Genomic DNA, 72,089 nt, shown 5'->3' with positions numbered 1-72,089 from the left:
CCGCATTTTCCTCTATCATATATGATGAATGAGCAAAAGGGAGCTACGCCTTGTTCGCGCGATGGTGGCAGATGCTTTTCCCACTGGTGCGTACTTTTTGTACAGCTACCGAGGAAAAAAAATGTTTTTTACACTCAATCCGTTTTCCATGGCACACAGAATTGTTCTAAATGAGTGTTGACAACTGTTCGCGTTTAGAGGTCTAAAATACTAGGAACTGTTGTGGAAGTGGTAAAATTTTTACAAGAACATTATAACGAAAAATTGGAAATGAATCCAGTTAAAATGCACAGCGCGAGCGCCACTGCGCACCGTTTTCAACTGGGGAATGAAGCCTGCAGAACCTAATCCCCGCCATGCGATGTACGAGTACACGCGCAAAAATCAGCGCTACATATACGTGATTGTTAGTAAACCAGACATTACGCAATGCTCCACTCTTAATTCCAAATAGTTTTGGAATATTATTTACGGCTGATTCTCCATTTGACCTTATGCCCATGTCAAAATTTTTCTGGCTTCTCTACTTTTAATCTTTCTTAAAAATTCGATTTCCATGAGACGATTTTTTCGCATCACCTAAAATGACCGTACGGGATCAAGAGTGCATATTTTTATTTTTAACATCCAGGGCATATGCCTATATGAAGCTTTACCACTTCCACTGCGCAGTCATCTTTGGGTTTGCACGTTTGTTGCGTACTAAGTGATTCCTGTTAGTAATCTTTCAGAGAGGCGATGTTGGCTAATTTACCTCTGATATAAAAGAGTGCATAAATATTCTGGCTACCAAATTCAGTTTATAGTCTACAAAATGCTTCAAAACCACTCGTGTGTCAACGAGAGAGAAAAAACTCCAGCAATAACTCCCCGAACATGAAATAGTTTACTTCATCTCAGACTTATAATAGGCCGCCAGCGGATGGTTTTTGTTCCTGTAATCCACTTGCGGTGAAAATTTTTGTCAGCAGTTAAAAGTCGGAGAAACAGGTTATGACTTTGAAATAAAGTTTTTCGGCCCTTTTTTTCGGGAAATGATTGTCATTATACGCAATTTGGACTCCTGGATAATAAAGAAAATGCGTACGTATTTCAGCACCGGAATACTTGAGGTAAGGAGTGGCCTGACGACACCATCGGAGCACAGTAATAGCGACCTCTATCGTGGCCATCAACTGCACACTCTTCAGTTTTTCTCTATATCGGGGCAAAGAGTGAAATTGTGAAATTCGACGGCCGCAAGTATAGGTTTCAAGTCGGTCGTGCAAAACACCCGGTGTCGTCTGTTCCTTTTGTGGTCCGTCCGTGACACATAATGCGTTTCGCGCCGCGAATTGATGTGCGTATGAGACGAACAAAGTTGGCAATTTCTTTTGAATTTTGCACATTTCTATTTCAGAGTAGTCTATTATACCGTTGTTTATTGCCATGTCTTTTCTGCGCATATTTTATTACCGCAATTCAATCGCGAGGTATTAAAAGAAATGAAGCAAAAAGGGCGTGTAATTGTCGGCCTTGTCCTTCTATTTAGGTCGAACTTATTCCCCATAACTCATTCATTCAGCAATTTGGTCTCCTCACCAGGCTTACTTAATTAACACCATTGAATCCATTCAGAATCATGCGGCACGCTCTATTACTTCACATTACGATGTTCACCACGGCATTACTGCTATCAAGTCATTCATCGCTATCAGCCCACTAGCCCTTAGACGCAAAGTTTCTCGTTTATGCTTATTGTACAAATTATATCACAATTTTCCTAACCTACGAGAGTCCCTTCTAGTACCTCCTGTGCGTACGTCATCCCGTTTATTCAACTCCATGAGCATCCAACGTTTACACGGATCAACTAATGCCTTTAACAAATCTTTTTTGCCAGCCGCTATTCAAGACTGGAATCGGCTTCCAGAATCTGTTGTCATTGAATACGATCCAGTAAGCTTTAAAGAACGTCTGATGTGTTATCTTGTTGTATAAATTGTTTCATTTCCCTTTCGCGACTTTATTTCTCTTTATGCTTTTGTTGTGTGTGTGTTTTTTTGTTTGTTCTTTTTTTCAATTCTTTTTTTCTTTTTTTCTCCCACTAATGTGAGTCATGTTGAATGTGCTACACCACCCCCCCCCCCTTTATGAAATACCCCCCGGGGGCCTTTAAGGGTCAAAGAAATGATGATGATGATTATGATTCTCTGTTCAATCTTATACGGTTCTTGCTTGCACTGTAGAGCCAACATTGCTCTGAAACACATGACAAACTAAACCAATATACGCGATATAACGGCGCGCATCAACTTGGGCGCATCAGACGCAGTATGAAGAATTATGAGCGACGTTCTCTCAGTTGTGTTCTGACCACTTCGGAAATATGCCTAGCCTGCCTCTGTACAGTTTCTCATCGCAACTTAAACCTTTGTAGGGTTGCTATATAGATTGATCTATGCTTTCGTAAAGAAAGATGGGAACCGTTTCCCGCATGCTTACGACACAGTCAACTGAAGTCTTTAGGCATTAGAGTTTCCGTTTGTGCACTTCCTGTGGGACTTTAGCGAGTCCCAACGGAGCTCTCCAACCACAAGAAGACGACTTACGGGATCCCTGACAGCCGGTTATATTTCAGTGTTATGTCGTTTGGCTTGCGCAATTGCCGTGCTATTTTTCATCGATTTGGGTTTATGATCTTTCGTACGAGAACGAAGAAATTATGCAAGTACTGTTTTCATCACCTCATAAGTTTTGAGCAGACTGAATCAGCATCCTGTATTTCCTTACCAGGTATTAACTACGGTCACCCGCAATGAAATTTCATTAACATTACACACAATTAAAAGAAAGATCCAGGGTTGCTTTCGGAAAGGTACGTCGCAGTAGGTGATACTCACAGCACAAACTTATATATAGAAGAATTCTTAAGGTATCTCCAACGCTTATATGTAGGTTTCATTGATTAGGAGAAGTAATTAATATTTCGAGCCTTCTGCAAATGTCCAGGCAATGCCCAGCAGCAGTGCAGAGTGTCCCTGCGCTGCTCCCTGAAAATACTGATGGGGATTGCGCAGAAAGCATACTTACATACAGGAAAAAAGAAATATCCTTACCAGGGACAGTGTCAAGCTGGTGCATACAATTTTACGCTGTAATCGCGTGCGTACAGGACGTATACACGAAACTATAATGGGCCAGAAACAGCAAAGTTTTGGCAGCGGAGGCAGTGGACCGGCAACAACGCTTATTCTTTCATCTTGAATCGCAGACGCCTACTGCCCCGAGCGCTATCACCCGATAGTGTGGACCACCGGACTGCCTGGGCTGACTTCCGGCCAACAAAAGGACCCCTGCATACCTGCGACATCACGTGGTGGACATCACGTGGTACTGCATCACAGCACTGCTACGTCGCCTGGCTATAAAAGGACTGCAACATCGCCATCCTGGTCATTTGGCAGCGGAGGCAGTGGACCGGCAACAACGCTTATTCTTTCATCTTGAATCGCAGACGCCTACTGCCCCGAGCGCTATCACCCGATAGTGTGGACCACCGGACTGCCTGGGCTGATTTCCGGCCAACAAAAGGACCCCTGCATACCTGCGACATCACGTGGTGGACATCACGTGGTACTGCATCACAGCACTGCTACGTCGCCTGGCTATAAAAGGACTGCAACATCGCCATCCTGGTCATTTGGCAGCGGAGGCAGTGGACCGGCAACAACGCTTATTCTTTCATCTTGAATCGCAGGTTTGAGCTGTCATTTTTGTATCTTTTATTTTGCACTGCCCTCTGCCCTGCCTCTGCTGCCGGTGACGTTTTTGATACGTGTAGTGCTTTGCGTGCTGTTTGCGACATGACAGAAATTGCTGACCTAAAGCGTGAATTCCGAAAGGAACTGAGGGAGCTAAAAAGTAGCCTAGAGTACATCAACAAAGACTACGAAGAAATGAAGCAAGAGTGTGCCGAAATAAAGAAGGAAAATGCTGCACTAAAAGAATCTCATGAAGAATTGCAACAGGAGCTTGAAAATCTGAGAAAACAGGTGCACGACAACTCTGTTAGAGTAACTGAACAAGATCAGTATTCTAGGATCAAGAACATTGAAATAAAGGGTGTACCGTGTGAGGATAATGAAAACCTAGAAGAGCTGCTTGCTAAAGTGGGCGACGCAGTGGGTGAGCCTATAGATAGGCAGGATATCGAGGTGTGTCATCGTGTTCCTGTTTGGAACGACGCCGAAAGCAAGAACATTGTTGCCGTTTTCAACAGCCGTGCGAAACGAAACCAAGTGATTGACAAGGCACGCAGCAAGAAACTAAATACCGAAGACCTAGGATTTTCAACCAAGGCATCGGTGTTTGTGAACGAACACCTTTCCCCTCAGCTTAAGTTTCTGCTAGGAAAGACTATCGCAAAAAAGAAGGCAATGAGCTGGCGTTTTGCATCGGCGAAAGGCGGCAAAGTTTTCGCGCGGAAAACGGAGACATCTCGTGTCATCCGGATTTCATGCGAAGCTGATTTGGAAAAGATTGTGTAAGCACATCTTGCGCTACTCAGTGCATCTTCTTTTCCCGTGCTGATGAACACACCGAAAAATATCGCTTGCCCGAAAAACAGTGCGCACCTTGCCTTTCTACATTTTGATGCGCAGTCTGCAAGGAACAAATACGATGAAGAAACAACATTTTCTGATGAATTTAGATTCAAGTTTCATATCATAATGATAACCGAAACATGGTATAAAACGCAAGAAGAAGTGCTTTGTCTACCAGGCTACAGGAGTTTCTACCTAAACAGACCCTGCAGGCGTGGTGGGGGAGTAATGCAGTTGATATCAGAACAGTTGCCATGCGTAGTGCTCCCCGACTTCACAGCTATTACTCCCGATTACGAGACTCTGACGCTCCAATGCAAGCAATCTATATTTGTCGTTACTTATAGGCCACCAGATGGGAATACTGATCAATTTCTTGCCTACTTAGAAAGGCTCCTGAATTTCGCGTGTTTGAATAAACTGCACATTACCATCGGTGGTGACTGCAACATTAACATGCTTCAGCCTACTCTAAACTCGCAACGTATGTGTCTGCTTCTGGACACTTTTCATTGTTCAACCGTAATAACAGAGCCTACACGCATCACTTGTCACTCTGAAAGTCTTCTTGACATATTCATCACAAATAACCCGGAAGGCTGTATCAAAGCTGGCGTTATAACGGCAGCTCTGGGTGATCATTTGCCTATTTTTATGTTTTGTAAGCCCGGTGAGCTATGTAAAAACTTCGAAAAGCCTTGTGAATTATTTATAGTTCAAGAAATTAATGAAAAAACGCTTGAACGTTTCCGAACTGCAGTTGAGGAAATTGACTTTACATCTGCGCTTGAGTGTACTACTGCTGATGATGCCTACGACATTTTCTTGGGTTTGCTTAAACGTGCTTACACAGATTGTTTTAAGTACAAATCTGTCAAAAAGCGCAAAAAATGTCGGAAACCATGGCTCACTGACGAATGTATTAGAATGATTAGTGAAAAAAATGCGATGTATTTTCAGTTCTTGAAAACAAAAGACCCCAATGACTTCATATCATTTAAGAAATACAGAAACAGTGTAACAAAAGTGTTACGCAACTCTAAACACGCTTATTTTGAAAATCTTTTTGGTCGCGTTGCAACTCGGGGAGACGCTCTTTGGCGTGAATTACATAAACTTTTAAATCGCAATACGCACGAAAGTGGAGACCTCGAAATTAGTGTCAATAATCAAAGTTTTAAAGGAAGAGAACTAGCAAATAAGTTTAATGAATACTTTACGACTTTAGCGAACAGTAACCATGATGATAAAGCATCGTCCTACTTGGGTCTACCGAATGCCCACACTGCTTTTTTTGATCCAGTTACTCCAGATGAAGTGTATTCCATTTTTATGTCTTTGAAGAATAGCAAAGCGCGTGATATTGATGGCCTTCTTATCCGCCCCATAAAGTTTGTGCTCGAGCTTCTGGTACCTGCTCTCACACATATTTTCAATACCTGTTTGACTACTGGTGTTTTCCCACAAAAAATGCAGCTAGCCAGAGTCACTGTTCTGTTTAAGTCGGGAGGCAAAAATGAGTTTTCAAATTATAGGCCTATTTCTGTGCTGCCTGTCATATCAAAAGGATTGGAAAAAGTCATCTGCAAAAGAGTTGTATCGTTCTGTGATAAGCATTCTACAATATCCATCCAGCAGTTTGGTTTCCGGCAGGGTATGTCAACAGAACTGGCCCTTCTCACACAAAAGGAATTTATTATTAAAGGTTTCGAACAGCGAAAATTAACACTAGGCGGCTTTGTAGATTTCTCCAAGGCATTTGACAGAATTAACCACACAATTAACCTATATTCTAAGCTTGAACATTACGGATTCCGTGGAATACCTCTTGCCCTTTTACAATCATATCTGTCCGCGAGACAACAAAGCGTTTCACTAAAAGAGGAGTCGTCAGCTCTACGCAATATATCTTGTGGAGTGCCCCAAGGTAGTATATTAGGACTCATTCTTTTTACTATCTATATAAATGACATAGTAACAATAAGCAACCAGGCATTATTTGTAGTCTATGCCGATGACACAAGTTTCTTTATTCAGTCAGAGGACATTAGTGAATTATCGTCTTTAGGTAATATTACATTTAGTAAACTGTTAGAATGGGGTAAAGTAAATTCATTAGAAATAAATACGAAAAAAACCAAGGCTGTCCTATTTCGACCTGTGCAAAAAATTCTTGATTACAGTATTTGTTTAAAGATAGGCCAAGAAAAAATAGATACTGTACATGAGGTGAAAACCTTAGGTGTAGTATTTAATGAAAATCTAAATTGGGATGCACATGTAACAAATGTGCTTCGCAACTTGGCCAAGGCCTGTGGTGTTCTGTGCAGACTTCGTTACATTGTTCCACCTAAGATAAAGCTAATGTTATATAATGCCTTATTTACCCCACACATCAATTACTGTAGCCTTGTTTGGACAACGACATCAAAGGCGAACATACACCGGCTATTTTTAATGCAGAAGAAAGCAATCCGTCACATTGCAGGCTTACCGTATGATGGCCATACAACAGAGCTTTTCTCAACATATAATATAGTCCCTGCTGTACATCTGTACAATTTAAACTTAAGTATGAAGTATAAAATCTCGTTGGCAAAATCCAATACATGCTTTCTCTCGCTGTGCAATCTTAGACAATGTTTGGATGTTCCTTACAACATAAGACACAGAAACATTTGGCTAGTCCCCTTTTCGCGCAGAAATAACGGTTTTAATAGATTGGAACATCGCTTGCCAGTATTATTAAACACACTTCAAGACACAGACATGGACATAAGAACATCGTCAAGACCCGCACTCGTTAAATATTTTAGGAATTTAACTGTATGAAGCAATAGATTAAGGACTGGCATTTCCATGTTGTAATTAGAGAAACATTTCTGCATAAATACATTTGTCTGTGTTTCAGATTTCATTTTTGAAGTATGTACATGTATAAATTTTTGTGTATAGAGTTATATATATATATATATATATATATATATATATATATGTGTGTGTGTGTGTGTGTGTGTGTGTGTGTGTGTGTGTGTGTGTGTGTGTGTGTGTGTGTGTGTGTGTTGACTCGGTATAATGCTTTCTGGTGCACGCGCGTAAAATATTATTTGATCGTATTTTGTGCTGTAGTGCAAGAATTTCTGCAGAAACTAATCTAATCATTGTGTGTAATTTTTTGTGTGATTTTAAACCCCTGTACGCTGCCATCAAAGGGGGCAAGGGCCTTAGTCAAGCTGCTTAACTAGCAGCTTTTAGTCCTTGCCCTCACATTTTTTCTGTACCAGGATAAATGTGGAATAAATGAATGTGAATGTGAAATGAATGTGAAAGCTTGTTAAGAATACCCTATTGATGTACTATTTCGTGGCAGCAAATTTCCAAGCAACTGAGAGGAACACTTGCAGAGCATGAATGAGAACATATGCAGGGTACCAGAACGACGGGTCTGAACAACAGTAAGAAGAAATGTAAAGCTATGATTCTTGCAGAAGAATAACACTGTAGAATAGGATCACAATGATTATAAACGGGCAGCGAATACATGTTTGTGTGTGTAGTGACCGTAGATCGAAAGTGCGAGAATGAGTGGCGAAGAGTGTGGCCAGCTGATAATTAGAATTTGGGAGGCGATTTGAATGAGGTGAAGAAAATTTGAAAGGTGCTCTCAGGAAATTGCTAAGCACGCACTGGTATGCCGCCCAAGCAAAGTTAAACGTGTTTCACTATGGCCAGTAGAAAAATTTTAGGGTGAATTTTGAAGCCTGCCAAAAAGCGGCTGAAATTAAGCTCAGGACTTCGAATTCTTGTATGGACTAAAGTGTTTGACGTAACTTTGGGCAAGAGGATGAGAGGAGATCGGGTCAACAACAAACGCGCGTTAATGTTGTCTAATCTGAAATCAAGAAGCCAAAAAAACGGCTGTCAAAAAGCGGCTTAAATTAAGCTCAGGACTTCGAATTCTTGTATGGACTAAAGTGTTTGACGTAACTTTGGGCACGAGGAAGAGAGGAGATCGGGTCAACAGCAAACGCGCTTTAATGTTGTCTAATCTGAAATCAAGAAGCAAACAAAGAAAACGGCTGTCAAAGAGAGTGTAATTCGAAGGCGAAATTTAACAAAATGCAAACTCCTGTTACTCAGCGATGTCCAGAAGAATCTTCTGATAAATTAATTATAAAATTCTGTTCTTGAGGCGTTTACGAAGAAAAACTGGAGCCATGGCGGCTAATTTCTTGTCATGAATTTCTGCCCTATTGTGTACAAGACAGAGTACAGTGCTAATCATTTCCTGCTCACAATGTCAAGGGGTATATGGCGTCTACACTTGCACGAGGGATGAAAGACCGTTCTAAAACATACTCTTACGGCCGGCAGAGCTTTGAAGAGCTTTGTTCCCGTTGTGTTTGCCTTTTTGAACATGTGTGTTTTATATAACAACGCCGAGTTCAGGAAAGAAACTTGTCATTTATTGGACTGTACAAACTGCCTAAGGATCTTTGCCACTGACGCGGATCGGAATGCACTAGCATGTGCGCTCCTATTTTATGAGCGCTTTAGGTGGCCAGCCAAGGTATTCACACTAACGTCAATTTAAGCTCTTAAAAGTCTGCTGGTGGTTCAAATCTCCCGCGATAACACGTTACTTGCCCCATGCCCATCAGATGGCTCTTCGTCGCTCAATCATTCATCAATATTTGTTGACAAGGACGGCCTGAGACCCCAAGGGTGGAATTAGAAAACTGAAGTGAAGGTTTGGACGCCAGATTCATAAAAATATCCAGCGAGGCTCCGAGCTTGGCGCTAAGCGTTCGCGCAATCCGGCCATGCATTCCAACTCGGGCTCGCAAGTGGAAGTGGCCGCATGCTTTACCGCTTTGACTTACTACAGCACTGATAAATGTTCATGAAGAAAGCGATATAAAATACACAGCGCAAAAAGGCTGGCTCTTGAACACGCGACGATAAAGACTGCAGTAAATGCTCAGTGTTCTGAAGCAGCCAATAGCGAAGCTTATCTGCCTGCGCCACCAAGGGTTCCAATTCATTTAGAAGCCATAAGTTACATTTTCTCTCATTCATTTGGTGGCTGTACACCAATAGACGGCCACAACCTAGTCTTCGTTGTACTTAGAGGTACAATTCGGACGCATTAGCAAATGCAACTCTAGTTTCGCAACGCCCCTTTCAAAAGCCGCCAATACCAACAGCAGCATCCGGAAAGGGGGCAAGTCTAATGGTGCGTTGAGCCTTCCCCATTTAATGATGTGCTCCTACTTCCTGAGTCATGCTATTCCTGAGCAGTCCTTTGGACAGGAGTGGACCAGAATGCAAGGTGCATCTGAGTATTTAGCTTCCTGAACATTCAGAGTTTTACATTTGCACCTCACCGATTCTTTATGAAGGTTATCATGAGTTGCACCTAGCACTGAAGCGAACTGAAGACAAGGTTTCATCACTTATTGAAGTCCCGAAGATGTTCCCGTGGTTCGACCACGTGTATAGCCAAGTTCTAACGTGGGGCCTGAACTCACCTGAATGCAGGTTATGAAGGTTCTCGGTCGCTGGCACCTTTCCATACCATCGCCCACAAAGAATGTCGATCAGGCGCTCGGTATCGCCTTCAACTGACGACAAGCGCAATCGTTTCGGCGCAGCAGCACCTAAGTCTATCAGACCAACAACTCTTTAAAAAGGTCTTATTTTCAGCCTTTTATTTATTTAGGCTTCCTCTACTTTTGAGCTTTGGGAAACAAAAATGAGCGCCTGCAGAAAGCATGACATTATTTCTTCATGCAGTTTTTGTCTCATTCTTTCTTCTTTGGAAGTTGGCGCACATTAGGCAGCGTTCCCGAGTTTTCAGTAACTCGCACTTCCTGGTCATTGGGTTGAAATATTGGAGAGTAAAAGGCTGTCCTCTTCGTGGGGCATTTGCTTTGTAAACAATTTCATTCAAGTGACAGGCTGCACATTTCGGCTGAGCTGCGTTAAAGCTCATTTCAACGAGAAATAAAATACAATATAATCATTGTAAGCTGAAAAATAAACAATATTATGAAGTTTACACAGAATCTAGAGCTGTGCTGCAGTTCTGAACGCATTTTATTGCGCTAACATAGTTCTAAGACTTGCGAAAAACGAGGATGACAAGGTATGAAAGCATGAAGAAAGGTTTAACCGATTTTACTGCAGCGAGAAACATCACCACTGTAACTAATCCAGTGCTGCATTCATGAATTCCAAAGTAATATTTTATGATCTCCAATAAAGGCCTTAGCTTTTAAATGCTGAACGAGTACACTGGAAACTGCGACGCAGTATATAAAGAAAGAAGTGCGAAAATTTTCCATCCCGTGTCACGACAAAGCGCCCGCATTTTAGCACGTGCGCATCGCATATATTTTGCAGGCATTGAGCGGCGTTCTATTTTTTTTTTCGTTTTGTAGCCAACAGCCTAAACCACTGTTAAACTTTTGGAATTACTCAGCTGCCTGAGCCGTTAAAACTCTGCTCTGGCATAAAGCCAGCAAAATATTTTCACCGAGCAAGACCGTGACTCCGCCAAAGCTAGAAAAGCAGCCTTATTTAAGCACGCATTCCGAACGTTTTTTTAAATATTTTTATGCGTGAATATGTTGACGTGGAAATAGATAAGCTTCAAGGAGAACGAATATAGACCCATGCGAAGAAAATGTTCAAATTACAGTCAACCGAAAGTTGCGAGGTATCATTTGACCAGTGCTGGCCGCTATTCGTAGCGGTTCTATGTTCAGACTTCATACTGAAGTTCAATTTTTACCGCAATCATCTCAGTGTTTGGAGCTCAACGTTGAACGTAGCCCACCGAGTGATTCTTGGTTGCCCGTTTGTCTGCGGTCACATTGCGGTCAGCCGATTTTATTTGCTGCACCACAGAAAACTAGGAGTTATCGTGACACCGGGATGAGTCGTAATATGTCTTGAAAAACCTAAAAGTTCCTGCCACTTTCGTTAAGGAGAGCGAATATCGAAGGCAATTTTCCGCCATACTGCGAACACTAAAAAGATATGCTTTGAAACTATGCTGGAAAGCCAAATATATAAACCGAATAATATGTTTTTTTTTTTGAACTTCCCAGTGATAATGTTTTTAAACTTCTGAAGCCAAAACACACCTGTGGATACCATTCTGCGCGAAGACGACGGGACAAAAGAAAGGCACGAATACACACACACAAAGCGAAGACTCGGCGAACATGTCCCCAGGAAGGACACGGGGCGCCGAAGAGCCTCTGGATTTCGGGTGACACAATCTTGCGCTTCAGGCAGTAGCCCAAGACTCTTGACTGGCACGTTGACAGTGCGATGAGGTTAACATAGGTAGTTGCCGCTTGTCCCTTGTTCATAGGAAGAGCGGTAGAGTCCAGAGTAGAAGAAATGTATTGAAGTAAGACATGATGTTGGGCTTGTCGGTTCATGGTTAGAGCGTAACAAAACTGCGCGAAGACGACGGGACAAAAGAAAGGCACGAATACACACACACAAAGCGCAGACTCGGCGAACATGTCCCTAGGAAGGACGCGGGGCACCGAAGAGCCTATGTTAACCTCATCGCACTGTCAACGTGCCAGTCAAGAGTCTTGGGCTACTGCCTGAAGCGCAAGATTGTGCCGCCCGAAATCCAGAGGCTCTTCGGCGCCCCGGGTCCTTCCTGGGGACATGTTCACCGAGTCTGCGCTTTGTGTGTGTGTATTCGTGCCTTTCTTTTGTCCCGTCGTCTTCGCGCGGTTTTGTTTCGCTCTAACCATGAACCGGCTAGCCCAACATCATGTCTTACTTGGATACCATTCGCCGCTTTCGTAAAAACGCACGATAACTGTGAGAAATCTGATGTAAGTATTCACCACTCTCAGCGGCTGCTTCAGTGGGAAAGCTGATTTGGTGAACTACAGGTACTTTTTGAAGACCAACCAATTACCACTTGGAGACAAGTTTTATAAACTCACCTGGTCCTCAATATGCTAAACATAAGCTGCCTTGTTTGCACATAATATAATAAAATTCCAGTGTGGTGTACCATCAGTTCTGCTCTTGTTGGCAATGCTGTCATTGTTTATATTATAAATATATCTATTCACTAAAACGATTTAGTCCCTCCAGTTATGAAGTAGGCAATGTACGCATGTCGAATGCCTAAAGTGTAAGAAATGTGCATACTTCATAGAAAGAAAATAATACGCTTCAGTTCCTGTTCTAGAATAGGCCTGTAGCGCTGCATGTAATTACCTTGCTTTTAACAGCATGGAAGAATAAATAATGCAGGAGCCACCCCAAAATTCCTTAGGCGTGTTCAAGCGCCTTCTTGACGTAGGCTACTTTAAGCCAGATGGTTTCGAAGGCCTTCAACCAATTTGAAAATTGCCTCTTTATCATCATCATCATTATCTCTTTATCAATTTTACACAATGATAATTGCTGTGATCGAAAACATTCAGATACCAATTCATAGCGTTTCTTTGTCGGGAGCACTGTAGATTTCCACTCAATACGAAGTAAAGAGATATGCTCATGTAGTAGGCGCATACTGTTAGGCACTGTAGTGAATATACATGAAACAGCCTTCCTAACGACTGATCACCATTAGAGGCTGTTCAAAAAAGTATGCCCCTAAATTGCACATCTTGAGACAGCAAAACAAGAATGGCAATATGCGGCCTCTCTCATTCTTTTCACCTTGTACAAAAAGCCGCCTGTCTCCATACTGCCAGTAAAGCTGTGCCTACAATGCGGTTCTAAAACTGACACAATAAACTTAGGAAAATTTCTGTGAGGTCACCCAGTCCTTCAACATGGTCTATAGGAAGTACTTTTAAGCTCAGAAAAGGTGCAGTGTTTTCTTAGCGAAGGTGGCTTCTGTGCTGATATGCTTCGAGGTGCAGAGGAAACATGAATTACAACACAACCGCTCCAGCTGTTCCATTCATCTTGGCCCACTTCTCAAGTCAGAAAAAAAAGAAAGCATATCAGCCTAACAGAGAAGAAGCACTGAAATTTATTTGCTTTTGCATTGGGGATAGTCACAGACATGCAGATTAAGGGGTCACTGTCACGCTCTAACCATCAATTTAGGCGGCTCGGAAGGCCTAAAGGAAATAGCGATGAAGACAAGCATCAAGCAGTTTACCTCCGGCTTCTTTTGGGGCAAGCTTGTAATCGAATTGTTGCCTAGTGAAAAAAGCACTTATTAAGCCTGCTTTCTCATCAGGCTTCCCCATTAGAGATCTCCCAAGTAGCATGTGGTAGAATAGGCACCAGAGACTGGTTTCTTCTATCTTACTTACCCAACCACTTCATCCCTGACTGAAGGAATAGGGTTGTAATGTACCGAAAGGTATTGCTACTGCGTACGGGCTGGGAGAAAATTACGGTTAAGGTACATAAGGCGAAATTCCCTGTTATTCAGATATCACTTTCAACCGTTTCTCATGTTATAGCCTATGAAGTGTCAATTGTACGGGGATTTATTTGTTAATTTATTCAAAATACCCCTAAAGGCCCTCATTTGAGGGTATTACATAGGGGGGGGCCACATGTAACAGGAACTGCTTAAGTCTACAGACATGAAGTGATGCGGAGGGACGTCACAATTTTAGCTAGCCAGATCAGCGATCTAATTCTTCTACGAGAACAGAAGAACATCAAGGACAATTCTACCAACAATTCAAGCAACAAACATCAGGTCTCATACTCTTAGATTGTGCCCATTGTTCATTGTTGTGCCTGAAAGGATACGAAAATACTTTAAACGCTTGAATGTTTGACGGGGGATAATCTTTGTTAACAATGTAACCCCAGGCTTCAAAATCTTTGCGAAAAGCAGTTGGAAACGAAGATGTATACGGAAGGAAATTTGGATCGTGTTGCTCAAGGAGATACTTTTTAAGCACGCAGCGCGAAGCATTGAGGCAATCTTCCGGAGGTAGAAAATGCTGGAATACGGCGCTGCACTGTTGTTGTGTCCCTAATTAAGATCCGGTTTTTCACATAAGCGATGCAAAAAGTTTTCTTTTTACTGCAGTATGATCGGACGCAAAGGATCGCAATATGTGGGAAAGATTGCGTCTTGCCTTAAGACGTTCGCCTTAGTGTGTTGTCCAAGGGATCTTAGAATAGTCTTTTCGTTAAATGTTGGTCGCTCTAAACAATCTCAGTCGAGCTTACTATGTCAAACATGTCCGTGTTAACCAGCAACCATTATCATTGAGACACCGAAAATATCAGCTCAAGAAATGAGTTATCGCAGGGGAAAATTTGCCAAGTGTTTAGTCTACCTGCTTTGCTTTAGTTGGCGTCGCGTGATTGATTCATGAAAATTGTCTGAAATTATTGCTTCGTGACAACAAACATTTGACCACAAATCAGGCACTGTAAGCCAAGCCATGCTCAGATGAAAAAAGGAGGAGGCGCATACTACTAATTATCTCCTCCATTCTGGAACATGCTTTTTACATATATTTAACAACATTTATTTCGTTTCTTAGAGGCCGCTTTGCTTCTTTGTTGTAAAGCAAGTCTTTACAACAAAGTAAACGGTTTTCTACACTTCTCTTTCAATTTATTTTTTGGTTTTCTACGCTTCTCCGTCATTTATGGACGCCGAAGACCTTTATTGTTTTTTCATTTCGAGCGAAGAAATCTGCTGCCATATTTCGTGCAACCACCGCACGCAGCGAAACTTGCCCTTGCTGTCTGAAACAAAGCATAGACAACACTGCATGTAAAAGTGAGAGGAGAGAGCAAATGATCAGATGATGTATCTTGCGCTGAAGAGAAAAACGCTGTCTTCTTAAAGGGACATTTGCTTTGTAAACACTTTCACCCAAGTGACAGTCTGCAAATTCCGGCTGAGCTGCATTAAAGCTCGTGTCGATGAGAAATAAAGTACAATATAATCTTTGCGCGATAAAATCACCTATAATTATGAGGTTTACACCGAATCCTCAGCTGTGCTGCTGTTCTGAAAGCATTTTATTGCGCTCACATGGTTCTAAAGAATGACAAGGCACGAAATAACGAGTTAAAGTATATTCTATTCGACGGCTGCGGAAACATCACCACTCTAACTAATCCAGTGCTACATTAATGAATTTTAATGTAATATTTTACAATCTCAACTAAAGATGTAGCTTTAAATTCTGACGAGTATACTCGAAACTGCGACGCAGTATGCAAAAACACAACTGCGCAAATTTTCCACCCTGTGTCACGACACAGCGCCCGATTTTCAGCACGTGCACATCGCATATATTTTGCAGGCATTGAGTGGCGTTATATTTTTTCGTTTTCTAGCCAACAGCCCAAACCACTGTTAAACTTCTGGAATTACGCAGCTGCCTGAGCCGTGCAAACTCTGCTCTGGCATAAAGCCAGAAAAAATATTTTTACCGAGCAAGACCGTGACTCCACAAAAGCTAGAAAAGCAGGTTTATTTAAACACGTATTCCGAACGTTTTTTTTTTAAATATTTTTATGCGTGAATATGTTGACGTGGGAATAGATAAGCTTCAAGGAGAACGAATATAGACTGGTGCAAGGAAAATGTTCAAATAACAGTAAACTCAAAGTGGCGAGGAATCATTTGACCAGTGCTGGCCGCTATTCGTAGCGGTTCTATGTTCAGACTTTATACTGCAGTTCAAATAAGTATCCCAGTCATTTGAGCTTAATTTTGAACGTAGCCCACCGAGTGGTTCCTGGTTGCCCGTGTGTCTGCGGCCACATTGCGGTCAGCCGATTTTATTTGCTGCACCACAGAAAACTAGTAATTATCGTGACAATGGGATGAGTCGTAATATGTCTTGAAAAACCTAAAAGTTCGCGCCGCTTTCGTTAGGAGAGCGAATATCGAGGGCAACTTTCCGCCAGACTGCGAACACTAAAAGATATGTTTTGAAATTATGTTCAAAAGCCAAATATATAAACCGAACCACATGTTTCTTGACACTTCCCAGAGATGGTGTTGCTAAACTTCTGAAGCCATCGGTCTATAACGAAGCACCTATATTACCCTTCACCGGTTTCACAAAAACACGCGATAAATGTGAGAAATCTGATATAAGAATTCACGAGCCGCAGCTGCTGTTTCTACGGGAAAGCTGATTTGGTTAACTGCATGTACTTTTTGAAGACCACCCTATTACACCTTGGAGACGTGTTTTGTAAACTCGGCTGGTTTTAACTACGGTAAAAACAAGCTACCTTGCTTGCACATATTACAAGTAAGAATTTCAGTGTGGCATACCAGCAGTTGTGCTCTTCTTGCAAATGTTGTCACTGTTTATATTATGAGTACATCTATTGACGAAATCGATTTAGTCCCTCCAGTTTTGAGGTAGTTAATATAGGCATCGCGAATGCCTACAGTGTACGAAATGTGCATACTTCATGCAAAAAAAGTAATACGCCTCAGTTCTTGATTTAAAATAGGCATGTAGCACTGCGGTTTACACAACGATAATCGCTGGTAATTCCATGAAAGGTTTTCAACAAAAAAAGACGACACGAAGACAGAAGACACGACAGGACGAGCGATTGTCCTGTCATCTCTTCTGTTTTCATGTCGTCTTTTTTTGTGCACAACATTTCATGGCCTTATAAGTATCAAGCCAACTAGCCCGACGACATCTCTTGCTGATAATTGCTGTGACCGAAGACATTCAGATAACACTCTGTAGTGTTTCTTTGCCGGGAGCATTATAGATTTGCACTCAATACAAAGTAACAAATGCTCATTTGCTAATGCACTTAATTAAAAAAAATGCAATATGCTCATTTGCTAGACGCATACTGTGAGGCAATGCAATGGATATACATGAATCAGTCTGCCTAACGACTGATCTCTATTGGAGGATGTTCTAAAAAGTACGGCCTAATTGCACATCTTGAGACTGGAAAAGAATAGGAAAATGCGACCTCTTTCATTCTTTTTACCTTGTACAAAAAAGAGGCCTTGCTCCATACTGCCAATAAAGATGTGCCTACAACGTGGCTCTAAAACTGACACAAAAAATTTAGGAATATTTATGGGAGGTCGCTAATTTCTTCAACATGGTCTATACGAAGTAATTTTAAGCTGAGAAAATGTGCAGTGTTTTCTTAGCGAAGGTGCTTTTTGTTCCTATATGCTTCGAGGTGAAGAGGCAAATGGAACTACAACACAACAGCTCCAGCTTTTCTATTCACCTAGGCCCACTTCTGTTTAGACATGACTTTGTAGTTATGAGGACCGTATGCAAGTGCTGTTTCTGAGTTTACAAGCAGTTTTGGAAACTGGAATGCCACGGCCAGTTGATAAGCAAAGTAGCAATGCTCAACAAAACTGCGAAGCAATAGCAAATAGATTCTTGAACACCGGTGAAAATTCCCTCACAGAACAATGGGCATAAAATTTCAGCACATAATACTACTTATTTTAAAACATGTACCCTCGAGCCTCTTTACCTTATTAAGATCCGTCCGAAACAGCTATGGCTTGAGCTACTTCTTAGGGTCACACGTGTGGGTGGGTGCAAGAGCAGAAAGCTCGTAAAGCTAGGCTAAGTAAATAGAAGCCCAGACTATCATTCTTTTGTGGGGCATAGGGAGAATTAGGGTGGCTTTCGAAGGCTATTTATGACACCGTACAGCTACCGAGACAGAGACAGGCGAAGCAATCATGTTATCTGAGAGCACTGACTCCTGGCAACGACTGAAAACACCTTGCTTCTCTACCTTCCTTGGTAGACAAGTGCGGCTAGCTGGTCAGGACCTCAGTGCGCATTTCTGCACGCACTCAAAGTAGTTGATGAGAGCCAGCCCCTTTGCTTAAGTTTGATTCCCTGCCCTGACTACCCAGCGCCAAACCAACGCTTAATCACAGCCTGTTCGCTCCAAACGCTTGTTGCATAAAAAGGCGATCAATTATTAGCTCAGGCATGCTGCACATAACCCATGAAGCGTTTTATTTATTTACCTAGTTAAACGCATTGTCTCCTATAAGATTTAAAAGTGCCGTTTTCATTCAGTGTTACTGTAGCCTCACCGTCATATGGGCAGCTAACATTCCCTGTATCCAAAAATCCTATCAAGGACGCCAGTTGTCACGATATTCATATTAATGCTTTGCAGCTGAAACTTCCGTAGACAGCTTTTGTTTAGACCTAGTATAGACGTCCTTGATTTGCTTTAAGCCCTGTGAAAACCGATTGCTTTTGCGCCTGCAACCATTTTTCCACCGTTCATGCTTCCATCAATCGTGTATGCACGGCTGGTTCAACATGACACTGCCGGCCCCAGCATTATGTCCAGGAAGGAAGGCAGACGGTTGTGCAACAAGCAACATTCATGTTCAATAAGCTCTGAGACATGTCAACAACTTAGCCTCGTGCACAATCTCCTGGAGCAGGTGGCCATGTAACATTCGTAGTTCCTGGTGCAGCATTTGGCTCCATCTAAAACAAGAGCAGCCATGAAAGCCTTGCTTAAACAAGCAGCAGTTTTCATTACGGAGAAGAGGCATCCGTAGGGGAGAGGAACCGATATATACAGGTCTCAAAGCGATCATAGCACTGCAAAAACAAATTGTATAATTCCCATTACTAACGCTGGAATACTGAATACTTGAATACCATGAATGCAGGACAAAAGTTCGTGGAGGACACCACTGTAAGATAGAAATTGCTGATACCATCGCTGTGCTAAAAACACACGAGATGAATTGCACAGCGTTGCTGAGACCCAACACAAGGAAACCTAAACGCTGCGTTTAAATTTATGATGCGAAAAACCAAAGTAATTCTCAGAAGTCCCGGTAGAGGTAAACACTTTATGACAGCAGGGACGAGTGTTCAATCGCCAGAAAATGCTCCTAATTATCTAGTGTAGTGACCGCTGCTACTAGCCACGAAAGTGGAATAACCTCGAGAATCAGACTTGGACGGAGCGCATTTGGCTTGAACGCTCAAGTCAAAAATATCAAATGACCGGTGCACCTCACGTGAAGGATACATAACACACCAGCATCTTACCGACATGTAGCTATGGGGCAAAAACGTAGAGACTAGCGAAAAGTGTTAGACCTTAAGTGAGCATATTGCAGCCAGCCATGGGAAGGAAAATGTTTGGTTAAAGACAGGAAGAGAGCAGAGTTGGTCGAGGCAGACGCGCGATGTTGTTATAAACCAATCGAAATCAAGAAGTGGGCAAGGACAGCACGTGTAGTGCGAAGGTGAAATTATAATGGTCCGTACGGGTATGACAGTGGTTTCAAAAGTATGCAAGCGCAGTAGAGAGCGGCAGAGTCAGATAGGCGCATGAAGTTATGAGCCTGGTGCTGCAAGCAGAAGGATGAGTGTACTAGATGTATACAGGACAGGCGTTTCAATGTGCAGCGGATGCAGCTTCGCTAGATACAGTAAGGTTACAGAATGGTTTACGAAGTCTTGCGTGCCGGAAGCTATGAAGTACAGAAAGCATACCTGAGCTCATAAAAGAGGGAATATCAAGGGGTTGAAAATTTTTGAGGGAAGTCTATTATCTGTTGATAAGACGTTATTTTTTATCGTAACCGCCACTCTAATCTTGTGAACCATAGATTTGACACAACCAAACATGACGCGAGCCCTAGGAGAAGGTACAAGATAGTACATTAATGCCATATTGCATGCAATAAAATTGTGCACAGGTTTAATGCATTCCTGTACGTACTTATCACACATTATAAAAAACAAAATCATTCAGTCAAAATATGTGCAGACATGGAAGGGTTGGGCAACTATATTGAGGAAAAGGGTATGCAAATGGACTCGAAAGGAGCTTTTCGGGTTGTGCCGCACGGATAGTCCTTCACAGGTAAACTCATAAAATACAAAATGGTATGCACGTAAAGCAGGCAGCTTTGATCTCACCGTTGACATTCACTGAGAGTTTACAGGGTGCATTCCGAGCATCTTATTGGGAAGTTTTGGGTTTTAATGCTAAGGAAGAGCACCATATATGTTTGTGTTGGGTTTAATGGCACATAGGAGGGAAGATCATCATGCGCAAACCACAAGGTGTAGAAAAGTTTTCAGCAGATTTTTATAGAAAAGTAAAATGTGTTCGGTGGTGTAGAAGAGCACCTTGGTAATCTTCAGTCTTCTTAGGAGATTGCTTTGATTAGTGCATACGGTGGTGGTTCAGAGAGAATAACTGAGGAACTAATGCAGAAGAAGCGAGCGTTAGCCTTAACGTATTTGTAAATAAAACTAACTAAACCTACGATGCGAGGAACAGTTCCCGTTAGACAGAGAAGCATTGCAAACGTAACGTTATACATCTTCTTTAGACTGATATACCGTTCACATCGTAACCATGAGACTAAAGTAATTAAGAACATAGAGCAGATCTAGTGAACTGCATTTCCATGTAACCTGAATGAATAGCAACTACTAGTATAGCTCAAGATGCAGCTAAGTAATACTTTGATCTCAGCAGAACGGATAAACGAAGGAGATACTTAAAGGTATGGTAGAATTTTAAATTAGATGCAGAGCTGCGCTATAAGTTATGAATCCTGAATAGTATGCAGAAAATGAGAAAATAACAGATACTTAAATGTCCATGCGCATGAGGCATCAAGCGAGATATTGTACCGGACTGGTTGGTCGTCCGTGCTGGGGTGTCTTCAGATCACCGAGGCCACGTACCCTTGGTTCGTTGAGGTCCTGGCCAGCCATGTCTTATGTTGTTGCGGAGACGAAGCCAGCGAAGAAACCAGCCACTTACCTGGACTTCATTGCCTACGACTCAGGCGAGCCAAAACAGACGCCTGCGTTTCCTGTGACAGCGACTACCTATGCTTCACTAAGATAGCCTCGTCGTCCCGGACATCCCCCACTGCGAAAGAGAGAGAACTACTTTCATCATCATCATCATCATCAGCTTGACTACACCCACTGCAGGGCAAAGGCCTCTCCCATGTCTCTCCAATTAACCCTGTCCTTTGTCAGTTGCCGCCACTGTATCCCCGCAAACTTCTTAATCTCATCCGCCCACCTAACTTTCTGCCGTCCCCTGCTACGTTTGCTTTCTCTTGGAATCCACTCCGTTACCCTTAAGGACCAGCGGTTATCTTGCCTTCGCATTACATGCCCTGCCCAAGCCCATTTCTTCTTCTTGATTTCAACTAAGATGTCAACTAAGATGCTAAGTCGCTCAGGACATGAACTGCAAAGCATGAACTACTTTACACGTCCGCTTTTTTGTCCGCGTCAGTACGGCACAGTCGCTCACATAGATAGGGCCCGGTAACGATGTGAAGCCAGCGACCACAGGTGCATTCCTAAAACCACCGGCACGGTTAATGGATAGGCTAGTCCGCTGAAGCCTTAGTTTTCACCAGCAGCAATTACCTGCGTTTCACCACAACAACTACTCGAGTCAAGCCGCACCTCGCTGCAGCACAGAAAGCAAAGCTGCGTGGCCGCTCTGCAGTGAGCAGGTGTGCAGCACAGTTGTTGAAATGGCGGAGGCTCAGTGCCTGAGCTTCGTTAGAACCTGGGGCGCATTGTGTCTTTGATGATTAACGATGCGAACCCAGCGAACAACACAGCTGCTTTCCGGGGCAGAACCGGCAACGGCTCATTAATAGACGACGACATGGGCGCCTGCGACAACCTCCGCTTTACATATACGAGTAGGTACATGAGAGGATTCATCACCATCTTTGGAAGAGAGAGCTGCACGACGCGACCGCTATCCCGTGTGCAGCTGTGCGCAATCGATGGCTCCCGATGCCTGCAAAACGCTTTTTTTCTTCTTGAGCTATTCGCGATAGTTTGACAGATTTTGGCTTGGTTTTGACACGGTTTCATTACTTTAAGTTCTTGCTACTCATTTTTCCTTTTTACGTCCTCGCGTCCTTATTCATCACTGAAGGGTGCAACGAAACAATACAGCAGGAAGAGCAAAGCTGCAGTAGGAGTTCAGACATGCTGCCCACATGCTCCATGTCGTGCTACCTTAGCATTTACCATCACTACTTCTGTTCAAAATAGGTGCAGATATCACCAGCCTTGACACGCTGCATTGCTTGTGGTTCCTAAGTCCACTTTGAACGGGCGCAGAAGCCACTCGCTCCAATTCTCATAATTCTTCCTCTCAATCGAATTGCCGAAAAATAAAGCGCATTTAGAGAATACCTTAGCTCGAGAATTGCCGCCAGGAACGGCGCTGTTTCTTCCGAACAGACCAAGATTTAAATATGTGCTCTTGAAGGGTTGCGGCATATTTGCAGAGTAAAATTTAAAGAAATTGCTGAAAGGCACAGTGTGATATCACACTTCAGAATTTAATGTGAAATACTTTGCTGTAGGAAAGTGTTCGTATTGTAGCCTGGGGCTTTCGTAGCCTGTGAAATATTGTTGCAGATAAAGTGCGCAAGCACGGCAGATAAACGGCCGATTCTGAATTCATTGCAAAACATTGGTCACTTGAAGCATTAAACTTAAACTCTCATCAAACGACCTCTTTCCTTCACAGCAAACAACACTTCTTTTGGGCGCTTGTAGAGAGAACAAGTTAGTGTGGATGAAGACATTGAAAGGAACCGAAGCATTTGTCGCGAGTCGAAAGGTCCCAAGTGGTGCAAAAACAACTATTTATTTGATTGCACGGATGCAGCATACTTCCATTTACAGAGCCTAGCATGCTAGATTGCATGACTCAGTGGAAAATGGAAATTCTTATACGGTATTGCATGCCGATGTAGCCTTCCAGGACTGCGATAAGGACACGTAAAAACATGAGGGAGGTTGTTCCTGTGCAGAGTAGGCAGATTCCAAAGAAAATGTTATGCATCCTGGTAATGCTGTGATTAAGGTACTACAAAGCGAGTTAGAAGAAGCACACTGCGAGTGCCAAAATTGTCGGAAACTATGTGTTTCGCACGAATGCGACATAGTGTATAAGTGGCGCAAAGCCAACCCCTCAAGTAGACACACGATACACGCCTGCTTGCGTTGTCTAAGTCAGACAAAGTGACCACTCGTACACGTTATTTGGAAAAAAATCAATTTGGCTTCATAATAGTGCAAAAAAAATTACGTACAGAACTTGCTCTCGTCGAGATTCTGAAGCTCTTTCTAGAATTGCTAAAAAAAACACGATGCTGCTATATGAAGCAACGCTTCTCCAATATGAAAATACTTTATCATTCTTTGCAGTATCGATTGAAGTCAGAGCCATTCCTCATTTATATTTGGGAATGTCACGAACTGTGAGTAACCCACTTTGTTTAAGGTTTTTCTATACCCTACTTTACCTGATTTAACAGTCTCTTTGTCGTTGCCGGAAAGTGTTTCCCGCTAAGCATTCTAAGACATATCTAATACTAAGTGGGGAGAGTGCACAGTTAAAGCGCAGACTAGGAAGAACAACTGCTTTTGACCTCGGTAAAGTAAACCAAGGAAGTGTCTAGTCATTCTTAACAAGATCTTTTTAAGTATGTCACAGCTCAAAAACAGTCTACTGTATTCCGGCCAAACGCGTCCTTAAAATATGCCTACAAAAAGTTATTGTGCCCGCATTCTAATCAGGCTTCAGTACACTGAGAGGTTACCAGATGGTTTACGGAGGTTTAACGTACCAAAGCGACTCAGGTTACGAAGGACGCCGTAGTGCAGGCCTTCGGAAATGTCGACCGCCTGTGGTTCTTTAACGTGCTTTGACATCGCACCGTGCATGGCGCTCCAGACTTTCGCCTCCAAAAATATTCGGCTACCGCGGCCAGGATCGAACCCGCATCTTGACGGTGAGCAGCCGAGTGCCATAACTACCCAGCCACCGCGGCGGCTCGAGTGGTAACTGAACTCTCTTTCCTCTGTAAGGGGACTGTTTGCATAACCAGTCGATCAAACATGCGATCATGTGCGATGATGCTACCTGCGGAACTAGTTGCGCTACCCGCGGAACTAGCTAACTGGTAATGAGTGTGTTGTTTTCGCACAGCTCACTCACCTGAGCAAATTAAGTTTCAGTTAAAAAACGCGTGGTCACTAACTAATCTTGAAAGGGCAAGCAGCCTTGCAGATTTAGTTTGCGACAAGCTGGTCCCGTTTCTACCAATAATATTCGTTCCAATATCGCCGGGCTTCAAAAGCTTCAAGCGGCTAGGCTTATATAGTAGGCCACCAGCGCAGCAAATTATTTACGAGTAATCATTTCCGAATCATCACTGCTAATCATTTCCGAGTGGGGCTAAATTTCGAGCATACCTGCTCTGGGAAAACAGAGCCCGGAAATGCCTTAAGATTCCTCTCGTGGACTCAGGAGAAAGTGTGGTGGAATGAAAATCCTGAGCAGCACCGGATGGCATTAAAAATAGTTTTGGGTATCGGCAACCTCGCTCAAACGGAACTAATAGTGCAGAAAGATTTGGGAAATCAAACAAATAACTTGAGGTTGGTTCCTTTTGTGAAATAATACAACGAAATGCATTAGAACGGCAGCATAAAAATACCTTCTCATCAATTATTTTTCGGCCCTCAGCTTTATTTTCAGAGCACTGAAATGTCTGGAAAGTAAGGAAGCCTACTATGAAGTGTAATGCAGTGTGACAGGATTAAAAAAAATAAAATGCTGCAAATAATTGACTAAGCGAACCACAATGCGATATCGATATATCAGCTTAGATATGCCTTTTCTTATCACATACGAAGTCAGGCATATGCGCTATTGACTCTCAGGTCCTCGCTGAAAATGCTTGCTTCAACAGGATCATGCCCCGCCGTTACCTTGCACTGATTAACTAACTATTCTTTAGCCTTCTTTTTGTCACTTAATAGCTAAACGCCAGTCAATTATAAAAAGCAAGATCGATAGTAGCATGCAGTTATTTCTATTCCGGGAATCAATATTAATACGTATCTTCATTGTGTCACATTATTGCAAATTCCAAAGTAATGGTTCTATTCCAGTGGACAAGGCGACTCTTGGCGGTGAAGGCCTCCCAGGCTCTGCTCGGTTCTTGAGAGTTCTGGGCCTGCAGGATAAGCTGTGACTTCACATAATGACTTCATTTTCCAGCTTTTCCCTTTGCTCGTTGCCATTTACATTCCCCTCATCCCCTTCCACCCAGTGCAGGGTTTCTTCCTCCCGCTTTCATTCCTGCATTATCTTATGTTCTTCCTCCAGCTCCTCCTGAAGTTGATCTGATCATTCTTCCGCTGTTTTGAAGACCGCTAGGATAGACATCTAAATATTTCAGTAGAGGCGTTATGGTGTGTTTTAAATTACAAAGGCGCAATGCGTATGGATTTGTACATGGTGAGTGGTGTAGGCCAACCTCCCTCCAGTCCTCATAAAATCAAAGAAAATTGCTTGTCATTAACCACGTCAGCAGAAAACAGCGTATTTAAACAGAGCACTTACAGATTTCTGTACTATTAAATTGATCATGTGAACAAAAATGTTCGCATTGAATAGGTTCTTCAAAATTAACTGGAAGTTTCCATCGGCACTGCTGAAACAACTGAACACATTTTTGTACATCTTTTAAAGGAGAGTAGCTGCATGAGGGAAACAATAACCCAACTACTTTTCGGTTTGAGAGCAGGTCTACGTTCTCGCCCACTGAGTCGCACTTGCGGCTTGCGCAGCTGGAGGAGCATCCGTGGTGGGACAAGACAGTTCAGTTGCTTTAGGAATTTTTAAGTTTCATGCACCTGCAAATTCACCTGCATCTTCTTGTTGTCGAGCATAGCGACCAGAGTGTGTGCGTATTTCATGCGAAGCATATTACTAGAGGTACACTACAGCCCTTCGCCGTGGTTACGCGCCGTGCACACCACGTGGTACAGTGACGTCACACCACGTGACATACCACGTGACACATGACGTCACGACAGAGGAAGACGGAGGTACACTACAGCCCTTCGCCGTGGTTACGCGCCGTGCACACCACGTGGTACTGTGACGTCACACCACGTGACATACCACGTGACGCATGACGTCACGACAGAGGAAGACGAAGGTACACTACAGCCCTTCGCCGTGGTTACACGTCGTGCACACCACGTGGTACAGTGACGTCACACCACGTGACATACCGCGTGACACATGACGTCACGACAGAGGAAGACGGAGGTACACTACAGCCTTTCGCCGTGGTTACACGCCGTGCACACCACGTGGTACAGTGACGTCACACCACGTGACATACCACCTGGCATATGACGTCACGGCAGAAGAAGATGGGGGTCCACCTCGCGCCGTCTCTGTGGTTGCACGCCGTGCAGACCACGTGGTACAGTGACGTCACACCACGTGACATACCACGTGACACATGGCGTCACGACAGATCGCCGTCACGCGCTGGGAGAGGGAGAACGATGCCATCGCACAGACACCGGAATGTCCTCGAGCGGCATTCCCGCGCATTTCGAACGCGCGTTCACACTCGGTGTAGGTGAAACGCTCGCTCCACCGGGCAGGCGGACGCGGTTTCCGTGGCAATCCAGGCGCCCACCCAACGCGCGTCTCGGGGTTAGTCGGCGTTCCGCTGTAGCCATGCCGTTGTCTTCCCCCACGACGAAGGCTTCTAGTGGTTGTGTTAAAATGACCAAGTATTCAACCAAGGAAAGCCATGTATTACCAAGCCTAGCCATCCATATGCTTCGCATCTGACCAGGGTTAACCAAATTAAGCCTCAGCCATTTTTTCCGGCTTGATGCGCCACAGCGACTCCCGAATCTTCTACAGTCATAGCTGCGCAGTTGCAGGCATTCTCATTTTCTGCAGAGGAGCGTAAAAGAGTGGTATGAGACAATGGCCTCAGTAACTCTCGCATAACTCAGCCAGCTCCAATGTACGGCCTTGCGGTAGCTTGAAAACGAGAATGTGGAATCAAGAACGGATCGATGAAAGATGCTCTCCTCATTCCTGTGTCACGACAAATTCTGTTCCTCAAGTACAGTATAGTAATAAACAGCTACACCAACAACCAAGCAGCATCCCTCGCTTCCTGAACTCCACTGTTAAATCGTGAGCAACCAACAATGGCGAGTAGCGGGCTGCATTATTAAAAGAAAATCCTGTAACTTTCAATTCATGGTTTTTTAATGTCTTCTAGGACCATCAATTCATATTAGTTGTGTTTAGTGCTTATCAACTCCTATGTTGGCATTGTCGTGAATGAAATTCGTTAGAACAAACAAAAGCGGATGAATGTTTTAAATATTACTCTTGCGGGGCCGCGGCTTTGTTGTGAATAAATATTTCGCGCAGTACGCGCAAATCCTCAGTCGCCTACGTTTCAGTTCAGTGCGTGGTTTTCCTAGGTTCGCAGTGTTTTTGGACTCCTGACTGGGAAAAGTAAAAAAAAAACAACGGCATTGAACGCCAGGAAAAAAACAGCAAGGCACGTGCCATAACGCGAACGGTCAGACAACGCAGTTGGTGGAAAATGTGCGCAGTTGGTTGCGATATCTACTGCGCCGTGTTTTCGAGCATGCGTGCTTAGCTCTGGAGGGTGCAGCGCATTTTTTTAGCCCGGTAAACCGTTTTATTTGAAGCCAAGAACAGTGCACTGGCTTTAGTTACGGTTTTGAACTTAAAGTGAGAGATTTAAGATTACCGCTCAGCGGAAAAGTCGGTTTCAACTCTGTAACAATTGCCCGACATGATAACGTTGTGATGAGAAATCCGCGTCATATCCTTTTTTCATGACGTGGCACAGTGACGCTGGCATGCGGGGACAGCCGGAAAATCCACGAGATCTGAGATACGTCGCTGCCCCGACAGATGGCGCGCGAGCAGCGTAAAGTTTTCTCAGTGCAAAACCTCTGTGCAGGCGGAACGCTCCTTTGTGGTTAGGTCATTGTGAACGTAGTGCAGGAAGTGGTAAGCAATGTGTACAAACCTATAGATTGTATGTGCGTAAACTGCAGTGTGGAAGCATTCAGAGACAAGAATAAAAAAAAAACGGCGCCGTAGTATTTGTGAGCGCTAAGCACACACTGGTGGGTGAGTTCGTTCGACATTCTTCGAAAAGGCTCCAAAAATGCGCGCAGGCTACCTTAGACGATGTATATATCGGCAAAGGAGGTCGCATACCTTAGTTTTAGTGCGTAGAACGAGAATTGTATGCATCGATCGTGTTCTTTTTTTTCGTGCTCTGCATGATGAGTCAGGTTCTGGCTGCTTATCACTTGCCCGCGTGTATTTATTCCGTGCGACAAATAAAAAATGATATGATGTTAGTGCGCATCTGTGTGTATCCCGTGTGCTCTTCACTGTCTACCTTGTATTTTTTGGCGTCTTTCGCAAGCAATTGTGAGACATTTGTTAATGTGAACAACGAAACTAAAGGTGTGTGAAGAGAAAAAGTTCAAGGGAGCCATTAACGCTACCACATCATGCCCTTAAAGCAGGAGCTTAAGTGTTTCGTTAATTTTTTCTCGCTGCTGTTCAGAAGGAGACAACTTTGGTTGGGCTAGTATTTGTCATGCGTCGCACTTCACCCTTCTCAAAAACGAAGCGTTCCCTGCGCACCAAAATACTTTCACATGAGCAGTATTGTTGTAGCTTCTGTCTGCCGCTTATATTGAATGAACATTACTCGCGTTGCGAAGAGAGTATTATATATATTGTTTTATTCACCTCAAAAGAGGCTTAAACAGGCTAGAACAGCAGCGTGCTGCGTGCATCATTAATTACAAGCGTTTTTGTACCACATGTTTTGGTCACGGTCTACGACCGGGTCGACTGGTCAACCTGGTTAACCACAATCCTGCTGACGGCAGTGTCTCCCACAAGCAGTTTGTTACTTGTAACTAACAGTGGGTTCACTGGTATACAATTAATGAGAAAAATCGGACGTTCTCGTTACATCGTGCGGATGTAGAAGCGGAACGCCTACTTGGACGATAGTCAGAGTGACATTAAATTTTATTTTGAAACCTGCTAGAATTCATCTTCCTACGCTCACGAAAAAATTATCGTTTGTGAGCATTTGAAATTTTCTATCTTAACCCACTTAACAACTTCTTTTTAGCACATCACCCGGGGTGGTCATCGTCGCCTACGTTTTTCCTCGAGTAGCGCTTGTTCTAAAACTTGATGTAGGATGGAAATGATGATCCGGACAACTGAAATGAGGGCTACTGGACAAAGTCCTTCGTATTGGCGTTCAATAAACATGCCTAAAAGCAAGAGGTAATGAAAAACGTAAGAAAAATTTCACAGGAAACAGAGAGCCTTTCTTATCTACTCAAGGGAACATGTCTCCTATGCGAATTATTTCGGCACTAAGCAAGTAAATTTCCGGCTGCGGTATGGCAAATCAAAGTAGTCTCACTACTAAATATCCTTGCTAGCACAGCATTCATGAGTACGTAGGGTAGTTCCATAGTTAAAGAATGCTCTACAGCGTAAGACATTAGAAAAGGACCGTATTTGAGTCCGTAAATTTTTTCTTTGTGATGTTACTAAAACAACGCAGCTTAATCAGTGGTAAAGCTGCTGTACTCTTCTGGGAGGTTCCGGGAGGCATTTGGATGTCATTTCGTTCAATTCTGATCTCATGCATCACCGTACTGCTCTACACCTTGGAGATGCAGTAATTCACGCGGATTTTCTTTGTGGCTTAAGCAGCCTGATTTGTGTAGTTAAAATTCATTGCGAACCTGTTTAGTGTATGGTTCACTTCTGGAAATCGGTTACACACATCAGCGGCGCGTATCCCCAAACTACTTAGAAATTGGACAGATGCACAAGTTTTATAGCATACTACATGTTCCTCGATTATACTTTAAAGATTTGCCACCATGTGTTTTGTTTTTATAGCGTTCGTTTTCTAATGCTTATTAGCTTCTTTGTACTTCGTTGGTTGTACTTTGTTGTAAGCAAAACCGCCGCGGTAGGTCAGTGGTTATGGTGCTCGTCTGCTGACACGAAAAACGCGGGTTCGATCCTGGGCGCGGCGGTTGAATTTCTTTGGAGGAGAAGTTCTAGAGGCCCGTGTACTGTGCGATGTCAGTGCACGTTAAAGAAGCCCAGGTGGTCGAAATTTCCGGAGCCCTCCACTACTACGTCTCTCATAGCCTTAGTCGCTTTGGGACGTTAAACCCCATAAACCTACCAACCACTTTGTTTCTGGAGATACATTGAAATCCAGATATAATGAGCGCCGCGCCGAAAACAAAATACCCAGCTGCGGAGGTTGTCTAAAGCGTAGTGAAATTAACTTTTTCTGCACACTAGTGCAGTTGACTTCTCGCGTCAATGCTGTGCCTACCCTAATGAAAAAAGACGCGTTTACTAGCTAAACACGAAACAAGATGCAGATTCTTTTTTTCCTGCTTACGTATTTTTGTTAGGACTATGCTGCCGCCTCATTTCTGCATTGCTGCCCATAAGTAACAACTCCTTTTTCTGCTTTGCTTATAATGAATTTCAAGTAAATCAAACGAACTTTGGTGGGCCTGCAGGTTTGTTCCAATGCACTTCTTTACGCGTTGACAAAGGCTGCTAACCTAAGACGACTAAATGGAGCTGCAGAATTCTTGTGCAATTTTTCTGTGTAGCTTTTGGTGCATGCCGCTTTGCCATGAGAACACTGCAGCCTATCTATGCCTAGAAGTTCTACCTAGAGACAATACTGGAGTGGTGCGTGAAGCTCTAGTTCCTCACAGGGCTTTCTCCAGTTTAAGAACCATTTTAGAACCGCCACGTCGGAGATAGAATTCTGAAAAGATGTTGGTTTTAGGAGATAAGAATTATTAACTGCACGTTTGTTGTCTCAATTTTATTAAGAGCTACAATGCGCTTGTCTCGGAGATGCCTTATCAACCGGTATAAATGACAATCAGCGGGGTAGAAGCTCGCCACACGATTCTTCATGGTCTATTGTCGAAGTAAGCGAGTACCACATCAACATATCTCGTTAGTTTGAATAGGGAGTTCAAATTGAGTGTGCTCAGAGCAAACGGTTTGTTTTACTACGTTATCTGAATGTTCTGATCCATGCTAATTGCGGGTGTGTAATGTTAATAAACATTGAATTTGAAAACTCGAGAGCACCCAGGACATATATGATGTTAATGAACGTGCTTAAGAGTCTTCTAACAGCGCATCAGGAATTTTGTTGAAAGTTTCTTTAAAACTCATAAGATTGCCATGAGAAGATGAGAAAAATCGGTGCAGGCGATGTTTAGAAAGGGGAATTCAAACATAGTTTGAATTTGTTTTTCGCCCAGGTAGGGGGACTACATAGGATGCCGTAATTGTACACGCATATTGTGCATAATTTTCGAAATAAATTACGTATACTCATTTTCGGCACTGCACTTAAAGGGACAGTGAGGAGAGCTCTATTAATACGTTTTTAAAAGCAAAATCCGAGAGTTAGGCATTTCAAGGCCTGGTTGCCACTTGGCCGGCCGCGAAAGATGCATTTATTTCTAAGAAATTTGGATTCGACGTTGAAGAAGTTTTTCCCGCCGCTCTGATTCAAACTTGGGACTCTCTTATGACGACACAGGACTAAGTGACGTGAAACATGACGTGCACAGGACGTAACGCAGACTGCGTGGTTTCTGGCAGCTAGCAGTGCGGCCTAGAAGCAGCCGAAAAGAAAGCTACCGCCGGCCGCACGTTGAAGGCTATTGCTATCAGCTATTGCGGCCGTCGCTACCGTCGCTTCGTTTACGTTTGGACTAGCGTTTTGCCAGCGTTGCGATGGACCCCGTTCTCAAAGACGTAAACGAAGTTCTCGCAGATAGACACCTTTAGCATACCGTGTACCTTGTTATCTTTAGCGGAATACCGGGAGCCCGCCTACCACCGGTAAGCAGGCGCTGATTGATCCCGATGCTGCAGGCGCGCGCGTACCTGCCGGGTACGCGGCGCCATCCGGCGACGTCAAGGAGATTTGCGCATGCAATGGCTGCGACTCAGTGATTCGTGGCTTCTAGTGTCCTAGTGCTGCTAGAAACATTGGCTCTAGCCGCACTGTTTTGTCCTATGACGTGATTACGCTTGTACTTGCGAGTTTGGCCTGTGGCGGCGATACCTGTATTTTGGTTCTTGCTCCTTTCTTCGTTACAACAGCTTTGTTGTAAGTATGAGTGGCGTTTTTGTAATCAGGAGCTTCTATTCGGTCGATTCAAGCCAATTTCAATTTCTCCTCAGTGTCCCTTTAATACCTATGTACACTGCAACATGTTTGACTATAAAAGTATCTGCTGTAGATATGCGATATCGCAAGTTTTACATTTGTCAGTTTACTACAAGACGGATTTTTAAACCATTCTGGAAATGACTAATTTGCAAAATATTCATTGCATTTTTTAAACGTGTACCTTGTGGCCGCGCCCTATGTGATTAAAGACTGTTCAAGCTATTGATGGACGGATCTCAAGCTTTTACTGCATGCCGACTTTCCATAGATTCTTCTGTAGACATTTGCTGACTTGCAACTTGGTGAAATATACGTGGTGTTTCACTGAAGCATGCCGGGAGTAATAAGAGATTTTTGGTATATATCAATTGCTCCGGAAGACAAATAACAATTGCAAGTGATTCCAGTTAGGCAATTGATTCCTTAAAAAATTGAGAAGTGTAACTTTACATAAGATTTTCGCGCCCAGTCATCATCGAAATCTGTATCTGCCCTTTCTCCAGGGCCAAGACTGTTTAAAATGTAGAAAAGAGCAGCTTTGGTCCGCGCTGTGTCGCGAAAATTTCTCTTCCGCAAGGTGCGATGAAGCATATCCATATGTCCACAGTGGAAGCGGGGTTACACATAAAAAAAGAACAGAAACGCTTAGGCAGAGTATGAGTATCGAGAGCTGGCAATATCGAACAAACATTCCGTCGTTACCCATTGCCATATCGGATGCAATTTATTTTTTATATCCGGATATCTTCTTTTTCTATGCGTACATGTACTGCGCAAGAACACGAATCGTTTGACACAACTTAGAATGTCCTGCGTGAATTAGTTTGACCGTAATGGACGTTTGAAGTTTCAAAAAGTCACGGTTTGAGCAATTCCTGTGGTATGCTACACTTTCATTCGACTAATAATCTTATGCTCCGTAACGCACTAATTCGTTTAATACCACTCCAAACATTCTACGCCTATCAGCTTATCCACAATCTGTGTGCCCGTAGTACCATCGACTGGTACCACTTGAATGACATTGTGTTTCATGCCGACGAGTTCTCTAATAATGCGAGTATTCGAGCCAACGCTCCAAAGCCTGCATCACTCGCAGTACCACACTCTTCTGGGATAGATGAAGCAATGACCGGTGACCAGTGGAGATGAGCCTGGGTCAAGGATGGCCCCTCCGATTTCGCGAGATGATTAGCTGAGTGCTTTTCTGGCCAGCTTTCCATAACCTTTCTGCTTGAATCCCGTCTACAACCACGTGGCGATCATGCAGAACGAAATGGATTATAAAGAAAGGAATGCTGAAAAACATCCGAGCATGCGTAGTATTCAAACCTTTTTTAAGCAGCGACCGTTTTATGTCAAAATATTTTCCAACTTTGCGGGAGAGCACTGTGAGCACGTGGCAGTTTGGGGCCTCATTTAACTAGGTTCACAGAGGGTTTGGTTATCGGTTGGCAAAAAAAGAGAAATATGCTATCGAAATCCGAAAAAAAAATAGTACGGCACGTGCGATAACTTCATCGGTGGTGTGTCCCACGTGGAGGAAAATTTTCCCAATTCTTCCTTATAGCTACTGCGTCTTGTTTTCGCGATCATCGTATAAAAATCAGGCACTCATGTGAGGGCTAAACCATTTCTTTGGGAACCATGAAGGCAGCAGTGGCTCTGTTTACGTTGGCGGTCCTTCTCGCTACCGTCTCATATGGAGACTCCACTTTCTGTCGTAAGATTTTATTGTTCTTGCTCGCTCTTCCGGCGTCCTAAAAGTGAAGCGTTCTTTGTACATTTAATATGCATTCTAATTAACAGCATTGTTCTACGTTCTGTGTAAAGTTGATCGTCAATGTATGTTATTCTTCCCGCAGGAGAATTATTCTTTTTTACAAACATAGCTCTAAGTGAGCGATCAATAGAGACAGAACAAAAAAGAATTGTACTTTTTTTCCATTGTGGTATACAGCTCTCTATAGTGGTCACCATTATGACTTCGCAACACTGCTGATAGGAAGGGTAGATCAAATTATTTCAGCTATGAATGATATCAGAGATATATCTAAGACAAATCTGCCCTGCTAACTGAGACCAGAAGAGGGCGAGGAAAAATGGAATCCTGTTGTGGCGGGAGAAACACTTCATTTTTCGCTAACGGAATCATTTTACTTTTCGACACACGGTGTGCTGTGCATTGTATTGACGCTACTGACCAAAATCAAGGAGCATTCACATCAAGCCCTTTAGCGAAGGCAAATGCCAGCTATATCTAGAAGATTTCACACAGAGATGAGTATAAACTAAGCTAAAGTGAAAAGTATATATTTTTGCCTAACGAAAACGTATGGAAACTTTCGGCCCCATAAAGCAAGTTCTGCCTAGCGCGCTAATCTAATACGCAGTGCTGCACTGCATCAATTATTTGGTCCGGCGCTTGTAAAGTGCAACAGTAATCATTTCTGTGCTGTAGATGGCAAGGGCACTCTCCGTAGTGAGAATGGGATGCAATTTAGTATCGTTCTTGGTTAAGCTACAATGAAAAAGCGCCCCTCTTATGTTGAACCAATAATTGTTCGCCAAGAGTGAGATTTAGGGGAGAAAGCGGTACTAGAAAAGAAGCTGCCAGCTCAAAAGTAAACACCTCTCTCTGTTCATCGAATATACGACGCTTCAAATGAAGAACATAAACGCTGAAAAACGGCGCTCAGATCGGTTTCCAGAGCGCAGCCTATTTCCACGACGTCAGATATGGACGTCAGATAGATTGCTTGGTATAAAAGGTACTTTGAAACAAGGATATTTAATAAATCATGCCATACTGAGTAAACTAAGCTCCAGGGGTCATGAACCGGTCTAAAAATAGTGCCTTTACGTTGCAGCTGCCAATAACAACGCTGATATGAGTACCTGAAAAGCAGCAGGGGATTAGTGCGCAATATAGTTGAAAACTGCGATTTGAAGTTATCGTCCCTAAGACGCTCCTTAGGCAGTGATGGCCACATTGAAGCAACGTGAGTCACGTCTTAAGAGCGACGTCGTTTACTGAAAAACTGCTCGGTGCCGACCTCCCATCTACTTCAGTCCGGACGGGACACACTGTGGTACAGTTGACAAAACCGGGCGCCATCTATACAAGAAAGGACGGGAAAAGACAGGCGGGCTCCTCACACTCAAGCGACCCCGCAACGTCTCAACAACTGCGTCAAAGACAGGGTTTCACCATTTCCTTGAGGATGCGCCTGATGCTACGAAAGCTGCAAGGGTGACTAGCGCGCTGACTAGCATTAAGAAGAGGTACAGCCGAGAACAGCGGTGCGATCTCCATAAAAAATGTAAATCTGGCGGTTAAGTGTGTGCGATTAGAAGCATTTATCAGACGTCCAAAAATTTTGAAAGCTTTTTCTGCAATGTATATCGAAGCTTCTTGCTAGTTTGGAGGATTACAGCCCACTTCAAAAGTATACAGCCAAGGGGTTTGTATGCGAGGGTTAAAGTGTGCCTCGTTATGCATCACTAGCGACCGTAATCTATCGAAGGACGAATGGCTGCCTGTCCTCAATCCTCCTAATCTCTTGACTACTATATGTGGTATGAAAGCGCGGTAAACAACTTGGAGGCAAAGCCCTTGGGCTATCTACTTTTGAAGGAGGCAGTATATACAACGCTTTTATCCACGAAGCTACTTTGAGAGTACGAGAATTTCTAACAATGCTGAGTTTGCGTGTTTTTTGCTAAAACGGGCAATGAACTGCCTCTTTTTCTTTTTCTCAGGTACATGTTCTCCTTTCCTTGAAAAACTGTAACAAGAAGTCAAAGCGCAAAATTTTAGCCTCTGTACGCTAGGAATTGAAAAAAAAACCGCATCTCTCAGTCCGTTTTGCTTCTGATTATATAATTATTGAGGGGCAACACACAAGAAAGACGAAATGTGGCAAGATAATCAGTCAAGGTATTGGCTGGCGAGAGAATCTGGACGAAACAATTTACTGTAGCGTCTTAAGTGCCGGAACCACATAATTTTAAGGCATGCGTGATAGATGTAAGGTTGTCTAAGACAGAATGGGATAAAACATAGAAATAAACGAAAACAGGACGGAGAGCAGTGCATGATTTGAGTGTACAGAGAGTGAGAAAGTGACATTTTTGATGTATGTTTTCTTTCAGCGCCTGAAAAATGCGTCTATAAAAGAGGTACGTACACAAGGCTTTAATTAGTTTTGGTGTAATCATTTCACAAATAGTCTCATCCCTACAAATTAAATCTTTTTTGTATTTACTCTTGTCCAGAATTCTAAGGCCACATCTATTTCACCTCCGTTTAAAATTAGAAGCATAGCCACATTTCCGTACTATTTTGTTGAGAAGAGGCAAAGCAGATATTCATCCTTCCACTACAATACTTCACAGTGAGTGAGCTGTTGCAGAAACCTCAATACAGAGCATAAATATAAACCTAAGGACCTAAAATTATTAGCTCAACTGCTGAATGAAAAAAATGACAACCAAGTGGATAGGTAATGTGTTTTATTTTCCGTCTGAGTCACAAAAAGCACAAAGAGAGACAATATGCAAATACGAGGCCTCCACTTTCTTTTTTTCTGATTACTTGAAACATTGTTTTCTGTGTTGCTTTTGCATAAAGAGAAAATTCAAATGATTCATCTGATAGGCGTATGTGGCAACGCTGCTGCGCACTGCTTTTGTGCGAAGACCTAAGTAGCGGATTTAAAACGGACTACATTTCGAACACAGTGCCACGGGTTGACAACAAAATTTCTTGTCGCGGAAAACATTAAAATATAAAAAATAGTGAATACCGCGCCATGCCTACCAGATGCAGGTTGTCCCTAACTAAGGTTCTAATGTTGCGTAACGTAGAGGTTAAAATTAGAAAGTACTATTGAATTTCTGGTGTCCTCTTTGTCGGTTGTATTGCTGGTGAAATTCTGCAGGGTGAATTAAATATAAGAGCTGAACTTGCGCCGAACGTGAACGTTTTTTTAAACTTAAGCGTTGTCTCTCATCTTGCAATGGCAATATAAAAGACAAGCATTTTTGGCCGTTTGGGAAAAGCAAAAAGGTAGCCTGTTTTGTTAAATCATTGTGCCGGTGCAGTTACAATGGCCCTTCTGTGCAGACTGCGCCCTACCAAAACCAAGCGGACTAGAATGCCTGATCCCTCCCTACATCCTCCCCAAGTACCGTTACAATCCTGTGACCAAGAAGTGCGAGGAGTTCAAGGTTTCACCCTTCTGTTGCACCAACTGCAACACGTTCGAAAAGAAGGAAGAGTGCGAGAAGTACTGCAAGTAAAGAAGTCATGCTTTGAGCACTTGTCTCTCTATGATTTTTATGCACCACAAAGGGAGGCATGATAAAAATAAATTGCAAAAAAGGATTGCCTTCTCATCTCTGGTTGTTGCGCCTTGTCGACGTGCGGCTTTGAAGAACCACTACGATTGGGACCACACCTGAATAACATTCTAAGTGGGAGGCAGTTTCTAAAGAAGCCAGCGACCGACACCTTTCTAACAATTTTTAGCTGTTTGTGTTTAGAACCGCAGATATCGGTGACACCCGTGATCACTCCGTGAATACATTTATGTTCAGTACATCAGGAAACAAGTTTGCCAAAGTTTGCCACTCTTGCCATCTGAACCTCACTCTGTCGGTGCATAAGTGGACGCGAACAGAAAGCTCGGCTCACCGCCGGCAGTATATAGATGAATATGGGTAGCGCAGCCAACAGAGACCTACAGCTGTGGTCTATCAATTGTTTAATTGATCATTATTATAAGAGTTTGATGCGTTTAAAATCGAGCATCGAATCGAACGCAGAAAATCGAATCAAGCCCAGAAGGAAACAAAGGCTTGTGGCTCGCTGGTCCAGCTACTCAAATTCACTGTCATGAAAGGTAAGGGATGAATTAATGACCCAAACCTTGTACTGCTTATATATAACGTATGACTCAGCTACTGCGTAGCCAATTGATCTCAGTGGCGAAATATCCCACGCTTCTTCGAACACAGGGCAGCAAGGACAGCTTGAGCAGTGCATCGCTAAGTGGTAAGTTGCGTCTGCAGTAGAGGTTAACTTGATCATTTTGAGCCATGCGTTTAAACACTGACCTGTTAGGCCGATGTACACGTATCTGCATGAAAAAGGAATGCGACAGGCCACCCTAGATCAGCACGAAAATTTCAGGGGGCACTTTGACTCTGTAAAGTGCGTAGAGGCGGAAGCGTTTTCCGCACCACTTTCGCTGCTTCTGTGGCACTGCTGGCGTCACATATAATGGAGTACTAATTACTAAGTGATGACCAATCACTAATTAATGGTTAATTACTGATGAATGCCTGAATACTGATTAACGGCTAATTAATGACGCTTAAGCTTCGCCTTTAGGAGTGGAACGCGACAGCGTGTTGTAGCGCTGCCAGGGAGTCCACGGAACGCCACCACCCGTTCGGCGCGATGCCTTGCCCTGTGAACGCAACGCTTTTTTGAGGAAAGGAAATGGCGCAGTAATTCTCTGTCGTCTCGGTGCACACCTGAACCGCACAGTACAGAAAGGGAGGAAGTGGGAGCGAAAGAAGACAGAGGGCCCGTAATGAAGAAAAGGAAAATTGTATTTGAGGAAAGGAAATTACGCAGTAACTGTCTCGCATATCTCGGTGGACACCCGTCAAAATTCAGGGGGGCACTTTTTTGACCTAAAGTGTGGTCAGTGATGTGTGGTTAAGAATGTTAAGAGTGGAACGCGACAGCGTCTTGCAACGCTGTCAGGGAGTCCATAGAACGCCATCGCCCATTCGGTTCTACGCCTTGCTCGTCGGTAAATTGGTTTTTGAGGAAAGGAAATGTATCTGTCTCTCATATCTCGGTGGACACCTAAACCTCGCTGGAAGGGAAGGGAGGAGGATGGAAGTGAGCAAAGGCACCGTATCCACTAGACGCGCCTTTGTTCATTCAAAAGCATCGAGATGGCATGGCGGAGTGGATAGCATGCTCGTCTCGCACGCCGTAGACCGGGGTTCGATCCCGAGCTCGACCAATTTCCTACTCGGTTTTATTTATTTATATGGCCTGACTAGTAAAGTTAATTTGGCTATTTGGGTAATTAAGCAATTAACTAAGCTCAGTCCCACTTACTTGGAGCATCACTGTACGATCCCTTCAATTGGTTGCATGGTTACTAGGAGGAGGAGGAGGTAAACTTAATTAAAGAAGAGGTCTTAGGTGGTGGTGGTGGTGTAAAACATTTATTTATACTATATACAGAGGTATTGCTTGGACCGTGCCTGAAGGGCCCGGCCCTCAGAATCACTAGGAGGGATCCCTGGTCCGGGACCCCTGTGGCCTCCGCGGCGGCCTGGGCTCTTGTCACCAGGGCTCGTTGGTCCTGGAGAGTTGAGCAGCCGAGCAGGGCAGCCTCCCAGTCCTCTCGGGTGGGGTGGGAAAGCAGGATTGGCAGGGCATGCCCACACCATGTGATACGTGTCCGCAAACACTTCCCCACAGTGTGGACACTCGCCCGAAAAGGCGAATTGAAATATTTGAGCACTGCCGGGCACAGTACCGTGTTGGTGTAGAGGCGAAGTAGCCAACGCTCTTCTGCCTTACTGAGGCCTTTACAGGGGGGTGGGTATCGGCCGTGAGCGTTTTGATACATGAGAGAGATCTCCCGAAAAGTAATAGCCGGATTAAAATCAGTAGCCGGATCAGGCGGTGAGAGAGGCGATGCCCGGTGGTTAAGCGCGCGGGCGGTAGTGTCCGCTACCATATTTCCCTCTATCCCCGCATGTGCTGGGGCCCAGATGATGGTGCGCCGGGTTGGGAAATCCCTGTACTCACATCTGTGTAAAACTTGGAAAGGACGATCTGGAATTTGGCCCTGTTCAAAATTGCGGCAAGCTTCTCTTGAGTCGGTGATAATGACTCGCGACGCTGGATCCGCAGCTGCAAGTGCGATAGCAACTTCCTCCGCGAATGTAATGTTGGGGGCACGGAAGGTGAGGCCCTGAACTAGGTTGTTTTGGTGGACAACGGCAGCCGCGTACCAACCCCCATGGTGTGGACCTGCCGCGTCCGTGTAAAATACCCCTGGTCGATCATCATACTGCTTGGAAATGGCCTCCGCTCGCGCGAGGCGGCGGCCATCATGGGCCTCTTTTGTCATGTTATTGGGGAGGGGGCGATCCTTTAGTGCGAAGCGCCAGGCCTCGGACATGGATACCCGCTTCTCCTCTTGGGTTGTGTAATTGATGTGGAGGCGGGTCAGTAGGCGGCTACCCGCACGTGTTTTGCTTAACCGCAAGTATTGATTGCTGAGATGAGCCTCGCGCAGCTCCCCAAAGGTGTTCGTCATCCCCAGGCCGAGGAGACGTTGGTTGGATGTTGCAATTGGGAGGTCGAGAGCTCTCTTATAAATTTTTCGGAGAATCACTTCGAAAGCGTTCTCATCGCATTTGCGCAGGTGGAGGTACGGTGCCGAATACAGGATTCGACTGGTTACGAATGCATTGGCCAGCCGCAGGGCCTCTTTGCATCGCAACCCCCCTCGTTTGTTTGATACCCGGCGGACCATACGGCTCACCTGATCCCCCACCTTGCGGAGTTTCTTCAGCGTGGTATCAATCTTGCGGTTCTTTTGTACGTAGAGTCCCAATACTCTGATTTCATCGTGTTCAGGTATCGGGCCACTAAGCAGGGAGAGGGCAATTTTGGTTGTGCACCTTGGATTGGGACGTATGTGCACGAATTCCGATTTGTTCGGGGAGCACTCCTCCCCGCGGTGGGCTCCTCTTCTAGGCCGGACGCCAGGTGGCCGACCGACGATGTCGTTCGGCGATCTCTTCGGCTCGCTCTGTGGCTCGAAGTTGAACCTCCGGGTCCGAGCTGAGCAGCGCGGCCTCCCACCGAGATTGGGTAGAGAGCTGCAGACTGTGCGATGGCTTGTCTTGAGTACATGAGTATAGGATGTGCCGTGTGTCTGCCTTTTGGTGCCCACAGAGCGAACAGACGGGGCTGTACTGCTCCGGGAACCATATGGAGTACATATATGGATTAAAGAAAGTGTCTGTTTGGAGCTGCCGCCAACTGACTTGTTGTGTTTTACTGAGAGATTTATGTGGTTCTGGGAAGATCTGTCTTTCTTTCTTGAAGTGGGTAGTAATTTCTTTGTAGGTTGTCATTCGCTCCTTGGCCGACCTGAGCTCGGTGTAGCGCACCTCCTGGTTAACCACGAATCCTCGGAGAAATTGGTGCGCCGCCTCGTTTCCAGGATGGTCCGAAAGGGCGGGGACCCAGATCAATGTTATCTGGCGGGTATTGGAGATTTTTTGTAAGATTTTGATGGCTGCTGAGTGGGCCCTTCCTTTTGCAAAATTTCGAATTGCTGTTTTGGAGTCACTTATGATGTATTTGGCAGTGGTGGAGGTAATGGCTAAAGCTATGGCAGCTTCTTCGGCCTCCTCCGGAAATTTTGTTTTATCTATTGTCTCCGATGCAAGGGGAGAACCTCGATAATCGACAACTGCCAGAGAAAAGGTGTCTCTGTCCGCATATTCTGCCACGTCTACGTGCGCCGTGTCTTTCTGAACTGAAAATCTTTCGTGAAGTTTTTGTGCCCTAGCCTTTCTTCTGTCCGTATCGTAGTGTAGATGCATGTTTTTGGGCAGAAGAGGGACTGTTAAGTGTTCGTGCACGTGTCTTGGAATTGGCAAAGTGTGTGTACGGATTTCTTCATATTGTATTCCTGCTTTCTTTAGGATGAAACGTCCCGTTTCAGTGCCTGATAGTCTTTCATATTGTGCGGTGAGGTGTGCTTCTATCATTTCCGCTAAGGTGTTATGAATTCCTAACTGTAATAGTTTTTCATTTGGAGTATGACGTGGGAGGTTGAGCGCAATTTTGTAGGACTGTCTAATTAGAGAATCCAGGTCATCTCTTTCTCTCACGGTGAGGATGACGTATGGTGTAGTGTAGTTGACTCTGCTAAGAACGAAGGCTTGTATTAGTCTCCTGGTCTCGGCTTCTTTAACTCCTCCTCGCTTATTCGCGATGCGTCTGATGAGGAAGGAGATTTGGTTGACAGTGTTTCTCAGTTTCTTAATTAATGTGTCGTTTTTTTGGTTTGACTGTATCAGCATTCCTAAGATTCTTAGTGTTTCCACTTCTGGGATGGCTGCCCCTTCCGCGTAGATTTTGATCTCAGGCGCTTTATTTTTCCTTTGACGCTTTGGGTGTAGGATGAGGACTTCAGATTTTTGGGGGGAACGCGCGAGTCCCGCGGCTTGTGCCTCCTCTACTACTACATCTGCCGCTTGTTGTAGCGTATCTTGTATTGTGGCGATACTCCCCTTGGTGGTCCAAAGGGTGATATCGTCCGCGTACAAAGAGTGTTCTAGGTCTGGGATTTTTGCGAGTGCGTGTGCCATTTTAATGAGGGTTATATTGAATAAGAAGGGGGAGAGGACTGAGCCTTGCGGCGTTCCTCTGTCTCCTAAAGTGAAGGTGTCGGATTTGATTACGCCAATTTGAATTTTAGCCGTTCTATCGGAGAGAAAGTCCTTGATGTAGTTAAACGCTCTTTCGCCCACATTCAACGGTGAAAGAGATTCTAGGATTGCTTTGTGTTTGACGTTATCAAACGCTTTTGTTAAATCTAGAGCTAGGATTGCCCTGGTGCTCCTTTCTTGCTCCTGAGATAGGACTTCGTTTGCTAGTCTGAGCATCGTGTCCTGTGTTGATAAATATGGTCTAAAGCCAATCATAGTGTGTGGATATAAATTATCTTTGTGCATGTGAGACTGGAGTCTGTCTAGTATGACGTGCTCAATCAGTTTTCCTATGCAAGATGTAAGCGAAATAGATCTGAGGTTTTCGAGCGCGAGCTTTTTGCCCGGTTTTGGGATGAATTTAACGATGGCATGTTTCCAAGCCGCTGGGAGTTTTCCCTCCCTCTAACACTCGTTCGCAAAATCCGTGAGGGCTGTGATGGAAGCGTCGTCTAGGTTTCTGAATGTCTTATTGTTAATGCCGTCTTCTCCCGAGGCGGATGTCGTGCGTATCTTATGGAGGGCTGCTCTTATTTCCGCTATTGTTATGTCAGCGTCCAGGAGGGGGTTAGGTTGTCCTTTATAATCTGGTAGTGACTGCGTCTCTCGGGTTGTGCAGAAGTATTTCTGCTGTAGCGTGTTGATAATGTCTTGATCCGTGCCTGGGTCCATGTTTAAAATTTTGGTGATTTCCCTTTGAGTCGTAGCTTTATTTGATTCCGGATCAAGGAGATGCCGCAGAAGATTCCACGTCTCTCTCGTGCCTAGATTGCCATTTACATTTTCGCAGATATCGTCCCATTGCTGCCTTGCGACTTCTGCGGAGTGGTGTTGAAGTTCTTTTGTGAGAGTGAGTATCTTGTTTCTAAGCTTTTTGTTGTATTTTTGTTTAAGCCATCTTTTTTTTAGGCTTTGCCTTGCCTCCCACATGTGTGTAAGTCTGCTGTCAATCGCATTTACGTCTAGGTCATGTACTAGTTCTTTAGTGGCCTTTCCCACATCTGATAGGAGGGTTTGTGTCCACTGTTCTAGGTCTGTGATCGGCTCCTGATTTTGGTCTCGGATCGTCCTAAGTTTGTCCCAGTCGGTGATCATGTTTTTTCTGGGTTGGGGTTTGAGATTGGCAATGACGATTTTAGATGCTATGATATAATGGTCACTTCCCAGATTTTGCCTGGTGTTGCTCCAGTTTAAGTCTGGAGATTTTTGCCTATCGTGAGGTCCAAGCACGTGTCCCTGCTCACGCTGTTACCTATCCTGGTAGGTTGCATGGGATCCGTGTATTGGGTTAGCCCTCCTTGCTGGATAAAATCAATTAGGGCCGTGCCTTTCTTAGATATAGTTGCGTGTCCCCATTGCACGTGTTGAGCGTTCAAGTCGCCCACAATTAGGGTTGGGTTTTGGCCCGCAATTTGTAGGGCTTTCAGTATAGCGGCTTTCGCTGGTCCAGCCTGCGCTCTGGGGTGGCTGTATGCGTTCAGTATGAACAGAGAAGAGGAGTTTCTTTTGCTGGGTAAAATTTCGATTAATATACAGTCGAGCTCTACGTTTTCAATTTCGTGGTAAACCACGGTAAGGTTTCTATCTACCATCGTAGTGGTTAAAGGTTGTTCTGTGATGTGACATGGCAGAACTGCCCGGTACCCTGGCAGTTTTAGTCGAGATATTCTGGGTTCTTGGATCGCTATTACGTCAGGTTTTTCGGATTGCCATTGAATATGTAACTGCAGATCTGCTTTTTTGTTGCACATAGATCTGCAGTTCCACTGCCAAATTTTTATGCTTTTAGGATTGGCCATTTTGCTGGGATAGATCGATTGGCGCCCATTGAGCTGACGGGGGAAGCCGACGTAAAATTTCCTGTAAAATGGTATCGATTACTCCGAACTTGTGATTTACATCCTGTATGTGTTGTTCGAGTCTTTGTGATAAATTATCAACTGTTTGTGTTACGTTATCGAGTTTCTGACTGTGCTCTTCCACTTTTTGTTCGAGTTTTGGAACTCTATCCTCCAATGAGGGATTACTAACATCAGCTACTGCTCGTTTTTTGCGAGGTGTTTCTTCCTTGCTTACTACGCTTACTGGGGTTTCGACTGTTGCGGACACAGTAGTTTCCATTTCTGTAACTTCCTGCATGACAAGTGGTTTTGGAGGAGGGTCCTTAGATTTGGCGGGTGCTTTTAGTTTACTGTTTTCCTGTTCTAAGTGTTTGATGCGGTCCGTAAGTATTTGAATGTGGTGGAGTGCCTGATCGAGATTAGACTGTAATAACTGCAGCTCCGTCCCCTTTCCGTGAGAGGCCACTCCCGCCCAGCTCACCTGCTTCGGTCCGGGGCTCTGCGTCCGGCTGCTGGTGCCGCTGTCACCTCCACTGCGGCTGCTGCTGCGTCCGCTGCGGCTGCTGCTGCGTCCACTGCGGCTGCTGCTGCGTCCGCTGTCCAAGGGCGGGAAGGAGCTCGAGCGGTCCTTTTTTTGGGTGGATGTTGAGTCGTCGCTGGTCCGGGATTTTGATCTTGATTGGTGCTCCGACGTTTTAGTGTGGGGTCGTAGAAATCTTTTTTTGCAGTTGTTATCGCCTGTGCGGTGCCCTTCTCCACAGACAATGCAAACTGGGTCGCAGATTTCTTCTTTGAGGTGCTGGGTTCCGCAGTACGGGCACCGTTGTTGCTGTGGCTCTGGACATACGTCTCTTCTGTGTCCGACTCTTCTGCAGTTCGTGCACGCCTCTACTTTTGGAATGAAGGGGTAGACCGGATACAGGACGCCGAAGTATATGATGCTATCTGGCAATTCGTCCGCGTCGAAGTGGAGCAGGAGGGACTTTGATGTTCTTCCCATGGTTCGTGCTTCGACGATTTCAGGGTTTCTTTTGCGAAGTTCTTTCATCATTTCTTGCTGCGTTTCGCCATCGTAAGCCCTGTAGATGATGCCCTGCAAGGCCTTGTCCGGAGGAGCGATGTACGACGTCATGATGATGTCTTTGCCTTCCAGCTTGATTTGTTTGACTGCGACGTAACGTAGTGCGTTTGCCTGCACCGGCGTCGATATGGTGAACACATTCTTTGTACAGGTCATTCTGGATTGGTCTTTGTCAGCCTCGGTCGCGGTAATGCCACTAGCTGATGCAATAGCTTGCCTGATGGATTTCTCGGTGTAGCGCGTGATGTCTACGCCACCCGTCGGTCTGTAGATTTTCTTATAGTCTTCCTCCGGTAGTCGTGGAAGCGGTTTCTTAGGATGGAGTGGAGGGAGAGGTTGCGCCTTCGACTTTTCGGTCTGCTTATTTGGCTTCTGAGCTGTTAATGACACAACTTTGGGGTCCTGATTACGGTATGAGCCAATCGTTTTCCAATCGGGCGTTTGGAATTCGTCTGGGGAGGTGTTCGTCCCAGCTACGGCGTACTCCATGACTGCCGCCGTGGCGTTCGCGCCGCACCAGGCCTGGCGTTTGGGTAAGCTAGGGCGCCGGAGCGACGCTGGCTTTAGACAGTCGGAGCTCGGTCGCCCGAGCTTCGATTTTCTTAAATGAGGTCTTGAAAGGTGCCGTATAGACTCACGCTTCTTGTCCGTGTGTCGGAGTCGAAGTATCCTGGGTTTTTTCCTTGCAGAAGGTGCTCGAACGCGGAGCCCATACGAAGCACATGCGCCTCCGTTGGCCCTCTAGCGGGAAAAACCCATGGTTTCTAGCCAAAGTACAATTGGCCCCGTTTGAAATTCGCGCACTGTGACGTCACGACCATTTCGACCAATTGAAAAGCGTGACATTTCTGTCGACAACTGCTGCTTACAACGATGAGACATTAAAGGCCTCCGCCTTAAAAATTTGTTTGTTTGTTCAAGACACAGCTGTGCATTGTACGGTTTATTTCTTCGATCCGCTTGCTAATTTGCGAACCAGAGAGCAATCAGCGCTCAGCTAACGTCAACCCGAAATTTATAGCCCCCCCCCCCCCCCGCTAACGCGAGCAACCATTTTCGTACTATGCAATACACAGTGCGTGCAGGTGGTACATAGGGCGTGACTGCTACATCTTTTATTTTGGTCCTTACTTTTTCTCTTCTTTTGGACGCTTGATTTCCTTACGCAGGCTTTCTGGAGGTGAGCACGATCGCACTTTCCGGAATGCCTCTCTCTTCCTTTTATTTATATGGTTTTGAAAGCATTATATGAAAACGTGCCCTTAAGAACCTGTCAACGCGGCTCGAAGGTTGGTAGCAGCAATCGTATTACTTAAGTTTAAAATTATCTAGGCGGCAATATAAAATCCTGTTCATGAGTCCATGGTTGGAAGCGAGAAAAGGTGTGGTTTGTGGATGAGTTTACTGCCAGCCCTAAGAACTGAAGCTGTGCGAAATAAGTCGTTTAATGGGGACAATTTCAACTCGTGTACGTGATAATAAATTTTACTTAAAACACGTGTGTTCACGTTACGAGCCGTTGCCCGCTAAACGCAACAAGGCCTCTACTGATTGCTTTTTTCTGCCTGAATGCTTTTCTTAAGCCCTTGCTGCCATCTCAGCTCTGTACTGCAGTTGATAATCAGCCCATTTATTTGAATGATTCGGACTGACATTCAAGCAGAAAATCAGTTTCAAGCGTCCTCCGGCGTTAGCTGAATTACCTTTTTGCTTTGTCTCGTTAAAATAGTGTGCTCACCTGTCAAAGAACGAGCTAGCTACAGTGTTCTTGCGAAATATCGCTCAGAAGCTATTCAAGCTGCGCCTCTCGTAATCCGAAAACCTGAGGCTGTTGCAGACAACGACTGGAAACGCGCTCTTACAGAGACTCGGGTACCGTGATGATGATGAAAACTTTATTTGTAACAAGGGAGTTTTGGACGCGTCGGTCCTTGGGCCCCCGCACGACCCCACTGCACTCAAACGTTCATGTCCCGGAGGCTCATGACGCTGGCAGCCCGGCCGGTGGCGATGGCTTGCTTGGCCGGGTCCTCGGAGCGCAGTAGGGTCTCCCAAGCCTCCCAAGTGGTGAGGTGCTCCAGGCCCCTCGGGGGAGGATCCGCTGGGCAGAGGAAAAGTATATGGTCGAGAGTGGCTTTGGGCTGGTGGCAGAGGGTACAGGAAGGGTTCGTGTCGACTGGGTGATATCGCGAGCGTATATAAGGGGAGGGCAAAGTGCGTGTTTGGAGCCGCCTCCAAAGTGTCTGATGGTAATTGTCGAGGGAAGGATGAGGTGGGGGGTAGAGCCGACGCTCGGCTTTGCAGGCCTGCGTCATTTTACTGAATGAGTGCATGCACTCCCGCGAGAACCCCAGGTCGGAGGCCGCCGTTGCCCGGTTGAGAGAAGCTCGGGCTAAAGCGTTGGCGGCCTCGTTTCCGGGATTCCCGGAGTGGGCAGGCACCCATATCAGCTCCACATGGCGGGGCGGGTGTGCGGCGAGGGAGTCCAGTATGCGAAATGCAGGGACGTGAACTCTCCCGCGAGCAAAATTTAGTATGGCAGTTTTGGAATCTGACAGTATATATCGGGCCTCCGTGCGGGTGATGGCCAGGGCAATGGCGGCCTCTTCGGCCTCCTCCGAAGTGGCAGTAGGGGTTATGTGAAGGGTGGCAATGGGTTGGAGGGAGGGGTTCGTGATGGCTACAACCGCGTCCTCGCCCGTGCATGCGGCATCCACCCAAACGGCATACGGTTCCGTGCCATAGTGTTTGTGGAGTGCCCGTGCGCGAGCTCTGCGGCGGGGTTCGTGGTAGGTGGGATGCATGTTTTTGGGGAGAGGTTTAATAAATAAATCGCGGTGAATGAGGCGGGGGACCTGGAGCTGTGTGGGATCGGTAAATGGTTGGCGTATACCGAGGGTGTGTAGGATGTGTCTCCCGGTGGTGGTTCTCGCGAGACGTATGTATTGTGTCTGTCGGTGGGCCTCAATAAGCTCCCCTATCGTATTGTGTAGGCCTAGTTGAAGGAGTTTTTCGGTTGAGGTATTTAGGGGTAGGTGTAATGCTGTCTTAAATGTTGTTCGAATCATGGCATCCAGGGTGGAGATTACCCCGGCCTGGAGTTTCAGGTAGGGGAGCGTGAAAATAAACCGGCTGAGGACGAAGGCATGAATGAGACGACATAGGTCATGCTCCTTCATGCCCCGGTGGTGTGCAGAAACGCGGCGGATTAGGTGTGATATCGACACAGTTGTCTGCTTGAGTTTCCGTATGGTGAGTGTGTTTTTCCCGTTGTTCTGGATGTGGAGGCCAAGTACCCGGAGAGTGTTTACCTCCGGGATGGGCCGGTTTTCCAGTGTCACGGTGATGGGGGCTGTGGGGCAGTTTCGTGTTGTGGGGCGGATTATGAGGAGCTCCGACTTCTCCGGTGAGCAGGAGAGTCCGATACTCCGCGCATGCGTTTGGGTGAGGCTAGCCGCGGACTGTAGGGTGTTCTCTATGTCTCCATCACTGCCATGGGTGGTCCATAGCGTGATATCATCGGCATAGAGTGTATGCCGAAGGTGAGGGATGGTTTGTAGCTTGTGGGCAAGGGGAATGAGAGTGACATTGAAGAGGAAAGGGGAGAGGACGGACCCCTGGGGGTTCCGACCCCACTAAGGGTGTATGGGGGGGAGATGTGGGGACCGAAGTGAATTTCGGCCGTGCGGTTAGTAAGGAATGTTTGAATATAGGTGTACATACGTTCACCTATGTTCAAGGGGGAGAGAGCCGCCATGATCGCTTGATGGTCCAGGCGATCAAAGGCCTTGGAGAGATCCAAGGCTAAGACAGCTTTTGTGTGACCCGGAATGAGGGAATCGAAAATGTCCTGCGTGAGTTGGAGCATGGCGTCCTGTGCTGACAGATGGGGACGGAAGCCCACCATGCTGTGCGGATAGAGGTCTTGCTCCGCCATGTGTTGGGTGAGTTGAGCGAGTGCGACATGTTCGAAAAGCTTGCCTAGGCATGAGGTTAGTGAAATGGGACGGAGATTTGAGGGTGTAAGTGGTTTGTGGGGCTTTGGTATGAATATGATTTTGGCGTGACGCCAGGATTGGGGAAAAGTGCCCTCCTGCCAGCATTTGTTGAAGTACTCCGTGAGCTGGGCGATCGATTGATCGTCCAAATTGCGGAGCATGGCATTAGAGATCCGATCAACTCCTGGGATGGAGTTAGAACGGAGAGTCAGGAGGGCCGCTCTGACTTCTGTCTCCGTGATCTCTGCGTCGAGGTTGGCATTCGGGGCGCCTGTATAGGGGGGCAGGGGGTTTGAGGTACCGGGAGTTGTATGTGTGTTTCTAAGTATATTAATGAGTGCGTCAGGAGAAAGGCCGGTCTTGTGTATAAGGCGTGTGACGTGGTGTTGTGTGGCTGTTTTGGATTGCGTGGGGTCAATTAGGTGACGGAGGAGTTGCCAGCTACGTTTGGAGGACAGATTGCCAGCCAAACTGTCGCAAATCTGACCCCAGTTTGATCGGCAGAGCTCCTCAGCGTGCTCAGTAATTTGTGTTTGCAGCGCGGCCAGCCGCTTTTTAAGGGTCCGATTGAGCTTTTTCCCTTTCCAGCGCTCTAGGATGCTCCCACCCTCGACACTCGCCTGGCCCACCTTTGGGAGGGTACCGTGACCAGATGCGAGGAATGAAGAGGACGGAAACAATCCCCGACAAGTTTTTCAAGTTCCTCAAGGCAGCACCAACACCGAAGAACATAGACCCAACCTCCACCGAGGCCGAAGAGAAGCGAGGGCGAAATTCATGGTGAAAGTACGAGGAAGTATCCGACCTTATTTTTTTTTGCGAACACCTGACGGATATGAAACAAGCGCACTTGCATCAGCCGACCGTGAACCCTCGTGCGCATGCACGAATTTTTTCCCGCCTGCCGAGAGCGCCAGTCGCTCGGACGCACCGTTTGAGTGAGGTAGAGCGCAGTGCTCGTGTCGGTTTTTTATTGCAAGGAAAATGACGGAGCGACAGGAGCAGCGCTAATGCCTAAAATTTTGCGAGAAACTGGGCGAGAGCCAAGTGGAAACCATTCAGAGTATTCAGACGGGTTTCGGTGACGATGCTATGAGCAGTACACAGATAAGCAGTGGTACAACTAGTTAAAAGATGGCCACACATCGGTGGAGAGAAAGCCACGGTCCGGTCGGCCATCAACATGCCGAAATGACCAGGTAATTGCCGAAGTAAACGCGGTGGTGATGAGGGACCATCGTGTGACTATCCGAGGAATTGCGGAAGAGGTGGACATCAGCGCTTTTTCTCCACATTTTATTGTCACCGAAGATTTCGCCATGAAGAGAGCTGCGGCGAAATCCGCTCCGAGACTGCTCACGGTGGACCAAAATCAGCTTCGTGGTGAAGTCTCACAGGATATGCTGGATTCCACAAACAGTGACTCCGACTTCATCAACACCATAATCACTGGTCACAAGACTTGGGTGTACAGGGAAGAACCGGGAACCGAATTCCAGTCGTCACAATGAAAGCATTCTACGCCAACAAGACCAAAGAAGGCCTGCCAATTGCGCAGCAACGTCAAAGTGATGCTAACTGCTTTTTTTGACTCCCGCTATGTGGCACACCACGAGTACGCACCCCACAGGGTCAAATACGGACCAAAGAGTACTACAGGGATGTCCTCCGTCTCCTACGTGATGCTATGCGGCGCAAGAGGCCGAAGTTGAGGTCAACATGAAAGTGGCGCATCCATCACGACAATGCCCCTGCACATTCCTGGCATTTGATTCAGCATTTTTTTGGCAAAAACCAGACTCCTGTAGTTCAACAAGCTCCTTACTCCCCTGATATGGCCCCCTGCGACTTCTGGCTGTTTCCCAAAACCAAGAGTCTATTGAAAAGAGCTCGATTCCAGACAAGAGAGGACATTATGGCTACAACGACAGCTAAGCTAAACTCTATTCCGAAAGAGGACTTCTTGAAATACTTGCAACAGTGGCAGCACCGCTGGGAGAAGTGTGAGGAGTCCCATGGAGACTAATTTGAAGATGGTCAGGTTTTCAACGCTCCAGTTATGCCAGTTTTTTTTTCTTCGGCCAAAGGTCGGATACTTTTCTAACAGACTTCGTATATGCTCCTCAAGACACGACCGTGTATGCGGACGCCTCCTGGAGAGGAGGAGACACCAAAATCGCAGTGGCCGCGGTGCTCGATTCGTCTCTACTAGAAATGATCAGCGCGTCTATGCGAGACTGCACGGCTGCAGAGGCCGAGAAAGTAACCATTGCTCTAGCGGTGGCGGAGAGCTATAGAACCGGGCGGTAGCTAACAATACTCACGGACTCTCAAACTATCTGCCGAATTTACATGAATGGCAGGATAGGCCGTCACGCATTCCGTATACTCCTTGTAGCGATCGACAGAATTAAAAACCACATAGAAGAAAAAGACAAGAGCACATACAAAGTTGCGTGGGTGCCGGGACACACGAGGGCGAAAGGGAAACAAGATGCTGAGAGGAGAGCTCAAAGATACATTAGTTTCCGAGCATCCGACGAGACCGCGGAATTCGCACCATCACGTAAGGAATATTCAGCCGTACTAGAAAACTATAGAGGCAGATGTATGCTATATCCCCCGCCTGCACAAACCTCTCAACAGAGATAAAGCTGTCACTTGGAGCCAATTACAGACAGGCTCTTAGCTGAACCTACAGATACAAAACAAAATGCACCCTACGTTATACGCGGATAAATGTCCCTGGTGTGACAAATAACCCACGATATTTTATATCACATGAGCCAGTCAAAACATAGACGTGGTCCCGAAAATAAAAAATCCGAGTGCAGAGCAATGGGAGACTCAGCTGTCCAACGACCGCTGTGAAGGCCAACAAGGTCTGGTACAGCGAGCTCAACAGGCGGCAATGGCCAGCGGAGTCCTGGGCTGAGGGCAACCTACCATTGGTTAGAGGTGGACGACGGTGACAGATAAGACTCTTGGGGATTCGACCATGAAGAGAACGTCTCTGAAGATGCCCCAAATGCACAGAAAAAAGCACTATAGTACAATGAAGTTTTCCTTTACTTCCTTCTGAAGCTATTGGCATTTGCACAATGCTACCGGATTCCTCAGGAGCAGGCTGCGGCTATCAGCACAAGTAGCACATGAAATGAGGTTCTTGTGGGCCTGACGTGGGCAGTGCAGGCTGTGGCAGCCCTGTAATGGTATTGTTGGTTCCCAGTGGGAAATATATGCGTAAGTCCACATTGAAGTTACCCGTGGTTGATTTCCTATGAGTCTCATATGGCCTTTGCATGCACTGAGCCCGAGTTCTATTTTTAGCCCAAATGGCTGCCTTGTGGGATGCTTTACTGCAAATGGTTCTTGTATGTGGGCTTCATGGAGAAAAAAGTTGGCGGAGACAATCTAGACTGCTTACGCTTAAGAAAGCGTAGGACCAGCCGCTCACTTTCTGAACGCAGTTGCCGCGCGGTTTGATGGAATCCGATGCCATGCAGCTGGCAATTCTTCCTCTGCATGGCTCTACGTAGGCGCCGCCACGACACCGCAGCGCCTATTCTGATCTGCGCGGTAACTTCGTGCAGGCCGTCACCGCTGTACCGCGGCCGCGCTTCGGTTTCTCTACCAGCTACTTGGCCATGCTTGCAATAAGTTAAGATTTCTATCTGCGTATTTATTGCGCACTTGACATTTCTAGTCTGGGGTTACAATAGAAACAAACATTACCCCCCGCTAACAATTGACGCATCTAATGTGTTTTTGTTTCTTCTGAGGGAAAACAAGCGAAAGAGAAACATTCTGCAAGTATGCAACCTAGTGTTTATTGTTTTTATTCCGGATAAATTCGCAGCAGGCTTAAATCGCTGATCTCAATGGACAAAATCGCGACGTTCCTCCGCATAAGCTTTTCTCAGAAGACCAAAGAGCGGACCAGTACTCTTACCATCCTACAAAGGAATCTACCATTCGTACATAAGCTCCTCAACGTGAAAAAAAAAAGCAGTGTAACAGCGGACGATACAGTTTCCAAGAGGCAGATGTAATACCTTTGCCGCACAACCGGCAACGTCCCACCTCTACATGGCTGTTGGAAGCCGCTGCCCTGGAACCGCTGAACCCCTCCTGCTCCGCGCTCTCTTGCGGCTTGTAACTCAATGCAACGAAGCCTGCCGCAGTTGTTCGTCATTGACTAGCTTTCGCAGGTTGCTATCAAAGACTGCGCCAAGGTATTTATAACAAGGTGCATACTTCAGAAGAGAGTTGTGAATGATAGTGTTTACAGTGTTAATATCTACTTATTTACTACGGGCGGAAAATATTATTTCTTGTCAAAGTTTACAGCTTTTTAGCTGAAAACCATGCATAGATGTTTGGTAAATCTAAGTTCATTTTAAGCTCATTCCCCCCGTATTTATTTTGTGTAATATATATGGCGGCGTCATCAGAGCGCATCAACATATCTACAAAGTGTAGGGCTCGCGGAAGGTCGGAAATATATGAGGAAAAAGCAGGCGTCCAAGAACATGCCCTTGGGGACGCCCGTATTTGTAGGTTGCGGTACCGATGATGCATTATTTATTATAAGTACCTGACGAAGCTCATGAATGCCGCTAGAAAACAGCTCGAAAAGTTTGTTGTCTAAAACCATAATCCTATAGCTTGCATAAAATGATGGAATGGCTGACACTATCAAAAGCATTTCTTAAATCAAGAAAAACCACAGCCACAAGCTTCCTGTCACTTAATGCAAATTTAATTTTTTCGAAAAATGACTGCACTGCTGTTCAGCGGACGAAAGCGGTATTGCTGAGGACTAATTATGAGGTAATTTTTATAAAAGTAATAATCTGATTCATAAGGACTTTTTCGTAAAGAAGATTACCAGCGCTGAAAACTGATATATTGTTATTGGCAGCGTTGGATACCTGGCTGTTTGTAGTGAGTGATTTTGAACATAACATTAAACAGGACTTAGAATATCAATGTTGTCATTTCTACTTTTCCTGCGCAATATCGCTAGCCAACAAGGCCGGGGTAATTTTAGGGAAATTCGAATGATGCTTTCAAATGTGAGTATAAATGAGACTCAAAAAGAGCGATGTAGGTGCTTGCCATTGAGCGCTTCTTCGACTTACGAAGAAAGAACCTGGATCTCTCAGGCATATTTTGGACTGAATTAGTTTGTAAGCTACAGTATTGTCGCTGTTACAATGTTTGTTTTTGCTTCCCGTTGAAGAGCTGACGTACGAATAATAAATACATTCCCTTATATGATGTTAAGAATGCTGGCCCACTCTTTGGTGTTTAATGAAAAGCTGGTGCGGAGTAGACACAAGATTTTTACCAACCAGATCAGCAAAATGAAGCCTTCTGACAACTTATCTACAATACAAAAAAAAAGTAGGTTTTATACATGCATAATGTTTTCTCTGTGCTTTTGGTGACTCATAACAAACGAAAACACATTGCGCAACCTATACCTTGCGCAACCTATACCTATACCTTCACAACATCATGTACCAACCAGGCCCAACCCAAGTTTTATTGAAGTTCCTTTCTAGTTCAGTGGGCCCTTCTTTTTGTGTGTCCTCCCCTTCTTCGCGCTTGTGTGTGTCTCTGAGTCTTTCTTCGTGGTTCGTCCTTTGATTGCGCAACCTATACCTTCACAACATCATGTACCAACTAGGCCCAACCCAAGTTTTATTGAAGTTCCTTTCTAGTTCAGTGGGCCCTTCTTTTTGTGTGTCCTCCCCTTCTTCGCGCTTGTGTGCGTCTCTGTGTCTTTCTTCGTGGTTCGTCCTTTGATTGCGCAACCTATACCTTCACAACATCATGTACCAACTAGGCCCAACCCAAGTTTTATTGAAAACACATTAAACGCATGAATAGATCGCAGGGGAGAATTTTTGTTTCCAGTGTAACCCCGCTGTCTAGAAAAGTTTTAGGCCGCCAGGCTTCTAGAATAGATCAGAAGTGCGGCTCATGCTGCGTCTCCATCATGCCGAAATATTTCAGGTTGGGGTTAAATTTCCAGCATTCCTGTTCCGGGCAAACATAGCTGGCTAGCAGTCTCAAGTTTCCGCTTTTCAAATCGGGTGAAAGTACAGTGGCATAGAAATTCTGAACAGCACAAATTGGTATTCAATATTTTGTGAGTTTAGCACAGTCTGAAGAATAGAAAGAAAGCTGCAGATGAATTACGTTACTCGAATGCATACCGTGTAGACTTGTGCATTTTGAAAACTCTTGAAACGAAATGCATTAGAAAGGATTTTATTGAAACATACTTTATCATAAACTATTTCGCTGCGCTTTCCAGACGTCGGAAGATGTCGGAAATATGGAAACCGACTGACACGCTTCAGTGTAGTGCTACCTCATTCTAATGCTTAAGAAACGCTAAACATAATGGCCTTTTAATCTAATGCTTATGAAACGCTAAACATAATGGCCTTAGTGGACCGTCAACCGGTGTCATAGTATCTGCTTAGATGTGCGTTCGACCATCGTATAAGCGTGATTTGAAAGTTTTGTAGCAGCAGCAGAGGCCTTACGCAGCAGGAGCAGCACCAGCCGCCGAAGACGATGACGGCGAAGTGCCGCCGAATTGAGTTCCCTTCTCGTGCCGCAGTCACGCGCCGTTCGGCTGCACTCCATCTTACATTCTAGCACTCAGGCGAGTAAATCAATCATTTCCTTCTTTGTGCCGGCCTCGCGCTTTTTGGGTGCGACAAAGTGGTGACCCGGACGTGCGCTTGAACAGCCGCTTCCATCATGGCCAACGCCGAAGACAACGCCTCCGCCATGACCGGTGACGGACCCTCCAGCGCTGTCTCTGCGCTGTCCCTTAGCGTTCCCCAGTTCTTGGCAGCCAACCTTCAGCTCTGGCTCGCTCAGGGCAGCAGCCCATTTCCCTATTGGCCGCATCACCAGCCAGGGGCAGAAGTTTTATCACGTCGCTGCGTCACTACAACCTGAGATCGCCGCGGAAGTCCGCGACCTCGTCATAACTCCGCTCGCCGCGGCCCCGTTTGGCACGTTGACTGCGGAGCTCATCAAGCGAACAGCCGTCTCGGAGCATCTCCACTTGCAGCAGCTCACTTTCTCCGAAGAAATGGGAAACCCCAAACCTACACAGTTGCTGCTGCGGCGGCTCCAGCAGCTCCTGGGCGGCAAGGCTGCTACCTTCGACCAAGTTTGCTGAGCTGGCGAACTCCGTTCCAGACATTTCCTACTCCGCAATTTCTCTCGGCGCAGTCACGCAGACTCCAACGCCGTCATCAGGTCTTCCCTCCCGCATGGATCTTCAGAGCCTCCGTGACGACTTCTACGCCCAGGTTACACATGTCTCCGACCAAATCGCCGCACTGTCGACATCCCGCTCTCTCTAGCCTTCCCGTCACCAGACCTCACCTCGCCGACGCTCTGCTACCCCAGAGACCAGTGGTATCACCCCAGATACCAGCCGCTTAAATATTCTTCATTCGCGACCAAATCTCGGGCCTCCGTTTCCTCGTCGACACCGGAGCAGAGGTAAGCGTCTTCCCCTGCAGCCTTACATCATCACCTTCTCGCCATACTGGCCCATCGCTCCAAGCCGCGAACATCACCCCATCGCTACGTACGGCGAACATGCTCTTACACTGAATTTGGGCCTCCGACATGTGTTTCGATGGGTTTTCCTTGTCGCGGACGTACGCTACCTAATCCTGGGAGCTGATTCCTGCGCCACAACAATCTGCTGGTCAACATGCACAGCAAGTGTCTCGTAAACGCCGCGACGAACCTTTCTGTTCAGGGCCTCCGTCTTCGAGAACCGCTTGCCAGTATACTCAGCCCACAAAAGTCCGCCTACGAGATCCTCCTGGATGAATACCCTGCACTCCTCCGTCCTCTCTACTGCTTACTGCCCGTCTAACAGCAGGTCACGCTTCACATTGTGACCACTGGCCCGCCCACGCACGCTCGAGCCCGTCGCCTTGCTCCAGACCGTTTACAGATCGCCCGCAACGAGTTCGAACACATCCTGGAGCTCGGTATTAGCCGACCTTCATCTAGTCCATCGGCGTCCCCTCTACACATGGTACCGAAGAAAGCCCCAGGGGACTGGCGGCCCTGTGGCGATAACCGTGCTGGCCTCATAATTTTTGGGTGGGACAGTTATCACATTCTTTCCGGCTAATGAACCAAGACATTTTTACTGGCGTGACAGTCGCCTACTGCGCAATAGGGATGACGGTGCAGCATTGAAGAGTCCTTCTGCTTGCTAAGCTCTTCTATTTGATGCAGTGTTTTTTTTTTCAATGAACTGTGTTGCAGCAATTTAATTTGACCAAGTTAAGCCTGAAGTGATCACCTTCAAATCGCGTTAGACTGTACATCGAACAAGCGCGCGCTGTTTATTTTTGAGCATGGGGTAAACAATGCATCCATCTAGAGACTCTCGCCTAGCCGATGCCTTTTGCTAATTAGCTATTCATCTCTTAGTGTTCGATTCTTACTTCGCGGCGACTCATGCTCTACAACACAAAAGGTAAGATCGACAGTAGGATGCTGTTACTTTCATCCCTTGAACCAACAGCACAGCAACAGCAATCGTTATGTTTTTATCGCAATGTCTGAAGTGAAGAGTAGCATTCATTCCTCGCATTCAAGGCCGGCAGGATAGACATCGGATCGAATTGAGTTTATGATGGAACTACAGAGGCACCAAGTGCACGAAAGTGTACAGGGGGCCAGTGGTTGAGCAGTCTCAAACCAGGATAATAAGAAAATGAAAAAAGAGGCAATTTATTGATCACGTACGTCAAAGACAAACTTGGTGAATGTGTTGAACCCAGCTCTGAGAAGTATCTTCTACTATTAGATTACGCATGTGAGAGAAGTATTTCCATTCTACCTTCTCTTCTAAATTAGCAGAAAGCTTTGCAATGCAGCGTTATAGCTGCTGGTCGTGTGGGTGCAGCTGCTATTGTATATCATCGGACTGACGTTTTGCGTGGAGAAAACGTACGCATACTTTCCTGCTTATAGTTTTCCTGCCGCACGGCCCTAGCCGCCCTTGCTTCTTTCGCAGCTTCCGGAGAATCCACAATGGGATAGCGCGCTTTCTCTTCCATTGGGGAATTCCAAGTGTTTCGTTCCGGCTCATTATCCGCTTCTTTTCTGAGCAGGGCAGACAACCAGACTGTAAAGTTGCTTTTACTCTTGATGCGGGGTAGCAGTTCTTCCAATCTTCTTCGCCCTTAGCTGCGCGTTTGGCTGCTTTCTCGGATTCAACTTTAGCTGCTTAATTTCATGCTTGACGGCATGGGCCTTTGTTCTTTTGATGAACTCAGCCAGCTACACCACGTGCCTATGACTGCAGCTTGGAGACCAGAATGTGTAAAGTAGAATGAACAGACGATAAATGCGGAAGAAGGCAGCTTGAAACTGACGGTTTGGTTTATAGGTTTTGATGTAAAAAATCGACTAAAGCTATGGGAACGCCGTAGTGGAGGTATAAGGGTAATTCCGACCACCTATGGTTCATTAACTTGCACTGGTGAAGTACAGTACACGAGCCTCAAGTGTTTCGCCTGCATCGAAATGTGCTCACCGCAGCCCAGATCGAACCCATGCCTTTCGGGTGATCAGCAGCCACCATAACCACTGAGCCACCACGGCGGCACAAAATGGAACTCCTTGCTCGGGAAGGTATTTGTTAAGCACGCAGCGTGAAGGAATAAGCAGATTTTCCAAATGTCAAAAGTGGGAACACTGCGCAGCTTTTTTCGCAGTGACGTTGATTGAAATCCTGCTTTTCAGTCAAATTATGAAAAAAAAATATTTTATCGGTGTATGTTCGGACGCCAAGGATCGCAATAAGCGGAAAATTTGGCCACCATTTTGTTCATGGTCATAGGACGTTCACGTTAGTCTGTCGACTAGGAACGCTTAGAGTATTCAGTTCCTAAAATGTTTGTTGGTCTATATAATCTCAAGTATGCTTACTAGGTCATTCATGCCCGTGTTAAGCAGCAACTATTATCACTGAGACACCGACAATATCCAAAGCCGTCATTTCATTGCAGCGGGAAGATTCCCATTCATTTTGGCGAAGTGTTTTGCTTTAGCTGGCATCAGAATGTTTGTTGAAAAATCTCGTCAGAAATTATTTTTCCGTGCCAGAAACATTTGACAACAACAACTGTAAGCCAGGGTGCTCTATGAAAACAAACGAAGGCAGCGCATCCTACCAATTATCTCCTACATTTTGGAGCTGCAACTGACAGATATTCAACAACATTTGTTTCAATCCTCGCAGGCGGGTTTTTTTCCTATTTTATAATGGAAGGCTTCGCCCGTTTTCACCTCGCCATTCTACATTTGTGAGTCATTGAGAAGTGCAGATGGGTTTAATTGCTTTTTCATAGTGAGCGGAGAAAAGTATAGCGATTTTTTTTCCTGGAACAACACTGAAACTTGCAATTCTTATCTGGAACAAGTCACAGATAATGTTGCACCTCAGGGGAACGGACCATGTAAATGATCATAAGATGAATTTTTGCTGGAGAGCAAAAAGCTTCCATAGATTCCCTTTAAACCGGATATGCCTTGAAAATTCTTTCATGGAAGTGATAATCTGCCCATTCTGATCGAGCTGCATTAAGGCTGGCCTCGATATGAAATTTTGCATTATTGTCGGCATATTTCTTGATTGAAGGTTACCGGGGAAGGGAGGGGGAAGTTACACCTTGCTGCGGTTGTTCATAAAATACATTATTCTCTAAAGCAGAAAAATGAGAAATAATTCTAAGGTTTATACAGAATATAGAGGAGTACGACGACCTTGAGTGCATTTTAATGCCCAAAGTTTACATTGTTCTAACACTTGCAAGGAAGAACGTTTGACGGGGTATGAAAGAAAGAGTCAAGATATATCTCATTTCAAGATAGCGATAACCACCACAAATCTAACTGAAGCCAATGCTGCATTGATGAAATCAAATGAAATATTTTACGATCTAAAGTGAAGGGGCTCGCTTTTAAATGCTGAACAAATATACTCGAAAGCGCGGCGCAGAAAAAAATTAGGAAGTACTGCGGCAGCATTTCCTCCCGTGCAACAACTCAGCGCTCGCGGGTTAGCACATGCGCAACGTATATTTTTTTTTCCAGGCATAAAACAGCGCTCCATTTTCTTCTCTTCCAGCAAAGTGCACGAACAACTGCTAACCTTCTAAAATAAGGCAGCTGACTGAACCCATGCAAACAAAGCTATGGGGTAAAGCGAGGTAAATATTTTTACCGGTAAAGGGCACGGCTCCACAAAAGTTAGAGAAGCAGCGATACTTATACATATATCAGCCGCCACGGTGTATTAGTGGTTATTGCGCTCGACAGCTGACCCGAAATACGCAAGTTCGATCCCGGCCGCGGTGGTAGAATTTCCATGGAGGCGAAATTCTAGAGGCCCGTGTACAGCGCGATGTCAGTGCACGTTTACTAATACCAGGTGGTTGAAATTTCCGGAGCCCTTCGCTACGTCATCCCTCGTACCGAGTGACTTTGGGGCGTTAAACATCCATAAATTATAAACATTTAAAAAAGACATACACTCTGCACAGCTTTTTCGAATTTTTTATTCTTGAATATGAGGACGTGGTATAGATGAGCTTGACGCCAGACCGCTTCAAGCAAAGTTTCAAATTTCAGTCAAGCGATAGCTGCGTTATCTCGACTGACCAATGCTGGTCGCTACTCGTCGCAGTTCCATGTTTGAACTAACTTCACATTGGAATTAAATGTTGTGCGCAGGTGCACCAGTGAGGCTTGGTTGTTCGTGTACCTGCCGCCACATTTTGGCTACGCGGTTTTGAGTTGTTGCACCAGTGAAAACTAGAAATTTTTATTACGTCGGGATCAGCAAATATATGGCTGCAGAAATCTACAAGTTTGTGCAGCTTTGGTTCAAGATAGAGAGAAATATCGAAGAGAACTTGTCGCCAAATCGTAATCCCTGAGAAGGTAGGTTTTTCAGTTATGCTGATAATTCAAATATACATGGTCTGTTCTGAAAGTAGTAGGACTCATTTTTGAAAACAAAATTTATTGAAGAGAATAGTACAAACGATTACAATTTTTCAAGGTAGCACCCTTCCGCACCTAAACGCTGCTGCTAATGAGTTTTACAGTTTTCGTACGCCTCCAGGAACACCTGGAACGGAATGCTGTTTAGCTCCCTCGTCACGGCTTGTTGAACCACCTCTACCGATCCGTGATGTTTCCCCTCGAGCATCGATTTTATTCTCGCGCATAGAAAAAATTCTGGCAGGGCCAAGTCGAGGCTGTAGGGGGGCTGAGACAGCGTTGCCGCCTTGTGCTGGACAAAAAGTCGGGGTCCTCATTCAGATGACGAAGAAGATCCTATCGGTTGGCCTTTTCCTCCTCTGACAACACTCCCGGTACCCACTTCGCGCACGCTTTCCACATGGATAAGTTTTCTGTCACGATCCCAAAAACTTGGGTTTGAGCAATGCTCAAGTCATCAGCAATCATTCTGATAGTCATTCTACGATCACTGTTTAGTAAATGTTTCCCTCGCTACACATTTTCGTTGGTCTTGCTGGCCGAAAGGCGTCTGAAGCGGTCGTCTTCCTCCACTCTTTCCTTACCTTCTCGGAAAATCTTGTGCCTATCAAAAACACCTGATCTACCCATGGAAGCGTCACCGTAGGCCTCCTTCATCATTTTGTGAGTCTCTTTGCCCGTTTTACCAAGATTTACTCAACATTTGATTGCGTATCGCTGATCCAGTAAACGCTCGACGATTCTGCGTGACGAGACGTTTCGACAGGGGTTCACAGCACAAACGACCTCCTCTCTTTAACGGCCGAGAGCCGTCTGCCGATTTTCCCCAGCATTCCCAATATCCCCCTTCAACGATCCTGCGAGCGCAGGCCACCTCTCGTCCGCCCGTTCGCCCAGGAAAAAACCAGTCCTACTACTTTCAGAACAGACCCTGTATAGACTGAATCATCAATTTTCCGTATTTTCCTGAGCTATTCGTACTAAATGTCTGGAGCCATCGATATATAGAAAAAAAATGGCTGAGGCTTAGCTAAGGTTAAGCCTAGTCAGATGCGAAGCATATTGATGGCTAGGCTTGGTAATACATGGCTTTCCTTGGTTGACGTTCATCCCGCTCTTCATCGGTCTCTGTGGCACGCTGAAGCTTTCGCTTCTCGTTCAAATCAGCCCGGCTTCTAGGCGGCATCCCAACACCTGGCCGCCTCGTAAGTGCCCGGAGAGCGAGGCGAGCTCAGCTTTATACCGCTGCTGTAGCGTCACGTGGTCAGCTGCAGCGCCTCTGATGTGGAGCCTCCACCGCCGCGGCCGACCGCGCGAGCCAGCAGCCCATCTCGCCTCTGCTGTGACGTCATGTTGTCACGTGGTCAGCCGCCGCGCCTCTGATGGGGAGCCTCCACCGCCGCGGCCGACCGCGCGAGCCGGCAGCCCATCTCTCCTCTGCTGTGACGTCATGTTGTCACGTGGTGTCACGTGGTCACGCTAAAGGTCAATGGTAGCTACACCGCCGCGCTCGACGGGCTGTAGTGTAGCTCTAGTAATATGCTTCGCATAAAAGCCCCTGGTCACCATTCGCTGGGTTCACAAAAACAAACGACAAATGTCACGAATACGATGTATGGATTCACCACTCTTCGCTGCTATTTCTGCTACAAAGCAGATCCGGCATTAAGAGAACTTCTTGCTGGGTTACTTGGTAATTCATTGTAAAGGAAAGGCGCCAAAAACCTTACTTTACAAACTGCCTTAAACCGCCTTTACTTTACAGATCTGACAATATACATTCAATTTCTGGAGGCCAATTATTTACTCTTCAGAGACATGTTTCAAAAACTCAGCCGGTTTTCTTAGTTCTAGGTACGTTAAAAAGACGGTATTTTGTGAGCGCGTAGTACAAGTAAGAGTATCTCTCTTTTATACTCGAAGCTATGCACTTTTTCGCAATGCTGTCACAGTTCGTATTAGTGGTAGATTAACTGACAAAAATTGATGAGCTCCTTCACTTTCAACTTGGGCAATAGAGGCATGTAGGATGACCACAAAGTAAAAAAATGTGTCTGCTTCTTCAAGCAAACAAACATTTCAAATTTTAAAATACCATTCAGTTCCTAATTTAAAATAGGTGCATAGGATCACATGCAACTACCCTGTTTTTAACAGCAAGCTAAAATAAATAACATAGAAATACGCAAAAAATATTCGGGTGTGTGCACATGGCTTGTACAGTGGTGAGCAGCCTTGTCTAGAGCGCTTGAGCAGTGCGCACTTGGTAACAAAAACCGAAATTATAGAGCAGCCCCTCATTACAGGGCAAAGTTTTCGTGCCTGCTTTGTTTACGAGGCTATCTGGCGCTACCTCCGTGCAAGCGTTGCAGCTAGACCCTAGAGGCTGCCACAAAATCTGGATTTGTTTGCAAGGAAGTGCACCGCCAGAGCGCTCTAGACAAGGCTGCTCACCACTGTACGCTTAGGCTAGCGAGTATGTTTTTGCAGGCTAGTTGGTGCCTAAGCATTCTGGGTTTTTTGCGCAAAAGACACGACACAAAAGAAACGAGGTAGATAGGACAAATCGCTTGTCCTGTCTACCTCGTTTCTTTTGTGTCGTGTCTTTTGCGCAAAACACCCAGAACGCTTAGGCTACTTTATGCTAGAAGACTGATGGGGACAAATCAATTCGAAAATTCAATCTTTAGCAGTTGCACGCAATGATATTAACTATTAATTACTAAAGACATTGAGACAACAAACTCTACTTAAAGCACTCTCCATTCTGCATTCACTTCAAAACACATATTTACGCCAACCTGGTACCTGCATCCTCTCAGACAACGCAGTGAAGAATCATGTAACGCCCTTCCGAACCACTCGTCGCCATTACGAGTTCTTGAATAACTCGCGTGAAAAACATGGGCTTCTTGAGATCGAAAAACAAAAATGGTAACATGCGGCTTGTTTGGTTCAGTTTACCTACTAAAAAAAAAGTGCCTTTTTTGTGAGCCCAGGAAGTCCTGCCTGCAAGCTGCCACATAAACAGACATAAGCAGTTATAGAAACATTTCTTGGAGATAGCAGAGACCACCACAGTCCATAGCCAGTAATAATCAGCTGGCAAAAGGAGCAGTGTTTTCTTTGCGAAGACGGTTCCTGCATTCATATAATGCGAGCTCTGCAGAAAATTTCACTACAAAACCTCAGCTCCAATTCATCGGTTCTTCTATGCCCTCTTTGACAATGAGAGAAAAAAACAGACTGGCCTAGCAAAGAAGCAACAATCAAATTCGTATGCTTTTTGCATTAGGGTCAGTCCTAGCCACGCAGATTAAAGGGATTACTCTCAGAATGCGAGCTTCAGTTTCGTAAGCTCAAAAGTTCAAATGCAAACAGTTATGCAGAGAAAAAATGCAGTTTATGTCTGTCTTCATTTGTGACACGCTAGTAATCGCATATTTACCCATAAGAGCCACCAATGAACGAAGCGGAAACCGAAATCTTCTATAGAGTAGGCGAGAAAAGAATAAAAGTTGTAGTACTCAGGCAGCAAGGTAATTTTTGTCAGGATTTTCTTTAATATAGAGGAATTATGCTGTATTAAGTGCAGCTGTCTGCAAAAAAAACTACGAAACAAAACAAAACAAGACCATAAAAAACGCACGCCGATAATCTCAAAAAATGAGAAAAACTATAAGCGAAAAAAAACTAGTAAGCATTAGAAACCCAAAGAAAAAACTCAAAACACATCGAGAGAATTATAAGGTATAATGAAGGCATTGGCGAGCAGAGAGTAAAAGTCTAGCCTCAGTAAGGTTTTCTCACAGTTTGCTGCTATGCGCCCTCGAGGTACTTACACATATGTTGAACTGGAATTCCCGAGCAACACTTGAGCAGCATAACCTGTTTGCCACACTGCTTCTCCTTAGACCCTGTGATCTAAAAAGAAAAACCTTGTGTTTGAAGCAAGCACTTATTATGGCTTCTATTTCTCCAGCTTCTATTTTAAACGTTTCCAAAGCTGCATAAGGTTAGGATAGGCACGAAAACGCTGCTTTCGTTCGTAACTCTTGCTTTTACTACTACATCATCGATGGCCGAACCAATTAGTTTTTTTATGTTCCAAACGCTGTTGTAACCGTGAATGAGCAGGAACAAATTTTACCGCCTCCTGGCACCTTGTCACCTTGGCACCTTGGGCACTAGGCACCTTGGCAAATGGCACCTTGCGCGCCGTAGGAGCGCAAGGTGCCATTTGCATATATATGGCTATTATCACTTTCGATCACTCAGTAAAGACGATAGATTCTTCCTTTTTCACGCCTAGTTTCCATCTAAATGCTCGTTTATTTCGCGCTAGACTCGTTGCAGTCTAGCGCCACACGATGGACGGGTGTTCACAAACGGAAGAACAAAAAAACTGGACTTTAATAACACTTCAGAAAACCCTACAGAAACAAATATGCCCAGAGAAGAAACTGGGACTAGCACTGAGTTCTCAACGCTCCGCACCCTTTTTTCATCGGCGGTTCATCTTTAGAGAAGGTAGTCCTCGTGAAGTGCTCAGCGACAGAGGCCGCGTCTTCCTATCTGAAGTGCAACGTCATTCATTAGACTTGCAGTGCTACTCTGCTCAGATAAACGGCCTCACTGAATGCTTCAGCCGCACTATGGACGACATGCTGGCCATGTACGTCGGTTCTAACGGCAAAAACTCCGGTTTGATTCTTCCCTGCATTGCCTTCGCGTACAATACTGCTACGCAGTCTACGACAAGGTTTTCTCCTTTTTTTTTCCTTCTGTACGGTCGACATCCCTGCGTTCTCATCGATACTGATCTCTCCTACCTCCCTGACACTTCTGCATGCACCACTGTTTCGTAAGCCGCCAGACGCGCCGAAGATTTCTGCCATATTGCCCAGTCGCTCAAGACAACACCCATTCGCTCTAAAAGCACACCAAGACGAAGATCAATCTTCCCAGCATTTCCTGCCCGGCTCTCTTGCCTGGCTGTGGAGACCTCTCCTCGTACTCCGGGCCTGTCCTGGAGACTTCTCGCTATCTATAAGGCCCCCTATCACGTCTTGAAACGAACATATACCGTCAACTATATAGCTGAGCCACTGACGTCGTCTCGCGATATCACACGCCGTGGCCGCGAGACTGTAATGTCCCGTGCCTCAAGCCCTACTACGCCTCGCTGTCCTGTCCGGCCCTTATGTGGCGAGGGTGGCGCCACTTGCCCCTGGGAGCCACTGTAAAGCACAAGACGGGCAAACGCGTGATCCGCATGGTCGTCGCCTAGTGCATGCTCCTGGCCGGACCGGCTCACTTCGAACTACTGTTGGCCTTGCTCACGTTCCAAAGCTTCTCAAAATAAACCCCACTTTACAATATGTGCAGAATAACCGTTACTAAAAAGCCGAAGCGCATGGATATGAAATGAGAGCTTGTTCCGCACTGGTTAGGCGTCTTTGTGGGAGAGTCCTTCAAATGAGTGAGGTCACGTGCCTTTGCTTCGTTCAGATACTGCCGCGCCTTATATATCTTGTTGTTGCAGAGGCGAAGCCAGCGAAGAAACCAGCTGTTCCCCTGGACACCATCGGCAACGACGCAGTCTATGTAGGACCATCCCCTGCGTTTCGAGCGACTACCTGCGCTTCACATAGACGGCAACCTCGGCGCGAACGTGCACTGCTGACGAGATGTTACCTGTTCGCTCTCCTGTAGCCGTCGTTGCTGCATAATCGCTCAAAAGGCTGAAGCCCAGTGCCTGCGTGTCGTTTAGGTGCTGGCGTGACTTCTCTATCTCCCGGAAAAAAAAACTTGAAGCCAGCACACAGGTGCTTTCTTAGCCACCAACTGCACGGTTCATGCAGAGGCGGCTCCCCTGACGCCTCCGTTTTCACCGGCAGTGACTACCGGCGCTTTACCTCGACAACAACTTAAGTCGAGTCACCACCCGCTGCGGCACAGAGAGCAACGATGCCTGGCCGCTCTGCAGTGAGCAAATGTGCAGCACAGTTGTGCACATGGCTGAGGATCCCTAGGTCTGCTTCTATGTAAACATGGGGCGTATGGTGCCTTACATGATTAACGATGCCAACCCAGCGAACGCCACAGCTGCTTTCCAGGGTGCCATTGCCAACGACTCATTAATAGGCTACGACAGGGGCACCTGCGACAACTTCCCCTTCAAATCACCAGATAAATGAGTGGAGTCACCATTCGCTCTAGAATCTGGATTGCGATGGCATTCAACATCTTTTCGAGATTCTCATGTATCCCTCAAATGAAATGAATACTGCCTAACGATTTCCGAATTGGAGCACATACCTTGTTGTAGGATAATTTTATAAAATATTACAACAAAATTCACTAGTAATGGCGGCATCACAGAATACTCGCAGAGAAATTAATTTATTGCGCTCAGTCGCATTTTCAGGCTCTTGGAAAGTCGGGCAACTAAGGAAATCTATTAAAATGCAGCCGTGGTGGCTGAGTGGTTATGACGCTCGGCTGCCGTCCGGAAAGACAGGAGTTCAATCCCGGCCGCGGCGGTCGAATTTGGATCTGGGCGAAATTCTATAGATCACGTACAGTACGACAAAACCCCAGGTGGTAGAAATTTCCGGATCCTTTCACTACGGTCCCACACATCCTGAGTAGCTTTGGGACGTTAAAGAAAATCTGTTAAAATGTGTTAATCTAGTGAGCCGTGCTTCTAATGCTCATAAAATGCTTCAAATAATTTCTTTCCTGGACCGCAAACCGGTATCATTATATCTGCTTAGATATGACCTCGTCAAACACATACATGGGCTGGTGTTGCCTTTGACACTGAGCGCTCCGCGAATAATGGTTGTTTCAGGAGACTCGTTCAGAGCCAAAACATTCCACTTAGTATCTAACTATCGTTCAGTCTTCCTTTTATTACTTCATGCTGAATCAAAGATTACATTACAAAAAATTCTGGTGGTTTATTATTGCTAAGCCTGGAATATTGCGCAGAAGCAGTTTTTTTTTCGCAGGTGAACCTGAGTGCTGCGATTAAGGTGCCCACTCACCCAGACAGCCACATATGCGCTTTTTATTTCCTAAAAATAAATAAAGTCTACAACCTTGTCAACGCCAACGTCAATGAATCCAATGATTGTGGTAGGCCTACTTCTCCAGTGCCACGTTTCTGCCAAAACTCACGTCTGTCGGTCACTACCACTCCATAGCTCAATGTACGATTGAGGTGTCCATGGACCTAGACAGCCAGGTATGCGCCCTTCCCTTCCTTTTCTGACTTTTGCGCTCAGAGGGAAGTTGATGAAGACAACGACATGCAATGCCTTGCGCGCGAGTGTGGCAGCTTAACACGACGCCGTGTCGGTTGCGGCGATACCGTAGTGTTCTGGTGCAGTTGCCAGCGAAGCTTATCTGATCGCACCGACACGGGTTCGAAACCTAGTCACTGCAATATTTATATTCAAATAGACAATGCCTTTAGCAGGATGTGTAGGCAAGTAGTGATTTCACACTAAAAAGGCAGGAGCGAGAGTATGCTGGGGTATTTTCATTCGTGGAATCAATAGCGCTATGTTTCTTCATGGCGCCAGCTTAATATAACAGAGAGGGGTGATTGTCCGCGGTAGTGGGTAATTCACATGAAGTAAATAGTGAACTATTAAAGGCCGGCAGGACAGACATCCCAATGTTTGAGTAGAGGCATCATTTTATGTGTAGATCTACAAAGGCACAGTGTACACGAATATGTGCACACTGAATGTTACAGGACAGTCTTTCGGCATTGTCCATATGAAAAAAAAGTGGCTCTTCAGTGACCGCGTTAGTAAATAATACGCTAAATTATTTTTAAAAGCAACAGAGCTTACAAAGTTTTGTGCTAACAAATTAACCGGGTAGAAAAAAGTGTTGGCGTTTCGTCAGCCCTACAAAACTAGCTGAAAGCTTTCATGTGAAATGCTGAAAAACGTTGATGCATTTTTGGACCTCTTATAACTCACAGCCGCACTAGGATAACAATTACCCCAGTTACGTTTTGGCTGGAGAACGCGTCCCCGTTCATACGCGGTTCGCGTCTTGGAGCTAGGGAGCACTTGTAGCCGGAATTGCAGCTTGCGCAGATTGAACGGAATCCGCGATAGGAAAAAGCACCTCTCTTCCTTTGGTGAATTTGAAGTTTCATGCGCCAAAAAATTTGTCAACATCTTTTTGACGTTGGCCTTACCGATAAGCGTATATGCGTGTTTTTGCAGTTTGATGAGCTGAATCTATTCCCCAATCTTCTTCTGCCTTATCTGCGCAACTGGAGGCCTCAGTTTCTCCGGGGGAGCATAAATGAGTCGTCGGCGGCAGTGGCCTCGGTACCTCTGGCTTAAGTCAGCCAGTTCAAATGTACAGCCATGGCTGCAGCTTGGAATCGAGAATTTGGAATGCAGGACTGAGCAATGATATATTCGTTCATCACCGCTGTGTCAGGACAAATTCTGTTCCGCAAGTACAGTGCGGAAGTATACAGCCACATCGAGAGGCAAGCATCACTCGGTGGATCACTCTCTTTGTGAATTCCACTAGGAAACCTCAGCAACGAACCGTGGCTGGCAGCAGCCAGCATGGCTCAAAATAAAGCCTGTAGCTTTCAAGTGACGGTTACTTGGTTGTTTTCTTCGCCAACATCTTCTTTTGGTTCTACTTGTATATTATCACAGGCCGTCTTGGCATTATCAAGAATAAAAATAGTTAGAAAATTTTATATTTCATGAACGTTTGAAATGTTCGTATTTTTCAAACGCTTTTCGAACCGTCACCTTGTTATAAAAATATATTTTGCGCAGTAAACACCAAACCTCAGCCGCATACGTTTCAGTTAGGTGCCTGGCTTGGGCTCCTGACTGGGAAAATGAAAGAAAAACAACGGCACTGAATGCCAGAAAAAAACACCAGAGTGCGTGCGATAACGCGAGCAGTCAGATGTCGCACGTGGTGAAAAATATGCGCACTTGGTGGCGATATCTACTCCGCCGTGTTTTCGACGGCACGTGTTCAGAGCTGAATGCTACACGGATTTATTTGCAAAGCAGTGAACGCGGCGCTGGCTTTGCAGACGGGGTTGATTTTAAAGTTATAGATTTAAGACTACCGCTCAGCGGAAAAGCCAACGTCCGGTTTCTGACCAGACTTCCACGTCACGCGTGTTTTGTGTCAAGAAACCCATGTCACGCGAGACGTGTTTGGTTTGGTTTGGTTTGGTTTATGGGGTTTAGCATCCCAAAGCTACTAAGGCTATGAGAGACGCCGTAGTGAAGGGCTCCGGAAATTTCGACCACCTGTGGTTCTTTAACGTGCACTGACGTCGCATAGTACACAAGCGTCTAGAATTTTGCCTCCATCGAAATTCTACTTCCGCGGCCGAGATCGAACCCGTGTCTCTCGGGTCAGCAGCCGAGCACCATAACCACTGAGCCACCGTGGCACGCGCTACAGGTGTTTCCAAAAATTGAGATGATTTCGTATGTGCTTGCCGCAACATAAAGGAGCCGGCAGGCGGCGGTTACTTCAAAAACGCCATGGCATCATATATGCGGTTGCTCTGCAGATGGTGCGCGAGCAGTTTAACGTTTTCTGAGCGCGTAACTTGGACGTTGGTGAAACGCTCGTTTCTAGATATGTGGTTGTGTGTGCAGTGCAGAGAGCATTAAGCAATATGCGTATATACCCACAGAAGCTACACTAATTGCGTGCGTAAACTTCAGTGTAGATTAATTCAGAGTCAAGAATGTACAA

The 72,089-nt window shown here is 45.4% G+C and overlaps 1 protein-coding gene across 1 annotated transcript; it reads left to right on the top strand.

Moving 5' to 3' along the window:
• The first annotated feature begins 34,404 nt into the window (after nucleotides 1–34,404).
• On the top strand, nucleotides 34,405–38,061 carry LOC149328952 (U-actitoxin-Avd3q-like). The gene is made up of 3 exons (XM_089559150.1): nucleotides 34,405–34,480; nucleotides 36,913–36,939; nucleotides 37,886–38,061. Exons 1-3 carry the CDS (start codon nucleotides 34,405–34,407, stop codon nucleotides 38,059–38,061), a joined length of 279 nt encoding a protein of 92 aa, XP_089415276.1.
• Nucleotides 38,062–72,089: the final 34,028 nt, after the last annotated feature.

Source organism: Amblyomma mixtum, chromosome 9 (assembly GCF_055824585.1).
Source record: "Amblyomma mixtum isolate Tamu chromosome 9, ASM5582458v1, whole genome shotgun sequence".
Taxonomy (NCBI): Eukaryota; Metazoa; Arthropoda; class Arachnida; order Ixodida; family Ixodidae; genus Amblyomma; species Amblyomma mixtum.
The sequence above is the reverse complement of the archived record's forward strand: the minus strand, read 5'-3'. Positions and strand labels throughout refer to the sequence as shown.

Bases quoted from the DNA above. Each gene is read 5' to 3' on its own strand.
- LOC149328952 (XM_089559150.1), top strand. From the start codon at position 34,405: ATGAAGGCAGCAGTGGCTCTGTTTACGTTGGCGGTCCTTCTCGCTACC. The intron at 34,481-36,912 runs GTAAGATTTTAT...GTTTTCTTTCAG, and splicing joins TGGAGACTCCACTTTCTGTC to CGCCTGAAAAATGCGTCTAT. The intron at 36,940-37,885 runs GTACGTACACAA...CCTTCTGTGCAG, and splicing joins AAAATGCGTCTATAAAAGAG to ACTGCGCCCTACCAAAACCA.